This window comes from Chionomys nivalis, chromosome 8 (assembly GCF_950005125.1).
Source record: "Chionomys nivalis chromosome 8, mChiNiv1.1, whole genome shotgun sequence".
Taxonomy (NCBI): domain Eukaryota; kingdom Metazoa; phylum Chordata; class Mammalia; order Rodentia; family Cricetidae; genus Chionomys; species Chionomys nivalis.
The window spans coordinates 66023570-66084517 of NC_080093.1; the positions used below are offsets into that span (position 1 = coordinate 66023570).

The 60948-nt window shown below is 40.5% G+C and overlaps 1 protein-coding gene across 11 annotated transcripts; it reads right to left on the reverse strand.

Annotated features, from left to right (window-relative positions):
• Positions 1–4177: 4177 nt before the first annotated feature.
• On the reverse strand, positions 4178–58837 carry Plekha1 (pleckstrin homology domain containing A1). 11 transcript variants are annotated; one of them, XM_057777710.1, is made up of 13 exons: positions 57953–58182; positions 50458–50560; positions 46011–46171; positions 41699–41755; positions 38350–38395; positions 30126–30223; positions 24276–24401; positions 18490–18633; positions 15727–15795; positions 12257–12321; positions 11681–11744; positions 9096–9185; positions 4178–6741 (listed from the first exon to the last, which is right to left on the reverse strand). In XM_057777710.1, exons 3-13 carry the CDS (start codon positions 46149–46151, stop codon positions 6427–6429), a joined length of 1215 nt encoding a protein of 404 aa, XP_057633693.1. In that variant the 5' UTR covers positions 46152–46171; positions 50458–50560; positions 57953–58182; the 3' UTR covers positions 4178–6426. The 11 variants fall into 11 exon arrangements, with proteins under 11 accessions (XP_057633693.1, XP_057633692.1, XP_057633691.1 ...); XM_057777709.1 differs by lacking the exon at positions 57953–58182 and adding an exon at positions 55382–55430; XM_057777716.1 differs by lacking the exons at positions 50458–50560; positions 57953–58182 and adding exons at positions 7903–7973; positions 58699–58837 and having other exon boundaries at positions 6398–6741.
• Positions 58838–60948: the final 2111 nt, after the last annotated feature.

Consider the following 60948-nt stretch of genomic DNA (forward strand, 5'->3'; position numbering starts at 1 on the left):
AGTAGGAGTCAAAATTATAACTAGATATATATGATGGTCACCACGCACAGATGTCCCTGGGACCAAAGGCTGATGGTGATAGTTAACTTGGATTGTCAACTGGGCACAATGAGAGACTGCCTAGATCAGGTTGGCATCTAATGTGGGCTTGCTCATGTGGATTGTTTTGACTATGTTGAGATGGGAAGATCTGCCCACCACTGGTGGTGCCAGTCCCTGGGAAGGGTATGCTAGATTGTATAGAATGGATACAGTGCTAGCATGGATACACTAATTCGCTGTTCTCTGCTCTTGATTGCGGAGGTGATGTGCCTGTTGCTTCAAGTTCCCACTACCCTGACCTTCTGGCAGTGACGGACTGCAACCTGGAAATGTGAGCCCAATAAACCTTTTCCCCCTTATGCTGCTTTTATTAGTGTGTTTTATCATGGTGCAGACAAGGAAATTAAGAGGGTGAGTAGCAGGTGGGAGGACTTAACTGGGCAAGTTCCTGAGTCATGGAAATTCTCCCCCATTTCCTCCCTTTTTTACCTTTCCCCTGAAGAAAACTAGGGCAAGGAGAGATTTGTGAGTCGTATCTTGGAAGAGAGAAAGGACCTTGAACCATGAAGAGAATAATTTAAATTCTCTATCCCTATTTGGACCATGGAGATTGTAAATCAACATTTATGCATTCCTTGTCATGTAAAACAGAAGTTTCCGGGAAGCGCCTTGTTCTTCTAGGGCTTTCTAGAAGTCCTCTCTGATACAGTGCTTCTTACCTTAGGTCTGCAGTACATGGAAGGCAAGAATCTGACTTTAACTCCAAGTGATCAAAAGGAGAAAAACATCCACCAGTCACATATATAAAATGATTCTTTATATTCACACTCTATAGCTACACCCAAAGCCTGATGAGCAGTCAAGACGGCACCTAACACTAACCTGAGTTCAGTCCCCAGGACCCACAGGGTGGGAGAAAACTGAGTCCTGAATGTCATCCTCTGACTCCCATTCACACGCTCACACCCACAGAAATTAATCTTTAAAAATATATGTTTTAAAAAGTTAGTTTGAACTCTTGCACTGTGGTTACCAACAAGGTATTTCCCTATTATTCTGCAAGTTAACTGGAAAGAATGCATAAAGACATCTGTCATGTGAAATAGGAGTCTGATAACAAGCCGAAAATTCCATCACTTACTAATCAGGAGATAGGAAGGGCAGTTCTCAAGACTCCTACACACGTAGCAAAATACCAAAGGGACTAAGGGTCAAACTTGAGCACCTGAAGACTGTTTTAAAGCCTAATGTGTGTCCAAACTGTACGCTAGCAGATGGCTAGGACTCTATTAGGACGAGGGGTCCCCACAGTGACGGGTCCGCTGTGTTTCTGGACTCTATCATGGTTCTAATACTGTACTGTAACTTTATAAGAGATAACTGGGGGGAAACTGAGTAAAGGGCATACAAAGATAATCCTGTCTCCTACCTTTTTATGAGATGGCATCTCACTGTGGACATGCCCAGCTTCTCTCTATTATTTCTTATATAGGTGAAGCTACAGTTACCTACTAAAAAGTTAAATGACAATCATTTAGGAAAGGTGATTTCAAATTTCTATGAATTTCAAAGTTGTCCTATACTGCCACAGCTCTCATTTCCTGTTGGGTGAAATAAAACAGATGTCAAATGACTTTAACTGTAGCAGCCAACACCAGAAGGTGGCACTATTGTCACACGAACAGACACTAGTCAATCACTTCGCTGTCCGGGCAGTGGACGAGATTTCATCAACTGGTATTATAAACACTAACCAGTTCAGCAATATTTTTCAAAACAAGTCATTTAAAAATTTTTTACTCTTATTATTTTTTTGTGTGTATGGGAGTGTATGTGTACACATAAGCGGATGTAGGTGCACCTACATGGAAGCCAGAGGAATTTGTGTGTCCTGCTCTGTCAGGTCAGGGTCTCTCCTTGTAGCCACCAGGCCCATTGAACCTCAAGTACCTGTCCCTACCAGCTCTGGGGCTCCAGGCATGAAATGATGACCACACCAGCTTTTTACGCGGATGTCACTGGTTTCCATGCTGTGTGGCAAGGGTTCTTACCACCGAACCATCTCTCCAGCCCCAAAATACATCTTGATGTTTGGGAAAAACGCATTTTTTAAATGTATATTTATTCTTTGAAAATTTCACACATGTATACAATGGATTTTTATTTTCTGAAGAGGTCTAAGGGCTACCTATAATGCCTGAAAGCTAAGGGGACCAAGAAATTTTAGGGAAGATACAATTTTTACAAATCATTTGAAAATGGGGAAAATTGAACTTTAATCTCTGTAATATGAAAATTAGCAAATGGAAAATACAAAACCATCTAATTAAATATGCTTCTAATTATGTCTTGAATAGATTTTTCAAACCCTTCCAAACATCAAGCTTTTATATGGAATTTAGAATTAAGCTATTAGAACTTTACTGATTTTCTTTTTTAGAGACAAGGTCTCACTATGCAGCCCCAGATAGACTGAAACTCTATGTGGAACAGATTGGCCTCAAACTCAAAGAAATCTGCTTGCTTCTGCCTCTCAACTACTGGGATTAAAGGAATGCACCACCACATCCAGCCTTATATCTTTAAATTTAATTGGGGCTTGTTTATAGTTTCAGAGGGTCAGTTCATTATCATTCTGGAGCGTGTGGTAGTATGCAGGCAGGCATGGTGCTGGAGAAATAGCTGAGAATTTATATCCTAATCCAAAAGCAACAAGCAGAGAGAAAGAAACTGGGCATGGTGTGGGCTTTCGAAACCATTGACAGAACTCTCAACAAGGCCATACCTCATAATCTTTTCAAACAGTTCACCAACTGGGGACTAAACACGCAAATATATGGGCCTGTGGGAATCATCTCATTCAAACCAGCAGAGGAGGTCGGATTCCCTGGAACTGAAGTTACAGGTAGGTGTTGGGAACTGAACTCTGCAAGAGCAGTACATGCTTGCTTTTTGTTTGGTTTTTGTTTGCTTTGAGACAGGGTTTCTCTATGTAACAGCCCTTGCTGTCCTGAAAGTCACTTTGTAGGTCAGGCTGGCCTCGAATTCACAGAGATCCGCCTGCCTCTGCCTCCCAAGTGCTGAGATTAAAGGTGTGCACTACCATGCTCTTAACTGCTGAGACTCTCTCCAGTCCCAAAGCAATATATAAGGACAACCTTTTGTATTTCAAATAGTAAGTGTACAGTTCAATATATTTTACATTTAGTGGCCCATCCTTCACTCAATTGGTAAGTGTTTGAACTGTCTCTGGGAAGCAGGCACTGAGTTAGACTCTAGACATAGAGTTCGCCACAGCTGGTCAGCTGAGTTCACTATCAAAAGGAAAATTTGCAAAAAGCAGGGGTGAAGGTTCTTAGGTTTGTTTTGTTTGAGGTTTGACTGCATCTCCTCACATCTCAATCTCTCCCCACATGGCAGGCAATCTGTGTGTGTGTGTGTGTGTGTGTGTGTGTGTGTGGCGGGGGGGGGGGTCCTATGCCTTCTGCAATTAGTTTTGCCTCAGCTCAGACTGACAAATAATCAAGAGCCCTATGCAGCACAGATGATCCAAACATGTTTCATAGGTAATTTTTACATTTAATGTTGCTTTTGAGAATATGCTTTTTGTTTGTTTTTTAAGTAAAATAAGCAAGCTTTTTAAACACACAGACATTTTCTTCATAGGACTTCATATACAACTGTCTTCAGAATTCATGGATCTGTTGGGCCTGGTGGTATACACTTTTATAGCCCAGCATTCAGGAGGCAGAGCCAGGAGGATCTCTGTGATTTCAATGTCAGCTTGGTCTACATAGTGAGTTTCAGGCCAGGTAAGATGATATAGCAGGACTCTGTCTCAAAAAACAAAACACACAAAACAAACCCTAAGAATTCAAGAATGTGAATTTTCTTTTCTTTTTTCCCTTTTGTTTTTTTTCAGACAGTTTCTCTGTTGTAACCCTGGCTGTCCTGGACTTGCTCTGTAGACTAGGCTGGGCTCTGCCTCCTTAGTGCTGGGATTAAAGGTCACCACCACCTGATGTGAAATATCTTATTTGTTCAAAGGTAAGCAAATGAACTAACCAAAAATGGTTCTTACCAGTTCTACTGACTTGTTCACACGAGACCTGAACCAAACAAAATGAGAATGAAGTGAAAATGAATTCTGAGCAGTTTATTCTCAAGTCATTACAGTGTTCAACCAATCGGACATACAAAGAGAGCAGGTGTAACAGTAAACATCAGGAGGCACATTCCTGTTCTGAAAGGAGATACAATATACACACAGGAAAAAATGCAGCAAACATTACGGTATTCAAAGTAACTGCTGACACTTCAGATGTGACATATTTACAAGAAGGTATGTTTTAAAATAATTAAATAATTTCCATTAGCTTACAAAAGAATTGAGATAAATATTAAGAAATTCTGACAACCACAAGAACATATTCCTATGCTTTTGAATAAGGGTAATTCTATAAAAAGTCCCAAAATAGAGCTAATATTTTGCCACCATGAAATATATCAAATTACCAATACCAAAATATGCTAAAATAAACATGCACTGTGGAGGCTGTACCAAAGAAAACAGCACCAGGCTCATCAATACTGTGAAGTATCTGTACACGGATGGGTTCCTAGGTATGTTCGTGAAAAAGGAACTTCCCGAAGAGCCTGGATAGTGAACACAGCAGCAGAAGGGTGGTGATTGCTTAAAAACCTCGTTGTCCTATGGTTTTCCAATGCAGCTGCAAAAAAGAAAACTACATAGAACTCTAACATATTAGCTTATGAATACAAAAAGTAAGTGGTATGTTCTTGTGCTGGGCAACTAAATAACACATCTCGGCCCCTAGACCCCACGCAGAAGCGATCTCCTCCTCCAACAAGTAGTCTTAGAACATAAAAAAGGCAAAACACTAACACCCATGTCACCAGAACAGAAGTGTGTGGGACTGGGAGTACTACAGAGCAGCAGCCTGGGAAAAGCAAACACTTAAGACTTTGCCACAAAACAGTACTTGCTCAAACCAGTCTATCACTCGACACCAGAAACTATGGGTTCTTTAGAGAGGTACTTCCATTTAGGATATCCCCACGATTAAATGCATACTCCAATTTATTTCAAGACATAAATATTGCACAGATAGTAGAACACCAACATTCTGGTGTCCCTGACATAAAAAGCTATCTTATTTAACATATCAAACTATGCTATTGAAATTAATTTATTCAAACATTTAAAGCCAATCATGTAGGACTTGGAGCACATCCTAAATGAGATGAGAAGACACAGGCACTTGAATATAGGTTATTAATGATGAAAAAGTAGAGGCCACAACAATTTCATGACTAAGGGCAGTTATAACTTCACATATGGACTGAGAGGTCTTTCACTAATCCAAATTCAAAAATAAGATCTATTTACAAAAAAAAAAAAAAAATCAGCTGGATGTTGGTGGTACATGCCTTTAATCCCAGCACTCAGGAGATCTCTGTGAGTTTTAGGCCAGCCTGGTCTACAGAACAAGTTCCAGAACAGCAAGGACTACATATAGAAACTGTCTTGGGGGAAAAAAATCAGATCTTCCCAAAATTTATGACCAAATAATTTTTACTGAAATAAAATACTGATAGGTGCAAATTCTAAGCTTTTTCAAACAAGTATCACACTGTGTAACACATGCCTATAATTTGGGAGGCAGCAAAGGCAGGAGGATCATCACAAGTTCCAGGACAGCCATGGCTACAAAGAAACCCTGTCTCAAAAAAAAAAGTCCTCACCAAAAAGAAAAAAACCTTAGCCATAGCTTAGCTCTAATCCCTCACCTTTGCTGCTCCACCCCCGTTCAACTCCTACCTGCACCAACAGTCTAATCAAATCTTCTATGCAAAATTTACCACTCACCTGATATCAAAAATGGTTAGAATTTCTATATAATCCACATTGCAATATAAATTTTGCAGCACCACAGACATCATGAGTTTAAGAATTTTTGTCTGGCAATGTCCCATTTGATAATGTTAACTGATAAGAATGTGTAAATATTGAGTATTTTATAGGGAGTCATATTAGCATTTTTAAATGACCAAATAATAAGAAATTTTAATGTTTTTAAGTTGTTATTTAAAATTTCAAAGTCACTAGAAAAAAAAAAGTCACACACACATTTTTACTACCCAAACACATAAAGCTTCAGACAGTTGATATGGAGACAGCTTTTTTCCTTCCTTTCTTAAAGAAATTACATTGACTTGGCCACTCCCTAGATTCTCGGTTTGCCAGTTTATAGAGTACACCCAAGAGACAATATAATATAAGCACTGAAACCATCCATCCTCTATCATCTTTGGCTAGAATCCTCACGAAAGGACACCGAGGGATGAGTGGGGCAGGCAGCCCTACACATCACTGACTGGCAGGCTGGCATCATCTAAGTCCACTGGCTCACCATCTTTTCCCTGAGGGCCATTTTTATTCTGAGGTCTAAGCAGAGCTTGTTCAGTCACTTTGGAAGCTGATTCTCTTGCAGAGACAGTCTGGACCTTGAAGTTCCCTGGCTTGATCTTGGCAAGAGATTCATAAAATCCTCGCTTCTCCATGGTATAGCTTGAGACCAGAGAGTGGCTGCGAGAGGCTGCGGAATGTGAGGTGGCTGCTGCTGCCCCGGCAGGGCGGACAGTGTATTTGGATTCTGAAGGGCAGCCGGAATGCTCCTGGAAAGAGGAATGGTGGTCAGACACAGCTAATCACTGACAGTGAAGTTAGTCATTCACTCAGTGTGAGACTTGATTCTCTGAAAAACAAACAACACACACACGCACACACACAAAGCAGAAGCATGAGCCATGCAGCGTAAATGTGCAAGTTCCTTCCCAAAGCAATGCATTTAGGGGTGAGTTCAAAGCAATGATAGCCAACAACCAATTCTACTAAGAAACGGATTCTGTCACCAAAGCTGAATTTGTCAGCTTATGGCACTTTGAAGGCCTAGCTAGCCTAAAATGAAATACAGTGTTCCAACTGCAACTGAATTGTGTTGAAAGAAGAGTCTATCAGTATTTAGGAATAATGGGGGTTATCCCAAGTCTTAAAAAAAAAAAAAGACAAAACACAAAAATGAAAGGCTATAGATTAATCAAGACTTTTCAGACATGATTTTGTCTAGTAGTCTGATAACTTGGTTTTTTTTTTTGCTTCTATTAATTTCACTGTAATTATGGCAGCTGATTTAATTGTTTATTTTGGTAAGTCACACATTCATATGGTTTAAGATTTTAAAAGTAAGAATGCATACAACTGAATCACTTTTAAAACTGATGAAGTAAGATCAGTCGTGAATATTGATTTTATTGTACTTCTAGTATCAAATCTGAAGACACTGGAGAGTGCTGGGCAGCTCCTGGAGTGCACTCTTTAGGATACTAGCTGCCTTGATAACAGCACCACAATCAGCAAACACTACAGGCTCCCATTATAAGGTAAACTTCACCAGAGCTATAAAATACCATGCAATTCTGGTGACAAAGTTTATCCAAGGTGGATGCGTGCAGAAGTTTGCCTGGATCCGAAAAAGGCACATTTTAAGTGTTGTATTAAAAAAAAATCTCAAAATACATAAAACATGGAAATCAAAACTCTTGCAGCAATTCAGTCAGTTAGTTACTGAAGCTCTGGAAGCTTCCATTAGTAGGGTTGCTTTTGTTTTTCTTTTTAATATACATATTCAATCTGATGACTACCATAAAATAGTTTGCGTTAGTGATGACAACTGCAAAAGGCAGTCCAGTTAACTCAACCTTCTATGATCAGTTGTAAGTAGGGAGCGTGTCCAGGCCCTCTACTAAGAAGGCGCATTTGCATGAGAGCCCACATACGTGCTGCATTCACCAGCTCTTGATGTATACCTCTGTATACAAGGGTTCGACAGCCTTCTGGCCTGCCGCATCTGGAACACAGTGCAAAGCTAAGATTAGAGTTAACCTATATTGGGAGAGGAGGAAAAGAGAGAATTCTGCTGACAGTCACAGCTCAGTCCGATTTGCCCCACCACAAAGCACAGAACACAAACACCCTTCTCCAGTTTTCCCTCTTCCCAACAGACATTGTTTTTGCAGAGAATCTCATACTTGATTGTTGAAAGAATCACATAAAATGCAGGCAGTTACAAAACTAACACCCATGAAAGAGACTTCTTCAATATTCCTACAGGAATACTAGTATAATGATAAATGATTAAGAAATGGAAAAAATGGAATACTATCTACTGATCTGTTATTATCACTACCAGGAAACTACTAAAAGACAGTATTACTACCAGGAAAAATAATGAAAGTACAGGATATCTAGGCTATGACACAGCACACCAGGACAGCTGGCAACAGTGCTACTTTTAAGATATAATTTCTCAAAAGGGTTTGCATTTTCAGAACAGAGATGAATGGCCAATGTATTCCCGACAAACTATTTCTTAGGGTTCACTAGAACAAGATGAACAACAAATGTTTCTCTTGCTACGTCTGAACAGATTATTAAATTGTTCCAATGTAACTATCAAACTACAGCAAAGATAAACAAGCTTTTCTATCAACCTGCTAAAAATTTTAAATAACAACATGAAATAGAAAAAAACGGAATGGGAACAAAAAAACTGCACTCAAGGCTCTAATTTGGTCAGTGGTATTCCAGTACTGAAAATTGGCAAGTAAGGGGAAACCAAGACATCACAAAACTGTTTTGCTAGAACTGAAAGTGCCTTGAATGGCCAGGCCAATGCCACATCAAGAGGGCCAAATTGCCACACCTAGACCTACTATCAAGAACCTAACTGAAAGAACAAAGAAAGGCTCTATTCTTTAGCTGCCCAGCTTGTGCATTAACACAATGTGCACAGAAAGTTATGTACATGTGACACTACAAGGAAGCTCTGAATTAGGGTACATTATTTTTGCAAGTCCAATTGGTATAAAAGTCAACATGCAAATAATCTCAACAAAATAGAAACCAAAGGATTAGGGGAGAGGAAGAAAACAACACCAAAGGATGCAGAGTCTCCAAAGGAGAAACCTACAGAAGATGCTGATCTGCCAGGTCCCCGCTGGGCTACGATGGCGCCAGAGACTGCTTTAATCCAACTGTGCATTTCTTCAGGGCTATCAGCCTAAAGGAAATAAAAGAGATATCTCAGTGAAATTTCTCTCCAAATCACCTTCTATTTCCATATATTCTGTACCGTGGCAATATGTCACCTGCAAACACATTCAAAGACAATAATTTCTTTAAAAAGTTTTCAGAGCACTTTTGTTTATTTTTGAACTCTGTAGCGTTGGATGTTATAAACTCTCCTTGTAGACAAGGCTGACCTTGAACTCAAGAGATCCACCTGTTTCTGCCTCCCAACTGCTGGGATTAAAGGTGTGTACCAACATGCCTGGCTTCAAAACTCTTTCCAAAAAGGTTCATTATGGCCTGGCTCAGAGGTTAAGAGCATTGCCTGCTCTTCCAAAGGTCCTGAGTTCAATTCCCAGCAACCACATGATGGCTCACAACCATCTGTAATGAGGTCTGGTGCCCTCTTCTGGCCTGCAGACAGAATATTATATACATAATAAATAAATATTAGTGTGTGTGTGTGTGTGTGTGTGTGTGTGTGTGTGTGTGTGGAGTGGGGTTCAGTAAACTCATGAATCATTGGTCCAGCTGTCCCCAGCTACAAGAGGGCATTGGAGTTGTAGTTTGCAGGCTGTCGTGAGCAACCCAATGTGGATTCTGGGAACAAATCTTGGTCTTGGTCCTCTGGAAGAGCAGCAAGTGCTCTTAACCTCTGAGCCATCTTTCCAACCCCTGAAAGCACTTTTTGTGTGAGAACGTGTTATTGTGAGAACGTGAACCTTTATTTCAAAATTTGTGTTTTAGTTTTGACACAGCTCATACTAAATTGCTCAGGTTGGTCTTCACTTCATTCTTTATCAAAGTTGCCCTTGAACGTCCTGCTTCAGCCTTTTGAGAGTTTGGTTACAGGCATATGCCACCAAACCCGGATCTAGAAGCACTGTTTTTAACCCAGATTTTTCTAAGCAAGGTACTATATGGAGACATATGACAGCCACTGCATATTTTAAACCCAGACACATAAAATGGTCAATAATGAATGTTTTTGGAAAGGAAATAAGAGGAAAAAAACAAAGAAAGTTCCTATTTTGCTGTCAAATGCTACAATCTGAACTTGCTACACGTATATGCTGAAACTTTAAAAGTCATTCTAGCACCATTTTACATATTAATTTTAGAAACAATTTCTTTCTTTCTTTTTTTTTTTTTTTGAGACAGGGTTTTCCAGTCAGTCCTGGAACTTGCTCTGTAGCCCAGGCTGGCCTTGAACTCACAGAGATCTACCTGCCTCTGCCTCCTAAGTGCCAGGATTAAAAGCATACACCACCACACCTGGCTATAGTCCTTTTTCTTGATAAAGACTGGCTAGTCTAAATCTAAATATTCTAAGATCAGAATGCTCAGGGTGGCATGGCCACAGCATAGGCTTTCACTCAGTGCAAGTAGGAGCATCATGATCAAATTAATGTGACAAGACAGAGAGACCATTCTGGTGGTTAAATCTGACCTAGAACAGCCTAAAAAACCAGAAATTTAGGTCAAACTTTACATACAGATGCTCCCATCATCATACTTTCACAGTAAACGTATGAAAACTCTGTAAATAAACATGTAGTCACAAAAGATCAGAACTTGTGCCGGGCGGTGGTGGCGGCGCACACCTTTAATCCCAGCACTCGGGAGGCAGAGGCAGGTGGATCTCTGTGAGTTCGAGGCCAGCCTGGTCTAGAAGAGCTAGTGCCAGGACAGGAACCAAAAGCTACGGAGAAACCCTGTCTCGAAAATCAAAAAAAAAAAAAAAAAAAAAAAAAAAAAAAGATCAGAACTTGAGAAACAGCCATACATGGAGTGAGTGTGGTGTAATTCTAAAATGTTTGCAGAGATGGCTTTTTGTTTGTCTGATTTTTTTGAGATAGGATCTCACTACACAGCCATGGCTGGCCACAGATTCACCAGGATCCACCGGCCTCTGCCTCCTGAATGCCTTGAACTGTGATTAAAGGCAAGAGCCACCAGACTTAGTTATTGCCAAATAACTTTTAATAACACAGGAAAAATGACAAAATAGGAAAACAAACAAGATTTTATACATTTACTATATGGCCTTGCTTACTGTAAGAATCAATGCTTAGATATGGAAGTATGTGTATTTTATAAACTATCATTTTCTTAACTTTTCTGCAATAAGCAATGAACCAAAACAAATGCTCTTTCCAATAATTTCACTTATATACTTGCTTCCATTTTTATAAAGTTAAAAAAATATTAAAAACACAGAAATAAAATACACTTGAAGACACACTGCTAAAATATAAATAAAACAGCACTTCCTTTCTTCCAAATGTGACTTTGATCAATATCACTAATTCATAACACAATAACCCCCATTTCTAAATATATACCCCACCACCAACCACCACCTGACATCTTTCAATAAGCTGGTAAATTACACTTGTCAAAACAGACAAGGTTTATCTATATTTATTTCACCTATGAATGTTATTAACTTCTTGTAAGACAATCTATAATCTCCAAGTGTCTTACCTGCACATAAAACGTTCGAGACGTCGTTACAATTTCAAACAGGTTGTCCCTCATCATTATATCACTGTTATGAAAAACAATCATCCAGTTGCATGTAAATCAGTTTTGACAGTTTCTCTTTCAGCTGTTTACTCAATACAAAATATGTGTCATTAAATGTTTAGAGAGAAAACACTAATTTAACAAAGCCATATTATCTTTTCTCAGTTTTGATTACAATTCATTTAAGAAGAATCATAAAGCAACTTTAGAGTCTAAGTGCTTACAGTTTATTCAATTCAGCATGGTACAGCTGGTGCAGCTCCTTGTGACGACCTGTTCTCTGCACCTTTGAAATACTAAAAATGATTTCTCATCATTTTTCCTTTGCATTAATGAGCTACTTCTGAAATGTCATTTATAAATGAGTAATTTGTAGTTCTCAAATAAAAGATCGTAATACTTTACAGATTAAAAAACAAAACTGCAGCATATCTCAACCAGTTTAAAATTCTCAATGAGAAGCACATGCTGTAAGTTGAACCAGGGGAGGCGCTGTTCTTCAAACTGCTGTGCCAGCACCAGGCAGCCCCTTACCTTTGCTTACACTCTTGGACTTTATGGACTTCTTTAAGTGGTATTACCCGCAGAGGTTCCTTTTCCTGGCAAAAAAGCAGAGGCAGAGGACATTTCAAGTCAATCTCAGACACAACTGCACCTTCTGAACCTGCAGCAGCAGGACACTCTATGGCCTTACACACAGCTGTTTCAGTCTCTGGTCTCAATGACAGTTGCTAAGCAGCAGACTTGGTCATGGTAAACCATGAGGACCAGTAAGTGCTCTATTTCCTCTTTTGGAATGCCATCTTGACATCAACAGCACCGTGCAGCAAGCCCAGCTTTGTTATAAGCCTGTGCACATGTGTCTGAATGCACAGTTAGGGAGCACCTGCAGGTAAGGTAAAGACATGGTGTATCTATACTACTGGGTACTTGCATTTAACTTCTAAAACAGAGTTTCCATGATCGTGGCACAGTTATGAAGCTCGGACCTCGGCATCTTTGCAGTATGACCACAATCCACAGGCCACATTCTGATCTTACAAGTTATCCCATGGGTGTCCGTCATGGCAGAAGACAAGCTGACATATTTTCTGTCCAAGATTCAGAGTCTATGGCAGGCTTGCTTGACTGTCCCTTCTCTTCGTCTCCTTTACTTCAGAGCAGTTACTTCTTTGGTCTTCTGTGATCTTGCAGAGCTGTAAATCACCCACTTATTTCTCAGACTGTGTCCTAGTCTGGGTCTGTCTGATGTTTATTCATTCTGATGCGTAGGCCACATGCTTCTAGAAGGAAACCACAGCACTGACTACTTCTCAGCCATCCCTTCCAGGAGGTGCACGGCGTGGACTTGACCAACTGCTGGTACATGACTCATATTGGTCACCACTGAGACATTTAGAGCCTATGCAGTACTCGATTTTCCAACATAATTTCCCCACCAGTTTTACCAAATATTGAGGATTCTTACCTGAAATCATTACTGACATAACTGCCTGCCAAATGGTGATTTTTCTAATATCACGCACATACATATCAACCTGGAATTTAAAGAAACACTATTTCTTCTCCACTTATTTTCTCTGGGAAGAAGATCTATGATCTTTCTCAGCCACAGCCTCGTGATTAATGAGCACTATCTGTGCAGTGAACATCTGTATTTCCCTGATCCTGAGCGACACTGAACACTGTTACACAGTAGTGCTAAGGCTCTAACCCCAAGGCCTCGGATACACTGGGTATACATGCTACCATTTAGCTCCACACTCAGCTCAATTTCTTTCTAAATGAGTTGTTTGTATTTTCTGTTTCTTTCCATACCAGATATTTTCCCTCAATTTTCTGTTTCTCTTTGAGCCATGAGACAACCACAACTTTACAAAAGGACTAAGAACATGGCCACTTCAAGCTGAGCTGCTGCTCTAGTCTGCTACCTAAATCCTCACGTTATGGGCATCACAGTCAGCAAGTGACCTCCACGTTGTCTTATAGGGTAAGAACGCTCAGTCGCTGTCTCTCTTTTCCTTGAAGAGTTCTCACTCCTGTAGAATGAGGACTGTAGAATCCTGCAGATCACAATAGTTACTTTATTTTGTAGATTGTCCCCTCCCTCGGATGTGGCTACTGTCACCTGGTGACTAAACTCAGACTATACACCTTCAACAGAAGCAGCATAAAACTGATGCTGTGTTTTTTTCAGGCTATCCTGTCAGGTGATGAGTGGTTTCAACATCCTCACCACCAATGAAGTTCACTGAGCCTGATTGTCTGATGGAAGTGGTGTCTGCCAGCCTTCACTGTACAGCTGCTCTCTTCCCTCTGGGCTCAGTGTTTATTCCACAGACTGATCTCTCATTCCTATTTAGGTATCTTATCCCTCACTGTAATTACATGAACTGTCACCACCCAATCATTGAGTCATATGAATATCTGGGCTGTAATATATTATAATCATTATGTATTCTGATTCTCTCACTGTCCATAATCTGGTGAGGGGATTGTTTGTAAAGTAGTTTCTGGGTGATTATCATTTTCTCAGCATGTCCTTGCTTTCTGACATAAGATATTCCAGGCTCATCTTGCATTTATTTCTCTTGCCCAGGTATAGAATCTGCTATCTCTCCATGGAGTCCAGGATTCTTTCAGGGGGAAGGTACTCACATGAGGATATAATACATGTCTGGGACTATGTTTGTTGAGTTATAGCAAGAATCCATGATTTTACACCAAGAACCTTGGTTTCTAGGTTTCTATTATCCTTCATATATTTGCTCATTTCATCAACAAGTATGTGTGACCATTCTCTCTGTCACTATCCACGCCCTGTGCATTCCTCCTCTCTGCCTCCTCATCACATGTGGGCTCTGACTGTCTACGCCAGCTTATACAGACTGCTTCTGCCATTTTACCCCACAACAGTCTCCTAAAAGAATTGACACTTAAGACAAATCTTAAAATATTCCTAATATAGCAGCTATTGTCCAGGAATAACTATAAATTTAAATTACTAAAATGAAGTAAAATTAGTTTTAATTTCAAAATGAAATAAATTCAGCTCCTTATACAACTGTTTATCACCAGCACTCAAAACTCACATGTATCCTGCACAGAACAACATAGGTAGGAAACATAACTCAGGATAGAAAGTCACATGTATCCTGCACAGAACAACACAGGTATGGAACATATCTCAGGACAGAAAGTTCAACTGGACAATGTTGTTTTGATGCCTTCATTCAAATACAGTATGGAGTATACAACAGTCCCACACTTTTGAAGGAGAGGCAGAGAATTTCATTAATTTATGCAATAATCTACTGAAAGATTTAGGCTACATGACTTTTTAAATAGTACATTACTCAAATGGAGGGAAGAAGGCTCAATCTTTGATTCTGCCTTCAAAACACGACAAAAATATCTGAAATGAGGGGCTGGAGAGATGGCTCAGAGGTTAAGAGCACTGCCTGCTCTTCCAAAGGTCCTGAGTTCAATTCCCAGCAACCACATGGTGGCTCACAACCATCTGTAATGAGGTCTGGTGCCCTCTTCTGACCTGCAGGCGTACATACAGACAGAATATTGTATACATAATAAATAAATATTTAAAAAAAAAAATATCTGAAATGAAACAACGTAAGAGCTGATCTGAAACAGGCAAAGAAAGGGCCAAGAAAAAGAAGGGCAGGGAAGGCAGACACGCAGAGGGCTGAATGCTGCTTTTAGAGGATTCTTTTTACCGCCTCTTCCAATCCTCTCTGACAGAGATTTACATATAGGGGGCTGACAATTTTAGATCCATCAAAATGTAATTTTCCTTGAAGATATGGCAGTTTTATTTAAAACACGTTAAAGAAAAATGTGACTAACCAAATGCATTACAACCAAGCAGACTGAAATACAGATGCCCTCAGAACCAGAACATTTGAAAAACAAAACAGCATACAAGCATACATTCACAGCGTAACTTGCCAAGCACTTGAAAGCATATTTATGAAGTAACTACATACCAGTTCAGATTTGAAGTAGCCTATTGTATTTTCATCCAATTGAAAATATCTTCTTTTCCAGTTCTTCATCTACCAGAGAAGACACAGACATAGGCTTCAAAGAATGTCCAATGTTAATCACCCCTAATCGTTCCAGTAAGAACCCACAATCAGAAACACTAAGCACACAGAAACAACAGACTTCCCGCAAGGGAGGTGATAATTGGCACCTCTTCCTGCTAAACAGCCCCTGAATGACGGTCTCAGCCTTGGGCAGCTCACTCTCAAGAGTTTATGAATAACTCTAGCATTTCAAATTTTTTTAAAAATTTATTTCTTTTTATTTTATGTGCATTGGTGTTTTTGCTGGCTTGTATGTGTGAGGATGCCAGATCCCCTGGAACTAAAATTATGGACAGTTGTGAGCTCCCATGTGAGTGCTGAGAACTGAGCTCAGGTCTTCTGGAAGAGCAGTAAGTGTTCTTAAACTGCTAAGCCAACTTTCCAGCCCCTCAGATTTTCAAAATATTTATTTATTTATTTATTTTATATGTATGAGTACTCTATCTGCATGTATAACTTTATGCCAGAAGAGGGCATCAGATGCCACTATAGATGATTGTGATCCACTATGCAGATGCTGGAAATTAAACTTGGGACTTCTGGAAGAGCAGTCAGTGCTCTTAATTACTGAGCCATCTCCCCAGCACGATCACTAACAGTAGAAAAGAAAAAAAAAAAGTACTCCATTTCTTGCCAGCCCAGCCTACAAGGTAAAGATCAGCCTGGGAAATGTCATTAACTCATCAGGTTTCTCTATCTATAACATGCATTTCAAGTATTTCATATATAACAGGTCAGCAATAAATACAAAGCAGAACAAAACCATACGGAAAATGTTTAGTAGACTTTCATATGAATATTCCTGTCAATTTTTTAGTACCTGAAATTATCTATAAATAGTGTTGGAGAGATGGCTCAACAGTTAGAATGCTTTTCCAAAAGACCCAGGTCCAATTCCTAACACCCACAGAGCAGCTCATAACTGTCTCTAAGTCCAGTTCCAGGGGATCCTACACCCTCTTCTGGCCTCCTCTAGCACTGCATACACATGGTACGCAGATGTACATTCAAGTAAACACACATACACATAAAATAGATTAAAAAAAAATCTCAAAAAAATTAAGGAAAAAATGTGCAAATTTTTCTTTTCTTTTCTTTAGATTTAGGAATAAAGGTTACCTCCTTAAAAGCCTAATTAGCCTACAACTAAGGCTCACAGCCTGGGGAAATCCTTCCTCCGCCTATAGACAGCCTATCTTGAGAAACTGGTCCAACAGGCAGGAAGAATTTTTCCAAGCTGAGCTACCAAAAGTGAAGCAAAACCAAGCAGAATTACCAGGAGAGTTTGAAGTATTTGCTTCTTCCTATTTTTTCCTTTTGTTTTCAAATGTTAAACTTTATCTTGTCCTGAGAGTCTCAAGATTTAGTTCGTACAGAATAAATAAACTAATAAAACAAAACAAACATCAGCTGAATTGTGGTAGCATAGCACATCTTTAATCCCAGAATCTGGAGGCATAGAGAGGCAGATCTCTGAGTTCAAGGCCAGCAGCCTGGTCTACAGAGAGTTCCAGGACAGCCAGGGTTACACAGAGAAACCCTGTCTCAAAAAAATCAAAACAAACAAATAAAACCAAACAAAAAATGCCCAAGATTTTGCTATATAGCCCAAGCTAACCTAGAACTTTCTTTCCTTCCCTCCTCAGTTTCCCAAATGCTAGGATTTTATGTGTGAATCACAGCACCTGGCAGAAAAGTATCTGGAGCCTTAGAATACCAGTAGATATGTTTATTTTATAGAAATTTCCTCCCACACCAGGCAATGGTGGTGCAGAGACAGGCAGATCTCTGTAAATTTGAGGCCAGCCTGGTCTACCAGAGCGAGTTCCAGGACAGGCTCCAAAGCTACGGAGAAACCCTGTCTCGAAAAACCAACCAAACAAACAAAACAAAAGAAAGAAAGAAATTTCCTCCCATGACGATGATTATGGGGACAACCTACACTCACCTGTGATGCTTCTTTAGCACCTGGAATTGTGCGAAAAGCTACATCTCTCATTTATCCCTTTCAAAAACCACAGACCATAGGTTTTATAAAAATAGCTTTCTCACATAAAATAAAACTGGAAGTCTGGGAGATTAAGTAGCCCAACCTCAGAGCTGTCCACTAGCAGCCACTCCTGGTACTTCCGCTTCTCCTGAGGCTCTATACTTGACCATCTCTGATGATGTAAGAAATCAACAGAACTTTCTGGGGGTTAAGATGGCTCAGCAGGTAAAGTCACTTGCCTAAATTTAAGCCTTGGAATCCAAGTGAAGGTGGAAGACCAGAACTGACAGAGTTGTCTTCTGTCTCAAAGCATAAAACAATGCACTCATGCTCCCCTCCCTTCCTCACATATGCACGCACATACACAAACTAAAGTTTTTTAAATAAAAAACAAACAAACAAGAAATCCTTTCTATCACAAACCTAAACTTGGGAAAGCTCACTTACACTAAATATAGGAGGAAATAAGCATTAACTTACCCAGCAGTGTAAAGACCAAGGAAATAACTGTGATGTATGATAAATATGGAGCAACCCCTTTCTACCCTTCCCAGCAACAGACTGCTCTGCACTCCAGGCCTTTCAAACGTAAAGCACACAGCTTGATTCTGACTTGCAAGCTTGCTGGCACATGACCTCCCCAACTTCACAGGTATGGTTAAGCTACTCACCACTGCTCCTTGCTTCACACAATACCCAGCTTTGATAACTGCACTGTCTGGAGGTGGCTTAGGTGTAAAGTAGGGAAGATGGCTTTGGGACCGTTTCAAATTGTTTCTGTCAATAATTTCACCACATTCATTTACTTCTTCTTTCTAAAATGAAGCCAAAGAAATTATTTTCTTGCTTTAAAACATACTATCATTTAATGTTATCTTAGAAAATCTTAAAATCGGTGACACTCACTCACAACTTTCTTGATCAAACCACAAACATCCACTTTTATTGTTTTGCAAAGTCCTGACTTCAGGTTTTTCTTGGGGTGGGCTTTTTTTTTTTTTTTTTGCTTTTTCGAGACAGGGTTTCTCTGTGGTTTTTGGAGCCTGTCCTGGAACTAGCTCTTGTAGACCAGGCTGGTCTCGAACTCACAGAGATCCGCCTGCCTCTGCCTCCCAAGTGCTGGGATTAAAGGCGTGCGCCACCACCGCCCGGCTGGGGTGGGCTTTTTTATATGGAAATCATTTAAACAGATCTATGGGAAGTTACAATAAATATAAAAAGTAGCAGAGGTCTTGTATACCCTTTAACCGAATTCTTCCCAAAGAGGAAGTATGTATTTCTAAGGTAGATTACCCAAACCAAGCATCCATAAGCTTTATTCAGGTATCAACATTTATATATGCACTTGTTTGTCCATATATGGTATTACCATTTGCAGCTGCTGTTGTGGGATATTTGTACACTGTGTGAAGACATGCTGCTGGGATTGGTTTAATAAAGAGCTGAATGGCCAACAGGAAGGAGGTATAGGCAGACCTTCTGGGCAGAGAGAAGAAGTAGGAGGAGATAATCGAGGTACAGGGGAGATGCCAGGAGACACAGAGAGGAAAGAGGAGGTGCAAGATGGAAAAGAGGTAATACCATGTGATAAAACATAGATTAATATAAATGGGTTAATTTAAGTTATAAGAGCTAGTTAGGAACAAGCCTAATAAAGTCTTCCTGTCATTATTTGTAAGCCGGCGACCCAAAGGAAAGTCTGACTACAAGCTGCACAATTGCCATAATCAACACAAAGAACTGCTCTCTGCCACAAGGTCTGCTTGTGATGCCCTTGTAGCACTCCTTCACAGCCAATCATTTGTTCCGATATTTTGAGAAAACAAACAGAAGCACACAGTAAAGATCTTTAGGGATTTTTTAAAAAAAATTTCACTCAACGTAACTCTTTGAAGGCTCAATGAGGTGGCCCTTGTTGTCAACAGTTCACCGTCTGTACTTGCTATACCCAGTGCTGTGGTATCACCATACCATGCTGCTGACCACCTACCCAATTATTTCCATCTTCTAGCTACTAGGAATGAAGATATTATAAGTATTCATGTACAGGTCTTTGTGTGACCATAATTACCCACTTCTTTAGGATAAACGCCAGAGGATACATACTAGCCTAGGGAGCTACTGCAAGTTTATTTATAAAAGGATGACAACAAGAAAACTACTACACCAAATTCTTTCTTCAGAGTGACTGAACTGCTTTATTTACATCTCCAGCAGCAATGGATAAAAGGCCCAAGCATCTTTGCTTAGGTATAATATTTCACTAGGTTCTTAATTCAATTTCTTTTCTAATGGCTACATATAGTGGCAATCTATCTTTCCTAGTGCCTATTAATACATATATAATTTTTTGGTGAAATGTTTGTTTATGAATTTCATCTACTTTTAAGCAATTTTTGGTTGGTTAATTATTGGGTTTTGAGAGTTCTTTCTGTAGATAAAAGTCCTTGGTTGAATAGGTAGGTATCTTGTAGACTTTTCTTCTAATCTTTTTTTTTTTATTGGAGAAATAGTTTCTATGTAGCCCTGGCTAACTTACTCTATAGACCAGGCTGGCCTCAAACTCAGAGACCTGCTTCCGCCTCCCAAGGGCTGGGATTAAAAGTGTATACAACCATCTGGCTGGCTAGTCTATCTTTTCTATTCATCCTCTGAACAGGGTCTTTCACAAAACATGCATCTGAAATATTGATAATGTGCAATTATTAGTCTTCTCCTTTTACAGATAATGGGCTTTGCGTCAACTCTAAAAGCTCTTTGCCTAATCCTTGACCTGCAGTTTTTCCCATGCTCACTCCTGGAAGTGCTATAGAGTTTTTTGTTTTGTTTTGTGGTTTGTGTATGTGTGTATGTGCTATTGTTTTGTGGGTTTTTTAATTTAAATTAATTACTTTTTAAAGATTTATTTGTTGGTTTGTTTACTGTGTATACAACATTCTGCCTCCATATATGCCCACATGCCAGAAGAGGGTGCCAGATCTCATTACAGATGGTTGTGAGCCACCATGTGATTGCTGGGAATTGAACTCAGGACCTCTGAAAGAGCAGCCAGTGCTCTTAACCACTGAATCATCTCTCCAGCCCCTGTCTTATGTTTTAAAATTCAGTGTTGACAAATCCTTAACCATTCCCAAGACTTCCTGGTTATTTACAACATCCACAAACTACAACACTACAAATAAATCAGTCACATTTTTAAAACTCAAAAGAACAATTAAGTCTGAACTGTCAGGCTTATGAGGTATTTTCAACCTGTTCTACATTTAAACAGATCAATAGATCAATAATACTAATTAAATACTTAATAATTGGTCAATAGATTCTGAATAAATTAACCATCCAAATGAGATTTTGTTAACATTTTCTTGATTCTATGGTGTGAGAGGTCTTTCTGTCTATGTGTTGCTCTTATTGGTTAATGAATAAAGAAACTGCCTTGGCCTGTTGATAGGTCAGAACTTAGGCAGGGAAAATTGAACTGAATGCTGGGAGAAAGGCAGAGTCAGGAAGATGCCATGGAGCCACCGGAGTTAGCCGTGCTGAAACTTTGCTGGTAGGCAGCGACCTCATGGTAATACTCAGATTAGTGGAAATATGTTAAATTAAAATATAAGGGCTAGCCAATAAAAAGTTAGAGCTAATGGGCCAAGCAGTGTTTTAAGTAATACAGTTTCTGTATGATTATTTCAGGGCCAAGCTAGCTGGGACTAACAAGTGGGCCCACCTCCTACAATTCTATATTGTCTAAATGTTACTTTGTAATTTTGTTTGTTTTTGTTTTTCAAGACAAGGTTTCTTTGTGTAGCCCTGGCTATCCTAGAACTCACTCTGTAGACCAGGCTAGCCTGGAACTCACAGAGATCCACCTGCCTCTGCCTTCTGAGCATTAAAGGAACTAGCACTGGGATTAAAGACAATGGGGTACCACCACTGCCTTCACTACTTTGTAATTTTAAATTCTGCATTACAATAAAACAGTAGCATCATTTTAAATCTTTTAAAAATGCCATCTTCGGGGGGGGGGGATAAAAGAAAAAAAAAAAAAGAAAAAAAAATGCCATCTTCTATAGAATCTATTCTACAATAGCCACAAACAAACTGCAACAGTGTCTTAACAAACTTATCCAATAGCCAACACCAGTCAGCATGGGAGAAAGTTCAGCCCAGCTAGTCATCAATCACAAGTTTAGCCAGCTAAAATCATTACTTTTAGAAAAAGCAACACCACACACACACTTTTCTTCCCAATTTTTTTAAATTCAACTTTGAACAACAACAAAAGTAACTGTAAACTCCCCCTAGAGCAGAGATTGGTATTGTTAAATATCCTTTACAAAGCACAAAAAAAGATACTCAAGTTAGTTTATTGATGTTATAAGATTTCTTCCTACTAATCACACTCACTTGGCACGAGGCTTGAAAAAATATGGTATCAAGGGCTGGAGAGATGGCTCAGAGGTTAAGAGCATTGCCTGCTCTTCCAAAGGTCCTGAGTTCAATTCCCAGCAACCACATGGTGGCTCACAACCATCTGTAATGAGGTCTGGTGCCCTCTTCTGGCCTTCAGGCATACACGCAGAAAGAATATTGTATACATAATAAATAAATAAACAAACAAACAAACATTAAAGAAAAGAAAAAGAAAAAATATGGTATCTGTTAAATTTTTGAAAGTCTATGTCGCGTGGTGGTGGTGGTGCACTCCTTTAATCCCAGTACTTGGATCTCTGTGAGTTTAAGGCTAGCCTGGTCTACAGAGTGAGTTCCAAGACAGTCATGGCTACACAGAGAAACCCTGTCTTGGAAATTAGGGAGCAGTTTATAAAGCATCAAAGTCTTCTAAAATCAAACAACAAAAGTAATGAGACTATCCAACACTGGCAATAGCTATCACTTTAAATTCTTGTTTTTCAAATATTAGTAATTTAATTTGCATTAAAAGTACATTTCCTCACATTCCTCCATTGCTAGTGGGAGTGCAAACTAGTTTGGATATCAGTATGGCAATTTCTCAGAAAATTAGGAAACAACCTTCCTCAAGACCCATCAATACCACTTTTGGATATATACCCAAAGGATGCTCAATTGTACCACAAGGACATGTGCTCAACTATGTTCATAGCAGCATTGTTTGTCATAGCCAGAACCTGGAAACAACCTTGACTAAACAACTAAATGCCCCTTGACTAAAGAATAGATAAGGAAAATATGGTACAGTTACACAACAGAGTACCACACAGCAGAAAAAAATAATGACATCTTAAAATTTTCTGAAAAATAGATAGATCTAGAAAACATCACACTGAGTGAGGCAACCCAGACCCAGAAAGACAAATATCATATGTACTCACTCACAAGTGGCTTTTAGACATAAAGCAAAGAAAAATCAGCCTACAATTCACAATCCCAGAGAACCTAGACAACAATGAGGACCCTAAGAGAGACATACATGGATCTAAACTACATGGGAAGTAGAAAAAGACTAGAGTTCCTAAATAAATTGGGAGCATGGGGACCATGAGAGTAGAAGGGCAGGGGAGAGAAAGAGATGGGAGTGGAGAAAAATATACAGCTCAATAAAAGCAATAAAAAGAAGTATATTTCCTCAATAGCAATATAAGAAACTTAAGTTCATATAAAAGTTTCAAGTTCATTATTTAAATTACATAAATTTATTTTCCCTAATACCTAGGTACATCATTACTTTTAGGATACAATCCAGCCAGAGTTGCAGCCCTCAGGTTGTAGGAAAAATACAAAACACCCACGCACACAGGTTTTTTTTAAAAATTTACACATATTTGCAGATGCTAACCCAGCAACTTTACTTGAAAGCATTAGTTTATCTTGGTGTAGACCTATAGCCTTAGTTGCAAGGCTGGTCTGAGCTAAAAAGTAGATTCAAGGACAGCTTGGGCAGGGCCAGCGTGGTACGCGCCTTTAACCCCAGCACTCAGGAGCAGGCTCCAAAGCTACAGAGAATCCTTGTCTCACTATGATATAGCTCAGCAGTAAGGCTCTAGCATTAAATCTCTAAAATTTTAGATATAAAAATGTTCATTACAACATTGTTAAATAAAATAAAGGAAAGAAAACCCCTCCATTTGTCTACCAATAGAGGCTTATAAATTATGGTCAAATCCAGGGCAGGACTCTGCAGCCATTACAAGTGATAGAGACCTAACTTCTGATGTAAGATATGCTGCTACAAAGTCTGACATGTAACCCCCATCCCAACTTCTGCAGGGAGAATACAAACAATTCAGCTCAGAGAAGAATCAAGTGTTTATCTGTGTAACTTCTGATCTTTTTTACAATAACATACAAAAGTTTGCAAAGCACTTTCGGAAAATAAAACCAAATTAAAAGCTTTTATAGTTAATAAATATTGAATCAATTCGCAAAGATATTCTGTTTCAGTTTTGATGAAAATACAACAGAAGCATTGATTTGGTACCTGAGTTGGAGTGATGATGGGAACACCACCAACAATATCAGTTCTGTAAGACACTTGCTTCTTGCCACAGTCACCTTGGCGACTCAGGCTGTCAGAAGCCGGCTGTGAATCTGACTGCTTTGGTACCTGGAAGAGTAAGATGGATTATCATACAACCAGAACTGTACTTGCAACCCTCGTCATCATCACAGAATTTTCAGCTAGTTAGTATCTATAGACAACTGACAAACAATCTATTTGCAATACTGCAATTCAAGATCTCAGATTGCTCTGGTCTGGTAACACTTTAGGTCACAGGCATCACCACCTACTGCTGGTGCTTGTGCAGTCATTAGTTCACACACTTCCTCCACTCTCCCCTGGCCAATTCTCAGCACAGTTGGAGAGGGAAGCAGGTCTTAGCGGCAGCAGGGAAATAGGTTGAGATCCCTGCTGAACTACATTCTAGCCAAGTTTGTGCAATAAAATGAAATCACACTTGGCATCAATTACATACTGAGTATGATTTAAAGTATATTTTATTTAGGAATCCTCACAATCTTTCAAAGGTATTATCAACAACATGAATGACAAACACAACGATAATGGTATAAAAATGTTTAATTTAAATTAAGTCATTTGTCCATCACCTGTGAACTACAGAGAAACTACTAACACTGTAGTCAAAGGCCCTACATGTACCAATGTGATTCCATGCAAGGCAGGGAATGTACAAAGATATCACACAGGAAGATCACTAAAAGTTGTAATTCCCAGTCTCCATTCCCAGAATGAGTCTCTAGAACATTTCCCGCAAACTTGAGTTTCGGAAGGGACAGGTGCTTTTGAGGGATGGTGTTTCACAAACCACACTTAAGAAACCCTGCTCCACACTGTGCTCTCGTTCTACCTCACACTGCACTCACTAGGTCTGGAAGAAAGCTAGGGACACTGCAGGGCTGTGTGCATGAGAAGACCTCAACCCATCTATACTCATAAACATAACTAACTGTTCATGGATACGAATGGCTTATATCTTAGATAAGGTCATTTCTCGCACTGCCTCCCTTGTCAGGCTTTCTCTCAGGCCCTGGCAGCACTCTCCAGCTTCAAATGCATACTCCCTGAAGCACAGTTTAAAAAAATCTTCAGAGACAAAAATTGGGGTTCAACCTAAAGGTCAGAAAAGCAAAGCAGTCAGCCACTGGCTCTTACCTCAACCTCGGTCAGAAAATGGCCATTCTGCCTCCAGGAATCTCAGAATGAGACTGTGTCTGAGAGCTGCCTCCTCCTGTTTTATAATCCTCTCTAGTTCTAGGATTAAGGGTGTGCACCACTACCATCTGGTTTCCATGGCAAGCAAGCGTGGCTACTGGGATTAAAGGTGTGTGTCACCATTGCCTGGTCTGTAAGACTGGTCAGTGTGGCTGTTTTACTTTTCTGATCCTCAGGCAAGCTTTATTTATTGAAATACAAATGAAATGCCACTGTAACTCCCAATACAGTATCAATCACTGGTGGAAACAGGAATAAAAGAGAAAGGGAGCCTGGCACTGGTAGCACATGCCTCTAGTCTCAGTACTAGGGAGGCAGAGGCAAGTGAATCATTGAGATCAAGACCAGCCTGCTCTACAGAACAGCCTATTTCAGAACAGCCAGAGCTACACAGAGAAACCTTACCTCGAAAAACCAAAACAGAGAGAAAGAGAAAGGGGAAAGGGAGGGGAAAGAAAGGAAAGTGGAAAATGAAAGAAAAGAAAAGAAAAGAAAAGAAAAGAAAAGAAAGAGAAAGAGAAAGGAAGGAGAGGAATCCTGAATGCCTGTGGAATCCTAACAGGCCACACTCTTGAGTGCTTTTTAAAGATGATTACAATAGAGGACAAAGTGTTAGTTGTAGGCTAAAATTAAGATACCACACCCTAGAACGATCTGCAGATGAAATCCAGTACATTCTCTAGAATCACATAACTTATTTCAGTCATTTTACAAAGTGTGATCCTGTCAACCTGTCAATCTGAAGTCACAGAGATGACCTAAGAGGAGCAGTGGCTATCCTCTAGGAAAGGGTTCTGCTTTTTTTTTTTTCAATTGCTTTTTTACAATTTTGTAAAGACTGCCAAAGAAAAGGCTTTCATAGAAACTTTAAAACATGCTAATACATGCTGCTTTACCCACTTTCCTTCCAGAAACATATACCGAAAAGCCTTCTCTGTGCAACTGGCCCAGTGCTAACAACCTTCATAATAAAGTTTATGCAATCACAAGTCCCCCACCTGAACTGAAGATTACAATAAAAGTTATCTAAATTACCATTACCTTGTTTTCAAAGAAAAGTGCAAGTAAACTATCCAGATATAAAGTAACTCCCTTAGAATTTATGAAAAACTCTTATTGAAAACGCTAAGGTAAAGAACCCCCATCCCAACACACACGTCCACCTGCAAATCAGCCAGCTGTTAGTGAGCATCAAAGAGCCAACTCACAGGGCAGAGGACAAACGCCAGGAATTAAATATTCTTCTGTACTATTGCTTCTTCCCTGATTCTTAAATGACTATTTCTTGGGAAGGATCTGAACATGTGCTTAGTAGGCATTTAATATGATCCTAACAGAATGTTTCAATATTAGAAAAGAAAATACTGACTAGAGAAGGAAGAGTGAGCAAAGCAGATATTTATGACGAAATAAATAAAAGGCTACAGCTCTCTCAAAAGTTACTGGGCAGTGAAATTCGGCCAGCCAGGAATGAGTGCAGAGCTAGAGGACAGAACCTAAAGTGTTTGATAAATTCCTTGGCGGCAAGACCTGTATTCTCTCCATCTGACCTGGCTGATGGCAAAGGCCTGGTTAACACTGCAGGGCAACGAGACATTCTTTAGACCAATACTCAGCTTACTTGTCCTAGCTAGCTGTCATTAAGAAATCACTGTGAAATCTCTGCTACAATTTCAAAAGACTAGTTTTTAGATTAAAAGCTAATGTAGACTTTTAAATTAGAACTCACAAGAACTTATAAGACATTTTAGAAATAGTGGACTTCTGCTTAGGAAAAAACTATGGGTATTTTCTCATTCTTTAAGCCAGTAAGGGTCCAGGAACCACTACACTGATGGCAGACGAATACACATTTGAAAGCATGCTTCCAATTTTGATTTTCCAAACTCAAGTAACAAAATATGTCCTTCAAGATTATTTCTTCTAATACTGCTGACCCTTTAAAACTCTTTCTTCTTCTTTAAATATTTATGAGATAACTGACAATGTTGGACAGACGGAAGGTGAAGACAGACAGACTCCAGTGGTGAAGAGCAGTGCACTAAGGGACTGGACCACTTAACTAATCACCATGCTCTTAGCCACAATGCTCTAACAATCTTCAAGGTGAAACCACATTCTGGAAAACTCCAATTTTAAATTTCTGTATGTTTTAAGTGTACAGATAACATAGTATTCAGCAGACCACTAAATTATAGGTAATCAAAATATTATTTGGAATGATTGTAGAGAAAGGTAAAACTACACACGTACTAAAATGGAAATATTAATCTTTCAAAGATCCTACATATAAATCATTAGACATTTAGATATGAAATTAGACATAACACACTCCAAAATAATTAAATATGCAAAATGCCTATAAAATCTAAACTGATCTAAATTTCTGTTAAAACATTTAACAAGATGTCTATTTTTTTTTCCTCTTTTTTTTTAAAGATTTATTTATTTATTATGTATACAGTGTTCTGTCTGTATGTAAGCCTACAGACCAGAAGAGGGAGACAGATCTCATAGATGGTTGTAAGCCATCATGTGGTTGCTGGGAATTGAACTTAGGACCTCTGGAAGAGCAGTCAGTGTTCTTAACCACTGAGCCATCTCTCCAGTCCCCCAAGATGTCTATTTTTAACTACATATACACATATACATTTGGTTTTTCAAGACAGGGTTTCTCTGTGTAGCCCTGGATGCCCTGGAACTCGTTTTGTAGACCAGGCTGGCCTCAAATTCACAGAGATCATCAGCCTGCCTCTACCTCCTGAGTGCTGGGATTAAAGGTGTGCGCCACCAGCACCCAGCTATCTTTTTTTAAAATTTTATCTATATGGGTGCTTTGCCTGCATGTTGTATACCACCTACACATGCCTGGTGCCTGTGAAGGCCAGAAGATGGTACTGTGTGTCCCAGTACTGGGGTTATAAACAATTATGAACAGTTACATGAGTATAGGGAACCAAATTCTTTGCAAGAGCAGCCAGTGCTCTTAACCAGTCCCAGCAAAATACATTTTATTAAAGCCTGGGAATCCTCTCCTTTTCCTACGTTTACCTAAAACTGATTCCAGTCAATTACCAGTTCTATATTAACATCACTGCACTTAAAATTACTGTATCTTATTTGTATTTATATTTTCTAAATATGAACTATAAAATCACAAAAATCATTATCAAGCTTATTTAAAAACAGTAAATTGCCATATAAAATAAAGCTGCAAGATCCCAAAAGCTAATTAAATATTACCAGTTTCTCTTTCCTGCTGAAAAGCTTACAATGATATGAAATACTATTTAGTCCCATGAATAAACGAGAGAGCAATTCAAGGCACTTAGTAAAATGCTGAGACTTTTCTTTAAATCATTAAAAGAAACCAGTTCTGCTTATTGCTGTAGATTATAAAAACAAATCCAGGAAAGTACTACATACAGACTTTATAAAGACATCTTCCAGGTAGGGAATATTTATTAGGAGCTCAAATGATCAGCTAAAACTTTTAAGAATGTAAACTTCTGAATCTGCTCAAAATATTGCTATCATGAAACTGCACAAGCCTCAAAATAACTTCTGCTTCTCATACAGCTCAGATGTGGTGTGTGGGCGTTTTCTGTCATGTGGTAACAAGCTGTTCTGATGCAAGACAAAAAAAATGACCTAAGAACAGCTTTGGTCAGCTATCTTAACTCTGCTGCTGTATGGCACAGAGAATCATTTACTTGAGATGAGGACTACATGCATTAATTTCCTGGAACATGCTCTTTGACCAACAGTAGATTAGGATCAATAAATAACTATACTCCGCTAAAAAAGTTTTAACTGATGCAACCCCACACAGGAGGAGCTCCTTCCTAAACCCTTCTAGGCAGCCTACTTTTAAGGAGAAAAGGCGCAGCAGCAGCAGCAGCAGCAGCAGCAGGGGAACTTGCTCAGAAAGGCTTGTCTGACTTTAGGAAGGGGTTCTTTGCTCATTGCACTGCAGAATTCTGGGTCCAGGACCAACCAACAGGCTTGCCTGGGTTTCAGCCTCATAGCTTACCAGTGTAAATAATCAGTAAGTACTGATGTTCATTTTAAAACCAAACAGAAGAAAAGTCTAACAGCAGAGAGTTGTAGCATCAACAGGAGGGGAAAGCAGCAGGCCCTAAAACTCCAGGGAAAAGGGCAAGTGATAGAAGAAGTTTAGAGCTTCAGACATCCCTAGAGCACACAGGCAGGACCCTCTGGGCACCATAACTCTTCAGACTCAATCTCTAGACCTGAGCCTTCTCCCCTTGTGCACACCCATCTCCTTTGCCTGCCATGGCTTAGAAAAAGGTAATGCTAAGCCCATCCCCAGAGTAAGAGGTCCAAAGCCTTTCATCCTACTCTAGATATACAACAAAAACACAATCAGCATGCACAGTGATGCATCCTTACTGGAGACACATGAAAGGCATTCAGAGGCTGACCGCCCCATGTACAAGCAAATGGCTCACATTCAGAACATATCTTTTAAACCAAGCTTGAATGTATAACCTGCTGATAATCTGAGGATATTAGACACATTTTTAAAATGTAAAGATTACTTCTGTAAAGGGAAAATTTTAAATACATACTTACTGTAATTTTTATAGCTTTGTTCAAGACATTTACCCACTCCACTAAGTCTTGCTGATCATTGGCTTGTAGGAAGTATTTTCTCATCCCTGCATTCATAACTGTCAAAATAAAAGTACATGAAATAAAGTTGTTACCTCTAAATTATGTTTAGGACAGCTGCAGATGTCTTCCCAGATTCAACAGTGCAACTCTTGGATTTCACAAAATACATTAGGCCATATAAAACACTGCTTTCACTGAGTTATACAGGCAAAACTCTTTCATGACCAGTTTTCATTAAATGCATATACTGCTAAATAGTGAGTCAGTTCTCCAGTCATGTATACTTCAATCCCAACACTCAGGAGGCAGGAGGATCTCTGTGAGTTCAAGGCCAGCCTGGCCTACACAGAGAGTTCCAGGAGCCAGGGCTATTACACAGAGAAACCCTATCTCAAAAAAGCTAAACAAAAAGAACATCACAATGAAGCATCACTTGGACATGCGCCTCCACACTTTGACCAGCATTTCTGTGGAATGATTTTCTTGATACAGACTTAATGAGTCACAGAGTATTAATAATTAAAATTTTTGCTTTGGGGGGACTGGAGACATAGCTCAGAAATTAAGAGCACTGGCTATACTTCCAGAGGACCTGGATTCAATTCCTCGCACCCACATAATAGCTCACAATTGTCTGTAACTCCTCTTCCAGGGTATCCAATACCCTCTTCTGACCTCTGAGAATACTGCATACTGCACACAAGTGGTGTACAGACCTGACAGCAAAATACCCATACTAATAAAATCATTTTAAAAGTAATTTTTAAAATTTTGTTTTGGGTCAGGCATGGTGGCATATGCCTTTAATCCTAGGACTCAGGAGATAGAGGCAGGTGGATCTCTTTGTGTTCACTATCAGCCTGGACTACAAAGGAGTTCCAGATCAGCTAGAGCTTTACAGTGAGACACTGTCTCAAACAAAAAAAACAAAAGAAAAAAGAAAAAGAAAGCCAACTTTTGCATTAGAAAATTGCCTTCCCTAATACTGAACCCCTATCCAGAAGCGTCTTCCCAATTGTTTGCACAAGACCTCTAAACATCTCACCTGTACTGTTAGTAGCATCTGTGCTACATACACACCCCCGGCTTTAAAGTCTTTAAGCTTAGAGGCGCAGAGTCTGAACTGTTCGTTATTGCATAGCTTCCTGGTAGCTGCTCCTCCACTACGGATGATTCCTTTCTCTCTCCTAGCCCAAGTGGAGCAGCTTCAAGCTGTCCCTAATGTCTAAGTTACTGCAACATCTCCACTGCACTCTTTCTGTCTTCTGACATATGTGAGAATAATCCCCTGTAACAATTACCTTGGGAGCGAGAAATGCCTCAAATATTATTTCATTCAATGAAGCCTAGCTTGATATAGCACTCTATTAACAACCTAATTATAGTTGCTAATTAGTAGATAACTAAACCTTGTTTGAATTTGAATTTAATTATTGAGAAAGTAAGTTTTATATGGGTATTAGGCACCTGCATTTGCTTCATGAGCGTTATATATTCTTTTGCTCATTTCTCTTGAGCTGTTCAGCTGTGGTTTACTGATCTGCAGGAGCTTTCCTATTAACCAGTTACTTTATTACAAGTACTTTCCCTGTTAATTCTCACTTTCCCTGTTAATTCTCATGGTCTCCTTGACAAAACAAATATTCTATCAATTTTCCTTTTAATCCTGTAGACTTTATGTATTTGAAAACCTCCATAATTTAAGCTTATACACATATTTTTAGCCTCTGACAATATTTTTAGCCTAAAATAATATTTGCATTTAACCTTAAATACAAATATTGTTACACTTGAAGCTTTTGCCAAAGAAAATAAAACACCAAACCTTTTTATTTTATTTTATTTTCCCTTTTTTTTTTCCTTTGGTTTTTCAAGACAAGGTTTCTCTGTGTAACAGTTCTTGTTGTCCTGGAACTAGCTCTTGTAGACCAGGCTGGCTTTGAACTCACGGAGATTCACCTGCCTCTGCCTCCCAAGTGCTGGGATTAAAGGCATATTTTCAATGAAATTTACAAATGCCTCCTTAGGGACTGGAACCCTGCACTTCATAAAACACATCTGCAGACAGCTGTCTACAAGTCATAAGGGGCTCTTTAATTACACCTATTCATATGCATGTGTTTAGAAAATCAAAGACTACTGTAGAAGCTAATGCATCTAATGCACCTGAACAGCCATACTGTTGAAATTGTTCAAATATAAAATCAACTTCCAAGGCCAGGTGTGGCCAGGCGTGGCAGCTCACACCTTTAATACTAACCCTCTGAGAGGCAGAAGTAGGCCTATCTCTGTGAGTTCCAGGCCAGCCCAATCTACATAGTGAATTCTAGGAAAGCCAAGGCTGCAGAGTGAGACCCTGCCTCAAAACCAACCAACCAATAAAAAAACAAACAAAAAACTTCTAAAAATCTCCACCACAACATTGAATTATTAATGTACTAGCACTGAGTTGAATATGACTAAGGGAAGAAGGAAATGAAAACTCTCAAGGGAAAAGAAATGATTTTGAAATTGGGCCTGAGAACAAACTACTCTAAAACAGAGCTCCCTAGACTAAGTTGAAGACCACAGACGTCAAAGCATATCTTATGATGTGCTACAGAAAAATTCATCTGAAAAGTAAAAAACTGTAATATACCACATTTTATACTTTTGTTTGTTTCTAGAGCAGTGGTCTCAATCTGTGGGTCTAGAACCCCTTGGGGGTTGAGCAACCCTTTCACAGAGGTCGCCTAAGACCATCGCAAAACACAGATATTTGCATTGTGATTCATAACTGTAGCAAAATTACAGTTACGAAGTAGTAACGAAAATAATTTGATGATTGGGAGTCACCACAACATGAGGACCTGTTCTAAAAGGTCACAGCACTAGGAAGGCTCGGAAGCACTAGAGAACGTGTATTTCAGCATAACTAGGAACTAACTCCCTATGACAGATCTGCTGCTAACATACAGTAGTCAGCACAGTATTCATTCAGACCTTGTTCACTGTCAACTCAATGGTACTTCCTCTCCAGAATAATGTTCAGGGCATCAGCTCAGAACACCGAAGAAGTTTATGATCTAAGAGAAATGGCTTACTTAGTTCTTCCAGAGGATACAAGTACGACTCCAGAACCCATGTGGCCATGTACAACTGTCTATAACTCCAGTCCCAGGGAAATCTGACAGGCATCACCAGACACACACCTGGTGCCCAAACATACATGAGAGCAAAACACCCATACACACAAAATAAAATAGTAAGTTTAAAAATAAATAGAATCTAACAGTGGACTACAACAGCTAGCACAAAGCAAATAATATAATAAACATACTTCTAAAAGTGTAATACTTATATAAGGCTTTTTTGAAGGAAAAAAGGAGGCCAACATAACTAAACTAAAAAGACTCCTTGCAGTTTGAGATGTAGATCAGTGTTTGTTTACCACACGCAGGCTCTGGGTTTCATCTCTAGCCCCTAACCCCCAAAACAAAAAACTGAAACAAACAAAATAACACAACTCTTGGTATACCTTGTCGTTGGAATAAAAAATTCGCATGCTTTTATTTCATGGCAAGGGGAGCAAAGCCATCTGCCACAAACTACGAAGTCAGGAATTAGCAAGGCAGATAAACGTATGCAGGGCTCCAGAGCACTGTCTAATCTGAGTCCTGCTCTCCTCAACTCCGCATCAGCAATGTCATGCATCCTTTCCCAGAGAAAAAGTGGCAATGAATGTGAAGACGTGGACACAGTGATCCTCTCTATCATCGTCCTCAGGTTTCCAGAGAGGGAATTACTGGAAAGTGGTGTGTTTGCGGTGCAAGGGAGGAGTGGACATGGAAAGGAAGAAAAAGCTGTGACTCCCACAAACACAAAGCTAGGACACCTCTGGGTTGCCAAGTCTTTTAAGCAGTCCTCAGAGGCTTGTTTGCTCCCTACCTTTTCACCTGAGTACATTTTTATTCAAATCTTTACAACAGAGGAAATAAATGCACAAAAACTACAGCACAGGCATTAGTGTAACTGCAGCAAAAACCCTCTCATGACCCAGGGCTAAACGGCCATGACTCAAATGTGTTAGTGTGGCCACAGATTTAGTGGTGATGGGGTCCTTTTTCATTTCTCTGACTTTCACTCCCACCCCCCTTTTTTTGGAGAAAGTGGCTGGTGGCCTGTGATCTGCCATCCTCTTGAAATGCTGAGATTACAAGTTTATAAGTGAGATTGCCACATCAATTTCTCTATTACCTCTCTTTAACTTTTGCTGATTTGCCTTTAAAAAAAAAAGTTAGCCTGGTGGTGGTGGTGCATGTCTTTAATCCCAGCTCTAGAGAGGCCGAGAGGTCTCTTGAGCTTGAAGCCAGTCTGGTCTACAGAGAGTTCCAGAACATCCAGGGATACACAGAGAAACTATGTCTTGGGGAGAAAAAGGTTTTCTTCTAAGTTTTGCATTACTTGTTTCTTTTTCTATCTGATAAGTCTTCTCAAATACTAAGTAATTCGGGCTGTCTGTTACTATTTTAAAAGAGGGACTAAAAGGCCGGCTGTACCCTCTTGGGTTGTGAGGGTGGCACATATTGCTTAGCAACAACATCCAGATGTCAGTACCACTCTTCAGTTTTTGAGGGTACTCAGGCGCTACCCACCTATTGCTGGCTGCAGCTGACTGCAGGTTCCCTGGGGCTGCATAGGACAGGGCTAGTTCAGTATTCAGATTCTCCTTTAATCCTCCTTTTCAGCTTGTGCCTCATTCCTTCCCTTCTCTGGGATTAGTGCTCGTTTCTATTTCTGGACACACCACACATCCCATTCCCTGCTGGGCTGGGGGGAAGGGTTGCTGCCGACATGAGCCAAAGGGAGACAGAGACTAGAGTTTTGGTTTTTGGTTTTTTGTTTGTTTGTTTGTTTGTTTTTGTTTTTTTTTAAGACATCCAAACAAAGAACCTGTTCTCAGTCCCCCTTCGCTGTAGCTTCCCCATCCCCCAACAGGCACCATTACCTAAGGCTATTAGAGAGGGATGGGGCAGCGCACTGAAATGGTTAGCTCTTCATTGGCCTCTTTCTCTGCTCTGCAAAGTGAGTTGCTACTCTTCCATCTGCTTCCATATTTATACACTGAGGGCCACCTGCTCATGTCTCCTACCTTTATCAAAGATAAGGTTTGAGTGTTTCTTGTTTCCCCTGTTTCAGGCTAATTAGAGACAGCCTGCCACTTAAGAATGTAGTTGGGGTTCTAGTATCTCTCTCTGAAGGCAACTGTTTTATGAATCTCTATTCCTGCCAGATGCAGCGGACTAAAGGCAACTGTTTTATGAATCTCTATTCCTGCCAGATGCAGCGGACTACAGAAAAATGAACAAGAAGCTCATCTTATTCTTTGATCCCAAATAAAATCACCTACTCTAATTAGGCCCAATAACTATGAATGTTGAGTTTATTACTAAATAAAAAGTTTCTATACCCTGATATTAAGTATCTGCCGATGCCGCAAACACAAGCTGAATTAAGAATTAAAAGTCCAGATTTAATGAATAAAACACACCAGGATGGTCTTCCAAGAGAGGAGAAGGGGAGAGGGAACAGGAAAACCACCTGGCCTTTCCTTAGGAGGCCTTTAAATACCCTGTGGGTGTGGTCGTGAGGAAGAGTCACCATTTCTTGTGCTTTCTGAGACTGGGAAGGGTTTGAAGTGGGGAGGAGAGGGCAAGGCGGAATTCCACTTGAACACTTTAAACAATACCCTCGAACTAACAAAGGGGAGATATTTTAAGTGTTAAAAGGATGTGTGTTTGGGCTGGAGGTGTATTTAGCCTAGTGTGCCCGAGTCCTAGGTTCAAAATCCAGCACTAAAAATAAGCATGTGATCATATATTCTAACAGAACTCTCTGTTAGGTGATGAGCCCTAATAGCCTTCAATTCCAAGGCTCTGAACATCCTCTTATTTAGTAACCATAATTCTAATCTACAGCAATGTATAACTTTTACAAAAGTTTCTTAATAAGGACAAACACAGCAGGCTTCTCTGAGCAGCTAACTTCAATCTGTTCACAATGGCTTTTAACTTACTGGACATATGTGGCTGCTATCAGATTCTGCTCTGAATACCAACCTGCAGGAGAAAGGCACCCTCTACACTCGGAAGAAAGCAAAGAACTTTAACGTTAACATTGCCCCAAAAGTACCCTTTTTTAACTTCAATGTAAAACAGTCCCCCTTTTATAGGAGTTAGTCAATCTTAATTCCCTTCCCACGTTAACAGACTGAGAGGCACCAATTTCCTCAGTTTGAGCTACCACTCATCCTCTTAACACACTCTAAATTTCTCCATATATTAATGCACACTAATTGTAAAAGCCAAGAGGTTTCACTGAGCCACTCTGTCCCCGCTCCCTGGATCCTCTCTTGCTCGTGTTTTAGTTCCTTGCCTCACTGCTATAATAAAACATCTGACAGAAGCAATTTAAGGAAGGAAGGGTCCATTCTCACTTACAGTTCCAGATGATACAGCCCTTACAGCAGGGAAGATGTGGAAGCAGGAACAGTCACACTGCATCCACAGTCAGGAAGCAGAAAATGATGAACCTCTGTGCTCCGTTCACTTCCTCCCCCAAATCCACATAAGGGTACTACTCACATTTAGGAAGTTCTTCCCACCTCTGTTAATCTAATCTCTAGGTCAGATTAACTCCCTCACAGACTTGTTTCTCCACAGGGTTGTTTTCATGATGGTTCTAAATTCTATAAGATGACAATCAAGATTAGGCACCACACCCTAGCATCCTGCTCCACACTGTTCCACAGAAGAGAAGGTACTCTTCTCTTTACCTGACCCTTTCTACTTTTAGGCCATTTTTACCTCTAATTTCCACATATTACAAAAAAAAAAAAATGCCACTTCTTGGTATATGTCTAAAGGAAATGAAATCAACATACAACAGAGACAACTGCAAACCAGTCAGTCAGGATATGGAATCTGCCCGGGTGGAGGCCAAATCTCCAAGTCTCTGTACTTCTAACGTTCTTCTAGCTTCTCTCACCCCCATCAGCTCCATCCCGTTTAAGACCTTAAGTACAGTAGTCCAAAAGTCACATGACTCACCCATCTGCTTAAGTCCCTTGCGTGGAGCCAGCATCTCATTCCCCTTCAGGCACTCTCTACTTTCTTCCCTGTTTCAAAAACAACTGTACTGCTTGTCAACATACCACACCCTGACCTCTGCCTCCAGCATCTGCCTCCAGTTCCTACACACGTTCTCCTCCCCTGCTCATCTCTGCCTCCAGCATCTGCCTCCAGTTCCTACACGCGTTCTCCTCCACTGCACACATCTTCCCATGAGGTCTTTTTTCTTGTGACTGGTGGTAAAAAGTGGTCCGTGATTTACTTCGCCCCAGCATGGGGTGTCCTCACCCATGGTGGCACCTTTGACTCTATATCCCTGTCTACTGACGGCTGGAATGATAACGACAGATATTATATCTGTCAGTTAGCCTGAGATCCTTGATCCTCCTTATTCTCCCATAGCCCAATGTGTCCTAGGCATTCACCGCACACCTATTCACAGCCTATGTAACATCCTCAACTCCTCCTGCCTCCAAGGTGTGAATATCTTATTCCCTTGCAAAAGACAACATCCTTTGCATTATTTATGTGGTCAACAGAGAAAAAAAGGTACAACTAAAAACGACCTGAAATACTACTGGGTGAGATCACAACAGTTACGCATGAATGTGGGGGGGTTATGACTAGAATGAGAAGAGGAAAGACACGTGGGGTTGGTAGGCAGGGTCAAAGTTTTATTCCCTCACCTGGATAGGTGTAAAGGAATTTCATATAAATTTATTCAGCCATAGGTTTGTTTCTTGTGACTGTATTACTTTTTTTCAGCCTAATTTAAAATAACAAGCAGAGCTGGCAGGATGGTTCAGCAGGTAAAGGCACTGGGCCACCAAGCCTGATGACCTGAGTTCAACCCCTTGAGCCCACATGGTGACAGGAGAGAACTGACTCCTGGAAGCTGTTCTCTCGTCCCCACATGACTGCTGTGACACACACACACACACACACACACACACACACACACACACAAATAAATAAATAAATAAATAAATAGTCGTTTTTTAATTAGAACTAAGAGGTGGTTGGTAAAATGATTACCATTTAGAAAACAAAATAATGTAAATACGGCTACTTACCAAAACAGAACTCTGCCTTTGGCCTTAACTTAGTTGCATCACTAACCTAGTAAGAAAAAAAGAAGTCTGAGTTACTCTTTATCCACATGTTACATACAATACTCAGCTTCAAGTACTATACAATCTTCCACATGCACGATTTCCCACTTAGCATACCAATCTGAAATTAAAATTTAAAAGCAACCTAAAGATAGCAAATTAGATACAGAATAATCTGGGTCCCAACTGTAATGTAAGACAAATGATACTTCTACAGTTTCTTTGAATAACTTCTTTTCTCCGGAAAACGTGAAGTTGAAAGCGTACCTGTAGGTGTTGTCACACGCACTTTTATAACATAATCTACGACATGCCCTCAATGAGTACAAAAACTATGGATATCCCACGCTTGTTTCTACGTTGGCAATCAACTGAAGTGAAGATGGTAGACTGCAAGCTTGTTTATCTAAAGTCCAAAGCCCAGAAGGCCTTAATCTCTTTGAGGAGTCAGCATGGCACTCAACCTCCTCCTGTTGGAGGTCATGACGTGCAGAACAGCTTGTCTCATAAGCTGATACAACTAGCCACACTACCGCAGTACTATTCCTCTGAGTAAGTTCCCCTCAGACCCTATTCATGACCTCTGCTGGGCTGTTCCCAGTGACAGGACTCATATTTTGCATTTCAAAATGAATTCCTGACAAATCCCAATTCACAGCCCAGTCATGATAAAGTTTGTTTTAGGAATAAATCCTGGGGAAAATCGCATGCCTATAGTGGAGCAATAAAACTGTATAGTCCAAACTACAGAGTTGAAGGAGAGGCACTACACAAACAGGGTTACATTTTAACTCAGAATAGTGAAGCAGGGGAAACAGTGGCCACTCCCTGCCTGCCTCACGGAGCTAACTTAATACTTCATCTCAAGGACAATCTTCCATTTTAAAAACTACAAGGCAACAAATGAGATACAGGTTGGTGAACAGTACTCCGTTCTCAGCAGTTTATTACAACTAATCCTTCTATGTCACTCTGTGGACAGTGAAAAGTACTTGGCAGTACATTTGCATTGTAGTGTACATGTACCATGGGTAACAAGGAAATTGGGGGTCAAAATTCCATTCTTACAATGGAATCCTACTTCTCCCAATAACCATCTCTACAGAGGTAGGTTGCAAGTCATTCTGAAAAACATTTTCTACAATTTTTTTTGTTTTGTTTTGTTTTGCTTTGTTTTTTCGAGACAGGGTTTCTCTGTAGCTTTGGTGCCTGCCCTGGAACTAGCTCTTATAGACCAGGCTGGCCTCAAACTCACAGAGATCTGCCTGCCTCTGCCTCCCAAGTGCTGGGATTAAAGGCATGCACCACCACCACCCGGCTCTGAAATACATTTTCAATAGTCTCAATTTACAGAAAATTATTTGTCTTCTGAAATTTTACAGTTTGGCTTGAGCAGAAATGTTTCTGTTTAAAAATATTGTCCAGGAACAATACAGATATATTTTGCCAATAAGAACAAATGCTGTATTATAAAACTGACAACCAAGTATTTTACGTATAAAGATGGTTATCTTAAACAGAGGCTGTAGTAGTTTGAATATAATTGGCTCCAATAATCTCACAGGGAGTGGCACTATTAGGAGGTGTGGCTTTGTTGTTGTATGGCCTTGTCTGGAGGAAGTGTGTCACTGTGGGGGCAGGTTTTGAGGTTTTCTGTGTTCAGGATACTATCCAGTGTCTCAGTCGACTTCCTGTGGCCTGCATTTCAATATGTAGCCAGCACCATTTCTGCCTGCACATTGCCATGTTCCCCAACATGATGATAAAGGATTGAACCTCTGAAAACTACAAGCAAGTCTCTTCAATTAAATATTTTCCTTAGAATAGCTGTCGTGGTCACGATGTCTCTTCACAGCAACAGAAACTCTAAAACAAGGCATACTGGTGTCCTGTTAAAGCAATCCACACCTGCCCCAAGACAACAGCATATGCTCAGAAGCACTAAGTGTGTCACTACCATCAACAGTACTAAAAGTGTCAACAGTACTAACATTTGCACCTCATATTTTAAATTATCAATAGATGCTCAAACTTCTGTGTAAAACAAAGTTTTACATACAAACAAACCCATAGGGCTAGCATAGCACGTTGGTAACTTAATCTTAACTCTACAAAACACTATAATTTAAAAAAAAAGGGGGGGGACAGTGGTGGTCTTTAATCCCGCACTTGGGAGACAGATGGATCTCTGTGAGTCTAAGGCCAGCCTGGTCTAGATTACTACATAGTAATCTTTGAAACAGTCAAAACTACAAAGAGACCCTGTGTTACAGAGACAGGGTTACTCCGTGTAGCAGTCCTGGCTGTCCTGGAACTTGCTCTGTAGAGCAGGCTGGCTTTGAACTCAAAAGGCATGTGCCACTACTGCCTGGCACAAAATCAATTTTAAGAAACAGAAATCAGTAAAAGCAAAGTAAAAAGAAGAAACCATCATTCCTTCAACATGATGACAGTGCACATTTTTCTCAAAATAAAACATAGGGGGTGGAGAGAGTTCAGAGGTTAAAAGCACTTGCTGCTCTTTCAGTTCTCAACACCATGTCAGGTGGCTCAAAACCATCTAACTTCAGCCCCAGGGGATCTGATGCCCTCTTCTGAAATCTGCAGGCACCCACATACACACATATTGTGTATGTACATACACATATAAATAATAAAAATAAATCTTAAAAATGTCAGGCAGTGAAATTTTTTAAATTAGGGGGGAAAACATTTAAAAAGTAATATATATAAACTTAGCAACTCTTTCCTAGAACTTCAAGACAAAACCCGTTAGCTGACTTCTCTGCGGTCTTTTTGTTCATTATTTAATTTTCAGACAGTGTCTTGCTGGTAACCGAAGCTGGCCTTAAACTAGCAATCCTGCCTCCACTTCTCCTGCTGCCAGCATTACAACTCTGCCACTGTCCTCAGCAATTTCTCCCTTTTATGATATCCAGGTACTGATCATAAAAATTAATATTACTTCTCTAATTTGTCATATTCTATAAATTAATCTCATATTCCTTCCAGTTTCATCAACTTAAAGAACTAGTCACAGTAAGCAGGAACGATCTTCAATATTACTGGAACCTGAGCATCACTGCTAAATAACAGAGAGAAGCTATTCTGATCTGTTCACACTCCCACCTGGGGACAGGAATTCACATGAGAATAATGCAATGAAAACTGCACAGGATGACACACACCTGTAATCCCAGCACTCAGGAAGATGGAGAATTCAAGGCTAGCCTGGGCTACATAGTTAAGATGCTTTCTCAGAAACACCAAAGAACAAAAAATTAAATTTTAGAAATGATATATAGTCTACCTTTGAAATGTAGGTAAGTTTAATGGCTCCAACCCGTGATGATCCTGAAGGCAAGTTCTAAAAATAAATATTAAAATACAATTATTACCCAACATTATTTATGTATTGTATAATATAGTTCAAATATACTAAAAACATTTGAAAATTTTTAAAATAACATTTTATATACTTTATTTGGTTTACACATTTACTAGATCTGATATCAACATAACAGAACAGGACTGTGGGTGTAGCTCTGTGGTAGCCTAGCATTTGTGAGGCCACAGGTGCCCTGCAGGCAAAAAAGTGAAACAAAATGAAAAGATGACAACTGGGATAAGGAGGTGAGTCTCCAGTTCCATCATGGTATAGCCCAGAGCTAAAGAGATGTCTTTTTCATTGTAGCTAAACTAATATTCTTTTTTGAGCTTACAGATTTATAAGATCAAATTTTGTTTATGTAAGCAATGGGAGAATATTTAGAGACACAAAGCCATATAGTTTTAATTAGTTTTAAAAACTATCCATTTAACATTGATCTAGTAAAACTTAGCAAATATATCTCTTTAAGAATATTGGCCTTTTGACCCCAAGCAGGAAGTAGATCCAAGCTTGCTCAGCCATTCTTAGAGAAGCTTCCTCCTGTAGCAGATGGGAACAAATAGAGAGACCCTCAGCCAGACACTGTGCACAGTGAGAGACCTTGGAAACTCAGCCATAAACAAGATGGCTCCATCAAATCCCTCCTCTCAGGGAACCCAACAGAAGAGTAGGTAGAAAGAGTGTAACAGCCAGAGGACACATCATTTAAATGATTTAAGTGCTATGCATAAACTACTGTAATGCTTTTTATCTTTTAAAAATATTAACTCATTCCCTTTTTGATGGAAAAGTGCTGTGTATACTTTTAAGTCCTTGGCCAAATACCAAACTTTTCAAGTCTCTTCAAATTCACTTCCTAGTACAGATACTTCATTAATTCTGTATCATTACCAACTTCCTCAGCAAAACATAGCCATAAAATGAGTCCTTGTAATAGACTCGAGTGGATTTTTAAACTGAAGTCTAGTGACAAAGAAAGCAGTGGAAAAAGGAAGTGGCTCTCCGAGGAGAGGTGAAACAAACTGCTTATTGACCAAAGCTCTTAAACACTTGGACATATACGATGAAGTGGAACCATTTGAAGTTGCTACTACTTCTCAGTCATTCAAAATGGCTCTAAATTGACAATCTCATACGGCTTAGTCCTTATATTTAAAGGTGAAGCAAACTTGATATTAATGACTATTATACTGACTGACTGAAACAAGATTTTAAAAAGTTCACTTAAGCTAGAAAAAAACTGTAAGGAGCCAGGAGGTGGTGGTGCACAACTTTAATCCCAGCACTTGGGAGGCAGAGGTAGGTGGATCTCTGTGAGTTTGAAGCCAGTCTGGTCTACAGAGTGAGTTCCAGGACAGCTAGGACTGTTACATAGAGAAATCCTGTCTTGAAAAACTCAAAAAAAAAAAAAAAAGTAAGGACTGAAAAAAGACTTTAAATTCTATACAATATTCAGAAAACTCAATATACTAATTACAAAAAGAACAAATGTCTTTTAATAAGTTCATGTGAGGGGCTGGAGAGATGGCTCAGAGGTTAAGAGCACTGGCTGCTCTTCCAGAGGTCCTGAGTTCAATTCCCAGCAACCATATGGTGGCTCACAACCATCTGTAATTTGATCTGGTTCCCTCTTCTGGCATGCAGACAGAACACTGTATAAAAAATAAATAAAATTAAAAAAAAAAAAAAAAAAGTTCATGTGAGCTGGGTGTGGTGTTCCACACCTGTAATTCTAATGCACAGGACGTAGAGGAAGGAGGATCAAGAGTTTAAGGCCAGCTTGGGCTTTATGTGCCCCTGTTTAAAAAAAAAAAAAAAAAATGAAAGGCTAAAAGTTTAGCTCTCAGTGGGATAGCCTACGCTTAGTACAGATGGGGCAGTCACCAGCACATGCCTTACAACCGCCCCCATATGCACAAAAAGTGTGAAAAGACCTAGCTGAGTGCGAAGTTTAGAAGACCCCTCCCTGCCAAGATGGATTACTAATCCAAACACTTTGCAGAGACCTACAGTGACTCCTTTGCCATTGCTACCCTGAATCCAGGGATCATCTCTTCTCCACTTCTGGGCCAAAGTCAAATCCAATCTTCAGGTCAATTTTAAATATCACCATCTCCAGTATAATGTCAGCTCCCTCTGCTTTTTATAACTATGCCTTTTTCTGATTCTAAGTCTGTGTTTCATACACGGTAACAAATACACTTCCTTTTTTATCTATCTTTGTATATATCTGTTAACTGAGAAGTTTTTGTAAAAGGAAAATTTTAAGAAAAATCTGCACAAGAATTAAAAAAAAATAACAAAGGGTTTTATGGGGAATTCAGAAGAACCATATGTATGGTCCTCTGTAAAGAGGCCAATCAGGGTAAAACGTTGACAACCCTGGCTCTGCAGGATCCAATAGCTGAGATCTTGCGAAGAGGATTCAATGTTATTTCTGAAGGAATCATGTCCTAGCTAGACACACAAGACCATAAAAGACAAGAATCTGATTCATATGTTGAGGAAAAGGAATCAACATGAACTTTTGATTCCTGCTGCCCTGTTATTCCTCACTGACTCAGACAAAGGAGATGAAGATAGTAACAATGCAGCTGCCTGCTCGGCCAGGTAACTGCCTCCTGAGGAGGATCCTTAGACTCAGGGATAAAAGAGTAACACAGTGTCAATAAGTTCTGCATGGACACTGACAGAGGATGCTACTGCCAGCTAAAACGTCTCACCATACAAAGCGAGTACACAGCTAATATAAGCTGAATTAAAATATAACCCATCCCATCCACCCAAATTTCTAAGATTACCTGTAAATAAAGGGCTAAACCTACATGGTAGAGAATCAGAGGGTAAAATCAAGACTGGTGAGAAAAGTCAAGGAACTGGATTTTAGCTCTGGCAAAAATAATTGACAATTTCAAATATGATACATACTTTTTAGCTGTGTGTCATTCAAGCTATATCTAAATTGAAGAAATTGAGGAGACTGAATTAATACTAAGGTCATCTGTAACCCCCAGTCTATATATATAAAGGAATACTTACACGTTATCACCATCAGTACAGATAATGAAGACTAAAGACTAGTTACAGGGCACCTGTTTCTGGTTATGGTGACCTTTCTAAAATTCCTGCTCTATCCAGGCCATACAATCAACGCTCTGGGTAGGAAGCTGGCCAGACCCATTCCTCACTTTCCACATACTACACCATGACAGACACCTCCATTTTTAGCTTTTAGAATAATTTTGATTTGAAATAAAGAGCTCCACAGGCAAGAAGTTTTCAACTATTCGGGAGAAAATTTTTAATTCCAGATCCCTCACTGATCTTAAAACTGGGATTTTTAAAATTTATATTATGTTTATATTTATTGAGGCAGGAGGGAGGGCGTGCACACCATGGCTCAAATGCGGAGGTCAGAAAACAGTTTTGGGAGTCTGTTCTCCACTTTTACCATATGGATTCTAGATCCTCAGACTTGGCCATGGTGCCTTGATTCACTGAGCCATCTCTCAGTAAATAAAAGTAGTATTCTAGGGCTGGAGAGATGGCTCAGAGGTTAAGAGCATTGCCTGCTCTTCCAAAGGTCCTGAGTTCAATTCCCAGCAAACACATGGTGGCTCACAACCATCTGTAATGATGTCCGGTGCCTTCTTCTGGCCTTCAGGCATACACACAGACAGAATATTGTATACATAATAAATAAATAAATAAATATTTAAAAATAAATAAAAATAAAAGTAGTATTCTATTTTTCAACTTCTTACATCTTGCCAAAAGTTTTCAAGAAAACAACAAAATTAAAGTCAACTTCCATCACAGACTCACCGCAGTGACTTACACTCAAAGGGGCAGCACACGAAAGAACTACATGAGCCCAGGAGTATCAAAGAGTTCCAGTAGGTTTTCCAAATAGGAACGCTCACAATCTTAGGCAGAGTATCTTAAATCTGTGATTAGTCAAAATTTTTCTACAAGAAGAGTACTTCCCTCACAAGAGGGAGAAAATATATGTACAAGGATAAATTTTAATTTCAATCAAATAAACTTAATTTTATCCTCTGAAGTTCAAATAGGAGTACAGGTCACAGGTACCAACAGGTGGAGAAAGTTAAACCAGTGGAAATAAATCTAAATATGAACTGTTTAGGAAGACAAACTCCTAATCTACATCAAACGCTGTAATAAATACAACTCTTTATGCTGTTATAAGGTGATTTGGGCTCTTACAAACCTGTGGATTATCCATGTACCATACGAAGCTGTCCTCTCTGGTATCCAGGATGAAATACCGTCGAAGAAATTTCCCACTGTTCTCATTTTCTTCAATGTCTAGAAAACCACAAATGCGATTCTGCCGATCCACATAAGGCATTTCTGGGCTTGAACATTACACTGTAAAATGAAAACAGCAACAGTAAGCCCTAGGAAGAGTAATTTCTAAGCAAACATCAAGATTAAACTTGGACGACAGTTCAGTCTATTCCACAAGCAGCACAAACCCCACTATAGGTGAGACCAGTTAACAGGAGCTCACACCAACATCGGACACACTGGCAGAAAGTATTTAGGACTTGGGGCTGGAGAGATGGCTCAGCGGTTAAGAGCACTGACTGCTCTTCTCAAGGACCCGGGTTCAATTCCCAGCACCCACATGGCAGCTCACAACTGTCTGAAAATCCAGTTCCAGGGGATCTGACACCTTCACACCAATGCACATAAAATAAAGTTAAATAAACCATAAAAATTAAAAAAAAAAAGAAAGAAAGTATTTAGGACTTAAGTTTGCCACAAATGTGCTACTAAATCCAACTTCAAACTGGTGTGGACAAAGAAGAGCCATCTACTCAATTAAATAACTCACTTGATTTCCTTCTAAAATAAAACCAAGTGTGCTAAAAATTACCCATTCAAACTTTAATTTCTTCATAAATCAAGATGACCTACCTTTTAAGATTATTCATGGTTTTAATTTTTTTAAAGATTTATTTTTTGGCTGGTGGTGGTGCAAAACTGGTACAGCCCCTTTGGATATCAGTATGGCAATTTCTCAGAAAATTAGGAAACAACCTTCCTCAAGACCCAGCAATATCACTTTTGGGTATATATCCAAAGGATGCTCAATCGTACCACAAGGGCATACGCTCAACTATGTTCATAGCAGCACTGTTTGTCATAGCCAGAACCTGGAAACAACCTAAATGTCCCTCGACTAAAGATGGATAAGGAAAATGTGGTACATTTACACAATGGAGTACTGCACAGCAGAAAAAAAATCTTGAAATTTGCAGGCAAATGGATGAATCTAGAAAACATCATATTGAGTGAAGTAACCTAGACTCGACCCAGACAGACATTATCACATGTACTTACTCATAAGTGGTTTTTAAATATAAAGCAAAAAAAAACCAGCCTACAAATCACAATCCCAGAGAACCTAGACAACAATGAGGACCCTAAGAGAGACATACATGGATCTAATCTACATGGGAAGTAGAAAAAGACAAGATCTCCTGAGTAAATTGGGAGTATGGGGACCTGGGAGAAGGCTGAAGGGAACGGGAGAGGAAGTGAGGGGAGCAGAAAAAACACAGCTGAATAAAATCAATTTAAAAAATAAATAAATAAAAAGATTGATTTTTTTTGTTTAAGACAAAGTCTCACTATGTATTTCTGGCTGGCCTAAAACTCAATATGTAACTAGGCTGGCCTCCTGTTAACAGAGATCTTCCTGCTTCTGCCTCCTGAGTATTGGGATTAAAGTCATGTGCCACCACGCCCGACTGATTTTATTTTTGTGTGTGTGCCTGTATCTGGGTATGGGGATGTGCACATGCAAGAGCAGGGCAAGTGCCAAGTTCAGAAGTCAGTGCCAGATTCCACAGAACTAGAGTTACAAGTGGTGATGAGCTGTCTGGTATGGGTGCTAGGATTCAAACCTGGGTACTCTTTTAAGAGCAGCACACTCTTCAACCTCTGAGCCATTTCTCTAATCCCTCAGAATATTTTTAAATTCACAAAACAAGAATTAACATTTACTGATCACTACTGTACGCTAGCCTCTGTGGCAGGTTCTCTTCTAAGCATAATCGTAATCTTCAAAGCAACCCTATGAACAGTCATCAGCATTTCTGCTTCTCAGAAGTCAACGCTGACAGGGAAGTAAGCTTCCCAATTAAGATGGGGGAAGGGGAGTGGATGGATGCACTTGCCTTTAATCCCGGCACTTGGGAGGCAGAGACAGGCAGATCTCTGTGAGTTCAGGGGCAGCCTAGTCTACAGAGAGAGTTCCAGGACAGCCTGAGCTACATGGAGAAACCCTGTCTCAAAAACAAAAGACAGCAGGAAAATAATAATTGCTTAAACACATATTCCTAGGCATTAGACTTCTATCAAGAACTCTTTAAACTGTTCAGATTAAAATGAATCATAATAAACAAACAACAAAGAAAGATGGATCAGGTATTATGTATTTCCTTATGGAAGGCATTCAAACATCATCTGTGAAATCAACATGATAAAAAAAAGATTTTATCTAAATCTGATTGAGTTACTAGATTCTCCTGTATTCAACTACCAATTTATAAGAAATATGGAAGACACTGAACTGCTCCACAAGCATTCCATCAGCAAAAGCCAAACTGCGAAACAAAAGGACATACAATATAATTTTTTCAAAAGTAAAGTGGAGCTACAGATTTAACCTGTCAGAGGTTAGAAATGGCCAGGGTTCAATTCTCAGAACCCACATGACAGGTCAGGATTGCCTGTAATTCCAGTTTCAGAGGATCTGATGCCCTCTTCAGTCTCTGCTGTGCACCGCACGCCCATGGTGCATACACATACATGAAGGCAAAACACCCATAAAAATAAATCTGTAAAAGTATTACAGCACTCACTCAGCATGTAAAGGACCTAGGTTCTAGCACCATCAGTCCAAAAGAGAGAGAGAGAGAGAGAGAGAGAGAGAGAGAGAGAGAGAGAGAGAGAGAGAGAGGAAAAAGAAAAGGAAAAAAAGAAAAGAAGCCATAAACATCAGAGAACATATACAATATACCTACACCAGGTAACTGATACTAAGAACAGTTAATTATTACAACTCAATAAAACAAACAACAGTAAAGTGGACACAAGGTTAACAGACCAGCTAGCAAAGACGCACAAATAATGATGCACATCACTATTCAGAAAGATATAGCAGATTTCTAAAAACAGATTTGAGATACTCTTAGTGTCTCCTAGGACAGCCCAAACAAAACTAACAAAGCACCTAATACCCACTGTCAGGGATGAGAGACAAGCAAACTTTCATACACATTGCCGGGGTGCAAAATGGTTTAGCAACTCTGAAAAACAAGTTAGCAACAGATTCTAATAAAGTTAAAAATACACACAATATAAACCAGAAATTCCACTTCTGGGTATTTATCCAAATCAAATGAAGGTCTGTTCACTCAAAATCCTGTAAGCAACTGTTTACAGCAGCATTACTCCTAAGTGTCAAGAATCAGAAGCAACCCACTGACCGGCGGCCGAGTGAGCACAGTGCAATGGAGCTTTACTTGGAAAGGGCTAAACTACTGCTGCACAGAGCAACAGAAATCTCATCTGTACTGTGCTAAGTGAAAGAAGGCAAATTAAACATGCTGTGGAGTCAGAACAGATCACTAGGTAAAGAAAAAGTTGACTTCAAAATGGTAAATTTTGGGTATGATGAAATGTCTTACACCTTACTTGTGGTGAACTAGGTGCTTCTCAAAGCTATGAAGTCTACATGATACAGGACAGAGAAAACAAGCTGGAACTGAGCTGGAGGGTCCTTCCCCACCAGCTTGATTAAGTTCACAGTGCTGTAAGGTGCTATAAAAGCTGCTAAGGAAAAACACAATGATTTTACCCACCTGTAGACCTGTGTGCTACAATACTAGGCACCAGGCAAGCTACGCCCCCTGCAGCAACAGTAGCTAAATTGGTATTGGGGATAACCAACCACTTTGTGATTGGGTTGGAGGCCTGCTCCACAGGAAGGAATATACATCTGGTATTATAGCCCGATCAAAGCCAGAGGCCCAAAGGGAAAACTTACCTCACCACTGTTGCCCTAAATGGACATGTTGTCAAACTACCATAAACTTACAGACTAGTGCCACTGGAAGCCTAGGACCAAGAAGTTTCTTTTTCAGAAGGCTCATATCTCATATGTAGAGGCTCATATCTGACCAAAATATCAAGAAACAGTGACTGTTGAGAACTCAGTCCTAAACAGGATATATACATCACCATCACCTCTCCAGGTCCATTGAAGAAGTGAAGAGGGGATTAAAGAACTGGAGGGACGGGGCTGGAGAGATGGCTCAGTGGTTAAGAGCATTGCCTGCTCTTCCAAAGGTCCTGAGTTCAATTCCTGGCAACCACATGGTGGCTCACAACCATCTGTAATGAGGTCTGGTGCCCTCTTCTGGCCTGCAGACATACACACAGACAGAATATTGTATACATAAGAAAGAAAGAAAGAAAGAAAGAAAGAAAGAAAGAAAGAAAGAAAGAAAGAAAGAAAGAAAGAAAGAAAGAAAGAAAGAAAGAAAGAAAGAAAGAACTGGAGGGAGTAGGGGAAGTGCCACAAAATACTGCCATCAAGACATGACACTGCCATTGCAATTACAAACAGCAGCTATGGTTACCTTCACAGGACTGGGCCCTTCAACATTCCATCACAGACACAGGAAGTACCTATGGGGCTCCATCCTTTCCTGACAAGCTTTCCTGCAGCCACTAAGAGACTAGCTGAGGAGAATAAGGAGTTGAAAGAGAAAACAAAGTGGATCATAGAGGGTAATGGGGGTGAATATAATCACAATATACTGTATATATGTATGAAACTGTAAAAGATAAAAAAAGATAGTAAAAGAATAAACTTCTTGCAAAGTAAAAAGAGCAAAGCAGCCACCTCACCATGTAGAAAAGATACACGGCTAGGGAAAGGACCACTTTCAGGATTTTTTTGAGGGGCACGTTTTGATTGTGCTAGTTACACAGTTGCATTCTTATGCCAAAATTCACAGAACTGTATGCTAAAATGGGTAAAACTGGTTGCATGTAAATAACATTTCAGTTATCCGAAGCTTAAACAAATAGTAGCACATATACTCCAGAGAACAGCTAAAATGAAGCCAACTGGCATTACAATGTATCAAGAACATAAAACATTCATAATTTATGTATATACTGTTGATGAGAAATATAAAATAATAAGCCACTTCAGACATCATTCTACCCTGTAGCCTACCCATCTCATCCCACATATCAATCCAAGAGAAATGAAAACAAGCATAGAAAGACTGACGATGCTCAGAGCAGCTTCATTTACAGGCTATAAACTAGAGATAAAGATGCCTCTCAGCAAATGAACAGACAGTAAATGCAGCACAGCTAAATGATGGAACACTGGTTTGTAGTACAAAGTAGTTACTGACATGTAACAGTCTGGATAAATCTCAAAATCATTATTATACCAAGTAGAAAAAAGGCAGGCACAAAAGGCTGCACAATAAACAACACAACTCTAGTTACTTGGAACTGGGCAAAAAGGGGAAGATTAACATCAAAAAGCAAATTTAAAGGTTAACAGCAATCTTGAGCCTGGTGTGGTGGCACTTGACTTTAATCCCAGCACTTGGGAGGCTGAGGCAGGTAGATCTGAGTTAAAAACTAAACTCATCTACAAAGTGAGTTCCAGGACAGCCAGGGCTATGAGAGAGACACTGTCTCAAAAATAAATAAGGGCTGGAGAGATGGCTCAAAGGTTAAGAGCACTGACTGCTCTTCCAGAGGTCCTGAGTTCAATTCCCAGCAACCACATGTTGGCTCACAACCATCTGTACTGAGATCTGGTGCCCTCCTCTGACGTGTGAGCATACATGGAGACAGAATGTTGTATACATAATAAATAAATAAATCTTAAATAAATAAATAAATGAAATAGTAACGATTCAAGAAATCACTGATAAATAACCACAAATAATTTTAAAGGAATTTGGAAGAATACTGTATACATAATAAACAAATAAATATTTTTTTAAAAAGGGGCTGGAGGGGATGTTAGAAAAAAAAAAAAAACAGCACTCGGGAGGCAGAGGCAGGTGGATCTCTGTGAGTTCGAGACCAGCCTGGTCTACAGAGTTAGTTCCAGGACAGGCTCCAAAGCCACAGAGAAACCCTGTCTCGAAAAACTAAAAAAAAAAAAAAAAAAAAAAGGCTGGAGAGATGGCTCAGAGGTTAAGAGCATTGCCCGCTCTTCCACATGATGGCTCACAACCATCTGTAATGAGGCCTGCAGGAAGAATACTGTATACATAATAAACAAATAAATATTTTTTAAAAATTTGGATGGCAAAAATTAACGTGCATAATCAAAGTTAACAGAGTATGTTTGCAACTTATTCCACAAAGGGCTATTTTCCATTGCCAAGAAATATAAAAAAAAAATAAAAAATTCAACAAAAAATGACTCAGACATGAATAGATAGTGCACAGAAAAAGATACAATCAGACTTTGTGTGCTTCCTCACAGAAAAGTACTATAGCCTGAGAGCCTAAAAAAGGGCAAACAGAAAAAAGAAACCTCTGCACAAATATATCTGAATCTGAAATTCTGTGAACTCTAGATCTTTGGAAACATAACAGCAACAGCAAATCATCACTGTATGTAATGCCACCACTGAGTGATCAGACGCAAACACCCCAACGGTTATTACAACCACCAAATGAAACGGAGAAAAAAAATCAAATAGCCTCAAAATACTACCTCACAATTTTCTTACTAAGCACAAAGAGGAAAATGTATCTTTTCAATGAAGAGATCGCCTAGCCCCACCTTTACCAAGTGTTTTAAAATATAATGAATTCAGAAACTTGGTCTTAATGGATATGGCTTCTCTCTTAGTAAAGCACACTACAGGATTCTACTGGTATGAAATATCCAGAATAAACACGTAAATCACGTAGATCAGCAGCTGTCTACTTACAGGAGGGTAGGTAGGAAATGAAGACATGAGGATGGGAAGTATGTGGGGTTTTTTTTTGGGGGGGGGCAACGATACAAATATTCAAAATTTTGGTAACAGCTATACAGCTGTAAATACACTAAAAATCAATGAACTGTAACCTTAAGCAGATGAATTATACTGGGCTATCTCTCAATAAAGTCTCTTTTTAAAATGAAATAATTCTAATTGTCTTTCATCCTAAAGAGTATCAGAAATACTCAGGGGCATTTCCTCTCCCAAATGGTCTAAGGCTTCACTTCTATTTAAACCTGGTCTCTTGGTGAGCTCACTTTCACATGTCTAAAACAGTAGAGTTCCAGCCTGGAACCTTCAGTCTTAAACATCCTTGAACTCTAGACTCATGGATGCACAGCCCACGATATATAATCCACTTACTTCCCTAACATACATCTGCAACTCACAGAACTAAACCCAGACACTCCCCTCATAAACCTGACTCTCGTGTCTTGTCCATCTAAGAAAACCACCATGCCCTCCTTTCAATAGTTCCAGCAAAGTACCTCACCGAGTCATGCTTGAATAAAGTTCTCCTTTCTCACTCCATGTCCAATACATCAATAAATCCTGTTGGTTCTGTATTTTAAATATACACAGATTCCTTCCACTTTCCATTCTTGCTGCTACCTGGATTGCTGCATGGACTGCCTTGCTTTTTCAGTATTTGCTCCACTGCAACCCATTCTCAACACTACAATCAAAGCAATCCCATAATTGAATAAACACAACTCAAGTGTTTACTCAATAAAAACACAGACATTTACCTCTTTTTAGATGCTGTTCTAAATATTAATTTAATCCTTAACAGCAATACTACAGATGAGAAGAATCAAAGCCCAAAGCACAGGGTTGGGAAGAGACAGAGTCGGGATTCAAATGAGGGGAGCCCATGTCCCCTAACACTACACAGAATCTCCTACTCCTCAAAAAGCTGCAGTAAAGTGGATGCCAACCCCAGCTGTTCAGTAGAATTACCCTGAGTTTCTGAAAACTCTGATGCTTTGGATGGTCAGATGGATGATGCCCCACTCTATCCCTTCTCAAGACCAACTCTAGAGGAAATTCTGGGATTGAACCCAGTGACCAGTACCTTCCTGTTCATCCAAGGCTGAAACACTGTCATTTCAACATGATCCCATGCCACGCAGAGTAAAAACCAGGGAGGGCCTTTACAAAGACCTATAAGGCTTCACCACCTCCCTGCTCCCTGCCATCCCAGTACACCCCTACCCACCCACTCAATCATCTGTCAGCAGACTAACCAAACAAGCTCCTCCTGTAGTGCAGGGAAGGGCCTCTTCGCTTCCTTCAGTGGAGACCTCCCTACGACCTTAGCTAAAGTTGCAGAACCACCAGGCGGTGGTGGCGCACGCCTGTAATTCCAGCACTCGGGAGGCAGAGGCAGGTGGATCTCTGTGAGTTTGAGGCCAGCCTGGTCTACAAAAGCTAGTTCCAGGACAGGAACCAAAAAGCTACAGAGAAACCCCCGTCTCGAAAATCAAAAAAATAAATAAATAAATAAAGTTGCAGAACGTCCCAAGCCCACCTCTCATCTCCTTTCCCTGCTGCACTCTTTAGCACATTCAACATCTAACAGACAAGGACTTAACTTTTTTTTTACCTGCACCTTTTCTATTTCCCCACTCTGGAGTGCAAGCTTCATGAGAGCAGGACTTTTGTTTTGTTAACTCACTGCCGTTTCTCCAAAACCTACAACAGCATGGTGGAAAGTGTTCACAAACTACCTTCTGAATGAAGTGTGAAGTCACTACCCATAATTACTGCATTTCCAGATACAAAGCTGCTTTTCCTTTATCAGATAAAAAGTCATGTAGCAGATTTAACTGGTTTGTTTAGATGACAGAAAGAAAAAGGCCCTAGTACTATATTCCTATTTGAATTTATATTCTCAGTAAAGCAAGCATCAGAAAAAAACATAAAATTCCAAGATCAGCCCATGGCCTCATATCTACTCTACTCTTCAGCTAGATTTATGTACTGAGGCATAGATGGATTTAAAACTCAGTCACAAATTAACATTCAGTTGCCATCTCATCAGTTGGGTAGAAAGAAGCAAGGCTCTTAAGACACAAAACAAAAATCAGAAGAAAAAGGAAGGAAAATGTGAGTTTTACACCGAAAGACCTCAGGCCACAGAATGTCATACTATTTGTTAATCAGATGTTGTATGGACCAGAAACCCACACTGATGGAGCAGAGAACACTCAGTTGTTCTCCCTTACCCATGGGGATTGGTTTCAGGACTCCCACTGATACCAAGGTCTGTGGTGCTCAACAACCTACAGTATTTCCATATAACTCAGGCCTTCTCCTTCTGCTGCACAGCACCTCTAGATTACTTACAACACTGAACACATACAAGTAAATATATATACACGATTGCTAATGCAACAATATGACAAGAAAAAACTTATACATGCATGAAATATGATGAAATCTTTTTAAACTATAGGTAGCTCATTTTGGGGATAACATCTACACTGTACAGACAGCTGTGCAATTAGGCATGGCCTTCACCTACCTGCCACATACAGCTCTCAGGGCTCTGGCACTCCGAGTACCTCCTTAACATCCTTTTCCTCAGTAGAAGTAACTGACAGAGAGAGAGGGAAGTGTCCCATGTCTTCAGGGAGAAGACAGAAAGTATTCACCAGCAAATAGACATTCTATTCACTAAAACTTGGAATGCCTAGGAGACAGGGAGACTGGCACTGCACGTTCCAATTCACTTTCAGTCTGCACAGCAGACTATGCAACAGGCTCTGCCTCCGAGAAAGCAGCAGGCGCAGAAAGGCAGTCTTAAGCAGCCCGCAAGCAAAGAAGCGAGTTTCCAGTGGCTTGAACGGCAAAGGCAGGCATAGTGGTACTCAAGCGGTCTTGGCATCATCAAAAAACTTGACTATAAAGAAAAAGATCCTTAACCCTCTTCACCCCTACACACTAAAGGGAACAAGCTGGTGGAGTGAGAAATGGAAAAGGCCTGGGCAGAGAAATTTCATATGCAGGAACTGTGCAGCAGGGAGTCGCCATGCAAAAACTCACCAGTAATATCAGCTTGTGTGTCAGACCCGCCACCATTAATTAAGGAGGAACAGATAAGGAATAAGTGCATTTTTCCATTCTTCTGACCAGTCCCTATCCAAGCAGATCCCCAAAGAGGTACAGCAAAAGCTACACAGTAATAAATAGCAATCCCTCTGTATCCCAAGAGCTTTAGGCAGTAAGTGGCCAGACTCTGGGTAAGAGAGGAAAGTAGTTCTAAATTAAATATCAGACAGATGTTTTAAATTGGAATAGATTAGAATAGAGCTTTCTTTTTGGGGGGGGAGTCCTAGATAGGGTCTCACTATGTAGTTCTGGCTGTCCTGAAACTCACTATGTAGAACAGACTGTTCTGTTACTCACAGAGATCTGTCTGACTCTGTTTCCCAAGTGCTGGGATTAAAGGAGTAAGCCACTACGCCCAGCTCTGTCTGACTTGAGTTTTTAATAGCTGTAAATGATAGAAAAGCTAGCCTTACTCTTGGGGTATGAGAGAAAAAAAGAAAGATCCTTCAAACACGACTGAAAGCAACGAACATTAAAACTGTCTTACCTTTCCTGTCACTAGCTCAGACTTCTCAATAATACAATAGCCTATGGACCTGCATAACCACCCTTAGTAATGGGGAGAAACACCCGACTACCACAGTCTTGAAACTTCTTAGAGCAGAGTAGCTACTGGCACATCTGTACGGTCACTACAATCTACCAAAAGCCATCTTCCTCATTCTTACATGACAGCTTCTAAACAAGAACAAGACAAGTGCACACCACACAACATGACCATGATAAAGTCTGATCTGAATCATACTAATTAACTATTTCTTACATTTCCTTCTGGCTTACGAAATACGGGAGGTGGGGGATCTGCAATCTAACTAGGTGCATAATAGTAAAGAACTTTAGCTCCGCCTTAGGCCCAGAAGTCATGTTATCAGTAGAAAAGTCCACAGAGAGATGGAAGCTTCCACCTTTCTCAAGTGTCTTCCTGGGCATTGCCCACAATATCTTATCCCATCTCTGAATACTGCCCACAATAACTGTTTAAAGAATCCAATGCTATTCTTAACATCCTTAAATACTTCTAAAAAGGTCCTTCCTGCTTATGAACTCACCGCCGCTTCCTCACAATTGTATACTTATCCTGCCCCGCTGTCTCAGTCTCCGCCAAACAGATGTACACAAGACCTCTTTCCTATTTTGCTACATTGCTAAATCCAGACAGAAAAAAAAAAGATACAAACCTGCTCCTTTCCCCGCAACAGCAACAGTGAAACTATTGGCTAACAGGATAAGGGAGATAGAAGGCAACATGTATATACCACTTCCCTGCTGTGGCAGGCTATTGACCCTTTACTACATGCACAGATTCACCGGATTCACCGTATATTCCCTGACACAGGGTTACTTCTCAGAAGAAATGTCACTTGGCACACTGTCGGGTTTATAACACTATAAAATAAACTATTAATTTGAATTCTGTCTGATTTAGTATTCCAGTTTAAACGTACCTCTGCTCTTAAAAAAAATTTAACTTTCCCTAAGAAGAGAGTTAGTACAAAATATGAATTATTCAATTTTGAGGAAAAATGCTTTGCCACAAGTGTCGGCAAGAAAAAAAATTAAGGCGCACGCATTGCATTCAAAATGCATGTTACTATTTTTGAAGTAATAGTTCCTCAAGTCCAGCAGTAAACTAAAAATGGTTTTTCAGTTTTGCCCCCAAAGCTTGAATCACTAAACTTTGCAGTAGATTCTTCCAGTGGTAGTCAACGAAGAAAAGCGTGGACGCTAGTCCTCGAGGGAAATAAAGCAGACTGCTCTACAGTTTTAAGATAAAAGACAATGGTATAAACCTTGGAGTGGGCTATTTGTTCCGGTCATTAAACACACAGGAAACAGGCTTTTCTAGGTAGAAAACTAATTTACAAAGGGCAACGACTTCATTAGAGTACAGAAAATCCCATTACAATAGATAACGACCGACTTATCCAAGAAAGTATTAGAAAGAATGGGAAGGCGAACTAGAAACCGAAATGCCATCAACTACCTGGGTATCTGTTCCTTAAACCTGTCCTCGGGATCTGACCCCAACCAGCAAGTCACTTTTTGAACTGATTTGGCCCTCGGTCGAGGCTCCGCAGGGGTGTCGCAGCAGCCAGCACGGGGATTCTAGCAAAGGCGGAGCAGCACGCACAGTAGGGCGCTTTCAACCTGACACCACTTTCTTCCCGGACGCTCTCCCGGGAGGGTCAATAGAAAGCATTAGAAAGGAACCACAAGCCGGGCAGCCCCCCACCCCCACCCCGACGCTGTCCTCCTGCGAGTCCCCAGCCCCGGATCCGGGCACCTCCCGGGTCCCACCCGCGTGACCTTGGCCGAGGCACTCCCAATCGTGCCACCCGCTGTCCGCACACGCGGGGAAGCCTGGCTGTGCGGGACCGAGCGGCGGGGATGATGAGGCGGACACGGCCCAGGAGCCGTGCCGCTCCGACAAGCGTCGCCACCGGGATCCCGGACAGGGGCCGAGCCGCGGAGGCGACAGCGAGGACACGCGGGGCCGTGGGCCTTGGAGGGGACCCCCAGGGCGGGCCGCGGGGCGCGAAGGAGCTCGCGCACAGGTGAGCCCGGCCTCGCCCAGGTGCACGCGCGCCCGCGGACGCGCGAGGAGGCGCGGCCCCGCGCTCCCTCAGCAGCCGGCGGCCGCCTCCCACTCGCCTCAGCCTCGCGTCCCTCACCCCGCTTTCCCCTTCCACACACCCACACCCGAGCTGCGCGCCTCACGCCCCACGTTACCGCGGCCTCCACCCGGAGCACCCGCGCCGACGCGGACCCGGCTCCTTCAGGCACTCAGCTGCCGGGAGCGGCGCCCACGACGGCCCGCCCGCGCACTGCGCACGCGTGCACGCGCCGCCTCTACCCCACCAGACGGCGACTGAGATTCCGGAGCGGGCACTCCCAGCCAAGGACACTACAAGTCCCGGCAGGCTCCGCGCGCGCCCGGCGGCGTGGCGGGCAAAGGAATCGGGCGTCTTCCTAGTTTCAGGGCGGTGGCTCGCGGGCCCGCGCGGGGCGCTGGGTCCCTGCGCCGCGCTGCATCCTGGGGCTTGCAGTTTTCGAGGATCACGAGGCTTGGCTTGGGACGTGGAACTCCGGGTTCTCTGATGTCATCGCCTAGAGCTGCAAGGCGTAAGGATCCTTAAAAATAGGCTTGGTTCCTTTGCAGATAATTTTCAGGCTGTCCCACAGTGGGTCTAAGAAGCATAAAATTCACCGATTGCACACCAGCTTTTCAATCATAACCATTTCTTTCTCGAAATACAATTTCGCCTCATCTTTATAATGGTGTTAATAGTGCAAAAGGCCAAAGGAAATTTAAAGGTTTGCTCAAAATCCTTTCAGGGACATAGTTAGAAATAGCATATTTGTTGAGCAGCTACAGTGTATGAGGTCTCTGCCCTCATGAAGCCTATGTTTCATCCGGAAAACTAGACCTGTCAAAAATACAGTCCTTATACTTATATGTGGGAGAGAAGAGTGAGGTTCAGAGACAGGGGAGTCGGGCTTCCTCAGAAAGGATGTCCTATCCAGCAAAGTTCTCCGAGGAAGAGATATTTGAGCTGAAACCTGAAGGAGGAGAAATATTCAAATATTCAAAGAACTAGGAGAGAATTACATGTCCCCCCTTTCACAGTGAGTGACACACTCTAGATTCTCAATAAACGTTCGTGGGTTCTGTGTTCTTCGTATCCCCTCTCTGCACAGCTGTGGATCATGCCCTCTCAGTAGAAATCTTTCTCAAGGCTTCTCATGACAGCCTTCCTCCGTCGTGTACATGAGACAACCCTTGGGATATGCTAGTCTCAGAGTGGGCTGCGAGGGTGTAGGTGAGAAAGAACTGGCAAACTGCCCCTTGCTGACTCTCTGGCTCCTCGTCACCAGCTGCTGTACCTCCAAGAGTCAGCCTGTTACCTTCTGAGAAGTCTCAGCTGCACAGCCTTGCTGAGGGCCATGTCTCTTCTTAGGGTGAAAGCAGAGGATTCCCTTCCTCATCTACATAATGACAGAGAGAATCTATAAAGTAGCCAGAGCCGACACTTTTATTTGGTCCGTGCACAGGACTTTTGCTGATTTAACTGAATGTGTAGATGACATTTTTAAAAAGTTTTCACATAGGAATCCAGACATCATCTGCCTGATTTGTCCAGACTTTTGAGACCACCCTCCTTGGTTTCTCGAAGATCTGAAAGAAATCTTTGACTTTTCAGCTCTTGGAGCCTTAGAAGATTCCATTGGGAGTCATTAGGACATATCCAACAGAACGCTTGTTTGCACTTCTGTAATAAAATACCCGAGAGAAGCCGCTAAGTTAGGAAGGGCTTATTCTCGTTCCCAGTTTGGAGGTATGGTCATAGGGAAGGGTATGGCAGCAGAAGAATGAGATGATTCACCACACTGTGTCTGTGATCAGGAAGCCGAAAGACATGCAAGCCGGTGCTCGGCTCACTTTCTACTTGGTCTTCATTCTGGGACCTCAGCCCATGGAACGATGTGGCCTGTATTCAGGGTGGGTCTTCTCGCCTCAGTTACATTTCTCTGGAAATTCCCTCATAGATATGCCCTAAGGTAGTATTCTCTCTCTCTCTCTCTCTCTCTCTCTCTCTCTCTCTCTCTCTCTCTCCCTCTTCTCTCTCTTTCTCTCTCTCTCCCATCAAGTTAGCAATTAAGATCAACCAACACAATCTGAATATCAAATACAAGTTCAGTGTCTTTTCATGAAAACCCTAACCCTGAGATCAGATTGTCATAGCAGTGAGGTTCTCAGTCCCTCTGTTCCTCTATTGTCCACCAGAGAGCCATTCTCCTGATTGTTATTACCATTTGACTAAGTAGTGTGCATGGCATAATGAACCCTAAAGCTCATTGGCTTTGAGATATATACATGCACACACACACACACACACACACACACAATATGACAGGAACCAGAGAAGTGACTCAATTTGCCCCATGACACACAGCAGAGTGTCCCAGGGCTACTTCGAG

What these genes read in the sequence shown, in the direction of transcription:
- Plekha1 (XM_057777708.1), bottom strand. Translation starts at nt 46,151, where the DNA reads ATGCCTTATGTGGATCGGCAGAATCGCATTTGTGGTTTTCTAGACATT. An exon ending in GGTACATGGATAATCCACAG is followed by an intron (nt 41,756 to 46,010) that starts GTTTGTAAGAGC and finishes ATTTATTTTTAG; the next exon opens with AACTTGCCTTCAGGATCATC. An exon ending in AACTTACCTACATTTCAAAG is followed by an intron (nt 38,396 to 41,698) that starts GTAGACTATATA and finishes TTTTCTTACTAG; the next exon opens with GTTAGTGATGCAACTAAGTT.